The sequence below is a fragment of the Cheilinus undulatus genome, linkage group 8, assembly GCF_018320785.1.
Source record: "Cheilinus undulatus linkage group 8, ASM1832078v1, whole genome shotgun sequence".
Classification (NCBI taxonomy): domain Eukaryota; kingdom Metazoa; phylum Chordata; class Actinopteri; order Labriformes; family Labridae; genus Cheilinus; species Cheilinus undulatus.
The window spans coordinates 12229571-12301659 of NC_054872.1; the positions used below are offsets into that span (position 1 = coordinate 12229571).

The following is a 72089-nucleotide window of genomic DNA, read 5'->3' on the forward strand; positions in this document are numbered from 1 at the left end:
GGGAATGTGAGCTGGAATTGAAATACACTCCTCACATACAAACAAGCACACACCTGACACCGCTCCCATCAAGACAATAGGAAATGATCACTTCTTCCTGCTGTTAGAGCTGATTTATTTTTGTGTTTCTTATCTTTATTGTGGCCAGGAGCAACACATTTCTTATAAAAATGATCAGACAGTGTCTCGATGATTCGTTTCCTGAAACTTATTTCCACTAATGTCTCATTTTTAACAAAATAAAGGAGAATTAAGACAAATGATACCAAACATAACGAACTGGACACAGCTCCAGACAGTTTCCACAAATCATAACATTTACAAGGAACAAGCCTGTCATGTTTGAGCAGAGGAGAGCATCCTCACAGATAGATGCTAAATGACCTGAAGCTCTATCCACATCCATATGACACTTTTCACACATGAGGAGCAGAATCTGGAGCCAGCTGAGGAAACACACACAGACCTCTTTGTCATGAAGCAGCTCCTTCTGTTACAAACCATGGTGACAACCGACCTATCACGGGATCACACTGTTTAATGGGAAAAATCCTAGAAAGGAGGCAAAACTAAATTTGAACCTTTAATTATATTGACAAGTTGCCAGCAACATAACTTAATTCATCTTAAAATGACCAAAGACCATGGACACCTTTAGGCCAGGCTATTAGACCTATAGCAACATAAAGAACATAACAAAAGGCCTGACAATAGCCTACTCAACTAGGCTGCACACATTCACTATCTGAGTTACAGTGATGGCAAATTTAGGGACCATACTCTCTAACTAGGCAGAGCTTGTGTGCACACTGGTTACACATCCAACACTTTCCTCATACTTCCCCTGAACAGCCACCATTTAACAACTAGTTAGCTAGCTAACAACAATCTAAACTATAGCTTTCCCTTCACACTTTTTAGGGTAACAATCATTTTATTATAAACCCATTGTGTAAATAACCTTGCAAAGCAGAAGCTTTGCCCATATCCGTGTTTCTCAGTGGCGAATCCATCTCGTAAAGCTCCCATCTGAACAGATTAGGCCCTGTAAGAAAGTGACAGGACCAATCAGGAATAAGAAGCAGTACTTTTGGGTGCAGCGGAGTCATCATAAGCAAGCAGCTTCAAGAGGCTGGTGCAATTATGGCAGAAGACATAAGCGTGAATGCTGCTAAAGTGTCAATTTTATCGGAACTTGACGATATTTCTTCGTTAAAAGAACAAAGAACATTATTGAGTGTTTTTCTTTCTGGAAACAATGTTCTTGCCTTTCTTCAGACCAGATTCCGCAAGATTCTAATTGTCACATTTTGTTGTTCTGATAAGCCCGTAAAGATGTGACAGGCAGAATGTCCATCCAATCACCCTCTGAGTTTTTTTTTCAAAGGCTCTGCCATTTACATGACACTATCTATGGGAGGTTTTCCAGATGGATGTGTGAAACAGATCCATTTGGCATGTCAGGTTATTGTGTTAAAGCCTAGAAGAAAAATACTGAGGCGCAGAATATTTTAAATTTGACATGAAAAACTCAAAAAGTCTCCTCACCTTACATTCAGCTGTCCTACTCCAGAGAAGAATATGTAGTTCGATCCGAGTTTTGTAAATTTCCATATCAAATTTTTGAGGGATTGCGCCCTCTGGTGTCAGGGTAAAGAGTGTGACAACCAACCTGTGTGACATCCAACCCAGTTCTCCCTTACTCATTGTACAGAGTAATTTGTAGGAGTGTTCAGTTTTTTTTTTTTGTTGTTGTAATAAATTAATAAACATAATAATTTAACAATTGCAGCGTTACATCTGTATCAATAAGCTTTGGGAGAAAAATGAAATAAATGCAGAGTATGGAAAGAAACCTCCATCCTTTTGTAGTCCAAACTTAGAGCATTAATGAGCCTAGTTTCTAAAGTAACACTGCCCAACACTCATACCAAATGCAAAACTGTAACCAGTATGGTGCTGATTGTGACATGTTTAGATCAACTCTTTCTTTACTGTCATTTAGTGGGTTTTTTTTTCACTTTGGTGTGTATTGCTGAGAGTTTGAAACTTTCACCACAACTGTTTTTCCATCATGTTTTGCAGACAGGATCTTCATCGTCTTTGATTATCCCTCACTTTTAACCTCACTTCTCCAGTGGATTCAAATGTTTGCTGCTTGATCCTTCTGCTATGCAGCTAACAAGCTGCTGGAGTGCTAACACACTACAGCCGGTGTCACATTGTTTTAGTTTTGAGCAGTTTTGCCAAAAATAAAGTTTGGCTCACTTATTTGTGAGAACACAAACACATGGTGTTACAGAGACCAAAACATTAACAGTGGCATTTTCCACAGTTGTTACTTTTGACACTGTATAATCAATTCCTCTACTTCAAACTATACGACATTGGATGCAAGAATATGAACCACTGAAATACAAAGGGAACTGAACATTTGCTGTGCTGTGCAACAACCTGCCTGAGCATCTCAGAGTTGGTATTAATCGATCAATCAGTCTTTTGAGGGCCAATCTTTATCAAAAGGTCTATTTTAAATACTATGATTCTTCACTTTCTCACTTAAAAAACAGATGATGAAGCAGCACAGAAAGAAGAAATGCACAAATGTGACTTGTTATACTTGCAGAAAGGTCTATCAGTTCACACAGCAAGTAACTACCACATGTTCATCTGGAGCAACAGCATCTGAGGTGACAAATCGAAGTGAACAGAGTTAGTGTCTTTAGAGTTTCTATAGATATAGATATAGAGACAACCACGCCTTGGAATCCCCTGGAACAGCTGGAAAATATATGTGGACTTGCTTAGCCTGTTGCCACCGCAACCCTGGACCTGGAAAAGCAGAAGAAAATGGAGGGATGGGTGTTAAAGCTCGACCTGTCCTTGCACATGTGGTGTGGAGTAGTGAATGTGTACAGATGCAGTACTATAAATCACAGATGGGCCAGGACTCACAGCTTTCTTAGCTAGCTTGAAGCTAACGATTGAAAAAATTGCAGTTGACCAGCTAACATGTCAAACATCATATCAGACTGATTTTACCTTTAGAAAACTTTATTCCACAAAGTCAAGCAGTAAAGACGTCAAAGAGCTGGTGCATTTTTTGTGCATCCCCACGGTCTCTAATGCTACATTTGAGTCATGGAAACTAATGCTTTCTACTTTTGCTTTTCAATACACACATGCAGGCAGTCTTTAAAAGCATTAGAGCCAGTAGTACCTCTTTACAAGAGGCTGATATAAAAGCAATGGGAAAAATATATTTTTAAGTCACATGTTCCCTGCATTTCCTTGCCCATGTTCCAGGTTTGTGTCCCTGTGTTGCATACATGAGACTCCATCTTCCAAGTGACGAGCTCATCTGCCTCAAATTGTCTCTAGTGTCCTTCCCTCCCTCTCTCATCGACCGCTGACATGTTCCATAAAGGCACCGCTCCTGTGAGAGATGTCCTGGGGCGCCGGAGAAACAAGCCGTGATTACATGGCTTCTTTCATGCTACGGTCCTTCCTTTTCGCCACTCAATTTGATAGGCCGAGGTGATGGAAACATTAGCCAGCATGGTCTTATTTTCCCTTCCTCAATCAGGATTTTTCATGCCTCGCTTCCTGCTTGTACGTGTTTGCAGCTTTTGTCTAGGAGCTGTTTTTGTAGAAGCTACTTTGTGGAAAATAAAATAAAATTATTGCGCCTTTTGCCCATAAACTAATTCCACAGAAACGTAATGCACAAATAAAAACTGGGACCATTCTGTTGTTCAGTTCCTTTTCTTCTGTATTTTATTGTTGTATTGTGTTTCATAAAAAGTCTTTTGTATTTCACTGCAGACTTCAGAGCAATGGCTGCTTCACATAAGGAAAGTATGCACTTACATTTGAAATAAATGCTTTTTCTATATGCGCCCATAAAGATTCAGGAAAGTACACATAATTTAGGTTATGTTGAGTTCTATTTGATTCGTACTACTCTGGGTTTTCTGTACATGGGCAGAGGCAGACAGTAATTCTGTGTCCTCTATATATGTGTCAAGAAAAACAGGGTGCTGACACAAGTGAAAAGGCAAATTGTAATTTGTGATGCTTTGAAGTCTTCATTTCAGTGACCATCATGTCTTAAAGCACAAGCTCAGACATTTTCACACTACGGACAAAACACAACAACAACACGTTGGCGTCACACCACAGGGCTCTATCACCTTCATCTTTAAAGGATGGGGAGGGCATGTCATTATTCAGCATTTACAGGTACATCTAGAAAAAAATCGGCACCCCTGTATCGATATATTGCGATATTTTTGTTATATATATATTTATATGCGTATGTAGCTATAAATTTTAATGTATATGTATATATATGTTTATTTATAGAAATAAATATGTAATGTTAAGTTAATATGGAATATAACAGAACAGAATTAAGCTATTAATAAAAATCTATTAAAATTATATGTATAGTCTGTAAATTAAAAATTATATAGTGTTTTAAAAAATATAAAAAATATAGTCCTGCATCATCTAGAGTTTTAACTCTTTGTGCAAATTGAAGATGAGGATTTTTCCCAGTTGTTGTCATGAATTAAAATGCTTTCAGAATTTCTAAAAGAAAAGTGGGAAAATAAATCTATATAGAGTAAATCTTTTACATTTCATGGTACATCAGCTTGTATGTCTTAACATAAAGACACGGTGCTTGTGATGGAAGACTGATCCTCATGTCCAACTTTAAGGACTGATGGACTGTGTGGTGAGGAGGGCATGACGTGACATCATATTATAGAAGCCGTCATTCTTAACTCATTGAGTGCCATTGATGTATATACGTCATTTAAAAACCAGCGCTTGAGTGCCATAGCCGTATATATAGCCTACATCAAAGTGTTTTTTTCGGCGACTGGCACAAGGGGGTGCTCTCACGCTCCCTGTTAGTAATTTTGGGGCTTCTGGTATACGTAGTCGCAACACTACAGTCGGAAGTGATGGTAGATCAAACGCCAGAGGTGGAGACCCTGGGGTCAAAGAGCAGAGCGATCGTTACGGATGTAATCCAAGCTAAAAGTTCTAACTTTGACGCTGGAAGAAACTTTAAACTTTTGCCTGAGAAATCGCTTACTCACTGAAACCGACACTGAACTTAATGACAGCGAATCCAGGGATCGGCACTTTTATTGATCTGCCTCGGCCGGCAAAAAGGCTAAAGAATGCCGCAAGTTTCCCCCCTGTGCGCCGGAGGAATAAGGTTGCCTCTTACCAGCTGGATGCATACAGCGACAAGCAGGAGAGGACGTGGGCGTATAGGGGGGTCCCATGGAGGCCGTCCTGTTCCAGAGTGTGAATGGCATAGCAGTGACTGGAAGCATTGTTATGTATTTTACTATAAAATAACATTTCCAATACAATTTTCAGATGTCTTTTATGTCATTGAAGGCAAAATTATAACATTCAAATCACTGTTCTGCTTGACAGATCCTCTTTCACAAAAATGCATTTTTCTCAGCTTTCTAGAAAATAAAGTGGTCTTTTTGTTGAAACTAGCCTCTATTCAACTTCAGATAAATCAAGAACGGAACAAGCTACAAACAAACATTTTTTCCATGATGAAATAGAGAGTTTCTTCTTTCATCTGAGCTTTTTGGTGTTTTCAGAATCATAGTACAAAATATTCTGTGGGTCTTGAAAAATGACTCGAAATGGCCAAAAATGCTGGCACAAGGCATTTCCCATTTTATAAAAGGGCTGGCACTCAATGAGTTAAAGACACTACGATGGCACAGAACGAATGCAGCAGAAGCTGCACTGCTGGGTGAGCATGAGCAACCGGCTCGCTCAGACCAGAAGTCTTGCGTGATCTCGTTGTCTAAGCAGAGGAGAAGAGGAAAGAGTCAACTGCCTGCAGCCGGCTGGCGGTGCCTGCCGCAAACTAGCGGTCAGAGAGTGAAATTATACAACAGTGTATCGATATTTTCTAACACCCTTTAAAACACAACTCCCCCCACCACTTAGATTGACCACAGGTTCACTGATAGATCTACTTTTATTGATGATATATAGACTGTTGAACCTCAGCACTTGTCATCTCACTGAGCTTAAAGTGCTCACAGAAATTAAAAACTTATTCCAAGGACACACAGCTTAAAACCACTAAGAATGAAGATGCCTAAAGGGACACAAATGTTGAGAAATCAGATAAATCTCTGTGGCTGCTTCCTGTTGTTTTTACACATGTATACAGGAGCTCAAGCTAATGTAATGACTGTGCACTGGTGCAGGACCCGGTGAAATCAAGCAGAGATTGTTTTCCTTAACAAGGGATTCTTGTTAAAGTGTTTCCTGCATGTCGCTGGTCTCAGTAACTATAAAGCAACAATTTCCAGCCAGCGTTTCACCTAAATCCCCTCGGGTTGTGCTGATGAATGTTCGGGGGGCTGCAGAATAATGAATATTGACGGAGTTAGTTTGAGGGAAATGTCAGATGAGAGACTTCTCACCTCTCCTCTTGTACATAGCATCATGATTAAACCTGTGTGGCAGCATAACAGTGAAATTAAAGAGTCCTCTTTTTTTTTGAGGAAAAACAGGCTGAGAATAAGGTTGATTTACCACACTTATGAAATAAAGACTGTCTACTATGTAGCTTTCATTGCTATAAAACCTATTCATGTGGTTTAGTATCTTCTCAAACCAACTCTCGTTGTGGAGAATGGATGAGCTAATTGACAAGAAAGTAAATCAACAACAGAAAAAGAATGTGAGTCATAATTAACCAGTGGAGCACATCTATGTGAGTGGAAAATGTTTGTCATTGCAGTCATACTCTTTGCTAATGCAAATGTGTTGGCGTTCTGCTGATGGTAGAAGCATCATTTATCCTCTTAGTCCTCTTCGTCAACATAAGCATAAAAATATACAGCACTCCAGACGTAATAGCGCTGGAAGGCAGTGATAGGAAAATAAATAAGGCTCATTGAGCCAGGGCCGTTTCATTGGTGCAGCTGCCCACTGCAAAGGCTTTTATTCTGATATCTCCTCTTTTCGGCCACTTCAGACCTGCTCTGCATCTCATTTCCACCCGTTCAGATCTCTGAATGTTTGCCAGATCTGGGTGTCTCTCTGGCTTGTAAATCTTTAAAGCAGTGTTTCTCATAGAATGGGATAGTTTTGTCTACATCTAGAAGGAGATAAACATTGTTTAATAATTCAAGTAAACAGTGTAACTGCTGCCTAAAATGGCTTTAACTCAGTGAGGTATTAGCCTGAATCCCTCAGCGTCTGTTTGACTCCGCACAGGAAAGTCTTGCTCAGCTGTTTCTCCTATGAATCAATCATGTCGTGTGAATGCATCACAAAGCCATCATGGATTTATTGGGTCTTTGACTAAAAGGTCAGGACTAAGAGGTTGACAATAAAACTGTTGCTTGAGGACAAACTCTTTTCTCAATAAAGCCTCAATAATCAGTACTTAACATCCTATTACCACAGCTCAACAGATAAGAGGAGATCTTGATCAATTCTAACACTTTATTCAATTTTAAACAAGGCTGGCCCAAGCCAAGCAAATTTCATTTGGGGCCCCGCAACCACCTCAGCACCATCGATATTACTGACCACCAGGGGCGGAGCCAGACAGGTTTAAAATCCGGGACTAAGCCCAAACAAAAGATGGCCGAGGGGTGGGCACTTCTCTAGAATTTTTTTGCTTATCAGACAGTTTAATGCACTATTTTTGCACACTTTTAAATAAAAATTTAAATTCAAAATGGCAAAACATCTACACATTGCTTAGGCAAACATAAAGTTGCTCAACCTAAAAAAAATACGTAGGTGATAACAATATTTTTCTCAACCAAAGTGAGCTTAAAGTGCCATTATCATTCTAAAATCATGATACACATTTGTACTTCTGTCTCTGCTTAAAAATGTCTGGTTTATATTTTAAGTAACATTGAAAAGGTAAGGTAGGGAATTTGTGAAAAGCTTTACAGTTGAAGCTCTGCATTTTCAAAAAAAAAAAAACATGAAAAGGAACAATTGGGGTTGGAGATATGAATTTATTCACAAAAATACTGAAAGTTGTATTTTTAGGACAATTTTGGAAGTATTTTTTACACTGCAGTGAGTGTACAGATACAAAAGAGTATTAGGGCCATTAAAAAAAATTGGCATGCATTTTATTATTTCTAAGAAAAAGTCAAAATTCTTCCAAAAAGTCAAAATTCAGTCATTTGTCTTAGAATTAGAAAATATGCATACCAAATATTTTTTTGTTAAATGTCCCTAATCCTCCTCCGTACATACTTAAAAGTAAAAAAAAAAAAAAAAAAAAAAAAAAACAGATCTGATTTTTAAAATTACTTTCAAATTACATTTCCACGCTGTGATCAGCAAGGCCATAACCTACTTAAAACCAACCTGAAAGATTCGGGGCTTTTAATAAAACATTCGGGGCTGAAGCCCCATGAGCCACCCCCTGGCTCCGCCCATGCTGACCACTGCTTCATCATTCACATATTGTAAATCCACAGCAGAAGAATCAGACAATGAAGAAGCAGAGCTTGAATTGAATTAAAACAAAGTTATTTGGTTGGTTGGGAGCATATGTTACTCTAAATTAGCCATCCCCAAATGGCGGCCGCAGGCCACCTCCGGCCTGCCAGCAGGTGTCCTCTGGCCTGGAGACATTTTGAAAAAAAAACTGAAATCTAAAAAAACATATTCATATTCAATATTAACCTTCGTAGGTGTTTAAAATACAAATTTTCACTCATTTATTGTGATCTTTCTATAATTATAGCAAGGAAGGGTCATAATACTATGCAATAAATGAGTTGGATATGGTACGTTGATCTCTCTTTAGAGCAGGGAGGAGGATCATAAAAAGATGCACGGCAGAGCGTACTGCATAACATAGTTGAACATAACCAAGCACATTCAAGAATAGTCATGTGCAGACTTACATGGTACAACATTACTTTTTTTGCCAAATGACCTTTTTTTTACACTTACCTAATTGTATGCATGCATTTCATAAAACTGAAAATATACATTTTGAAATCATTAAAAAATATTCTTTTTTGTATGCTGGGCATCTGGGGCATTCCTCTCAGAGTTGAGAACCACTGCTGTAGATATTCAGCCTTTGCAGTTTTACACTGAGGAACAGTTTCCTGAAATTGCTCCACAACTTTTAGATACATTTTTTCATAGATAGATAAACCTCTACCCATCTTTACATCTGAGCACCTCTGCCTCTCTAAACTGGTCCTTTTATACCTAGTCATATTACTTGACCTTTTGCCAAATGGCTTAATTACTTCAAAAATTCTCCTCCAGCTGATTGTAATTTATGTAACTTACTTTTCCAGCCTTTTGTTGCCCTGTTCTTAGAAATGTGTTGCTGCCATCAAATTAAAAACAGCTAATATTTTTTCATTAAATGTTAAAATGTTTCACTTTCAACATCTGATATGGTATTCATGCTCTATTGTAAATATATGGGTTTGGGATTTGCAAATTATTGTATCATGTTTTTTATTTTGATTTTCCACAACAACCCAGCTTTTTTGGAATGGGGTTGTTTATCGTCTATTTAAATCTAAATTGACCAATAGAAATAAGCACCTCCCTGGACATTTATAGCATCTTAAAGGTTGTGAAGGTTTTTCTTTCTTTCTTTCTTTTTTAGAGTTAATCACTCCTGATGATTTTATGATCTTTAACAATAATCACAGATTAATAAATCCCACAAACCATCCCTGTTAACATTTTGTCAAATTACTGCTTGTTATTTTGTTATATTTGCTTTGCACCAAATCAACTGAACTACTCAGACAGACGATTTGATTGAAAGACCTGCCTCCGAACACAGACCTTCTTCATATACAGTAAATGTCTGTACTTTCTGCAGTTTTGTAACTTAAGGCCTTATTATTTGAGGATTTGTGACAAGTGACCTACCTCTTTGTGCCAGAATTATAGGCCCTGTAAATAGAAAGATGTAGTTCAACAACCCCAAATTATGAATGACCATGCACTTTTGACATTGTGCTTCAGACTGATAAATCAGGGCCCAGGATGTCTGAAAAGTAGGGAGCTGGCTGGATCTCTTGGCCCCTACAATTCATGTTAGAGCCAGGCTGGTGGGGCTAATATTAGTCCTGAGAATCCAATTAATTTGTTGATCCCTAAGGGGGAATGCAGGTGACACTTCTGATCCAGCATGTGTGTGTGATGATAGTAATTACATCCTGGGAGAACCCCACATCTTTACCATGAGTGGTCCTCATCAAATGACTAGTTTTTGTTTCACTTCTGTTCTTCTACTTATTGGTTTGTGCTCTCCCTTCCCTCTCTGTGTGCCTTTTTACCTCTCTATCTCCTGGGGCCAGCCAAGCACAGAAAGTTCCAATATTTTTACATTTCTTTTCACAGCTCTGGCATTGTTGGTTTCACTGAGACACTTTAAATTGGCACTTGAACTCCTCTGTGTGTTCTTCCGTGTTAAAAGGCTCCATCCAGCTGCGTCTCTTTGCAGGGATAATTATAGACCAATACATATTTATGACAGATAACAAGTAAGTTGAAATTATTTTACTGCAGCAAATTACAACCACTTGGGAAAAGAGGGCGAGGCAGACAAAGAGGCAAGAGTTCATGTGCCCCTGACTTTAAAAGGGAAAAAAAAAACAGATCAACATTTGACCAGCTGTTTTTAGGTCTGGGGATTAAATCAAAAGGGGACACCTAGAATGTATTTCTTGAAAGTACTATCCACAGGTTATCATGTAATCATAATCCTTGCTATACAGATCTTCAGTCCTTCAAAGTGAAGGTTACCGTCATGGCTGAGCTCTACAGCACCCATCTGAGCTCATCGTTGAAGCCATGACCAACCTACTGATGGAGGAGAGTAAGAAGTCCCTGAGAGTGCAGCTCTGGGAATTTAAGATGTGAAGCCTCCCCTTCAGCTGTGGAAGGTAAAGACCAGTTTGCAGAGGAGAGTTGTGCAGTTCCAAGCCAAAAACTACTTGAATCTCCAGAGGACCTCCCTTCCTCCTACAAACACCAGAAGATCCTCAGCCAGGATCCTGTTGGAGCAGCTACAGGCTCCCATCACCAAATAGCAGAGCCCACAGGAGCCTTTCCAGAATTTGGTTCCCAAAGTCCTTTGGGTGCCTAAAAGAGCATTGTCCAGTGATATGCCCTCCTAGAAGCTCTCGAGAATGGCTGCAGATGTCCCCAAAGCTGTTTTAGATGGAATCTCCATCTCTCAGTCTGTAAGAGATTGCTCTACCAAGGAAGAGGTGAGGCAAATTTACCCAGCAGACTCTAAGAAGCTGAACAGCTTTGAAGCTGAGGTATTGAAGATCATCACTGATGTAACAGTGGAGCATATCAGTCTTTTGTTTCAGCCTAAAACTCAACTAGGCATGCTCATGTTAGTTAGGCTACACAGTGCCCAGCTCTGCCTGTAACCCTGCCAGCTGTAGTTATACTGTCACAGCTTCAGTCCTGAAGATGTGGAGCCTTTACTAGGCCCACAACCATACGCTGCTGTTTCCACACAGTCGCCGCAGCCTCCTGAAACTCTTCCAGCTGAAGAGTCATGGATCCTTTTAGTCCTAGAAGGTGAGGTTGTGGATGAGCAGTCAAGCCAAGAAATGGAACCACTACCTCATGTTATCCCACCACCTAAAACTACTGTAGTGGTTCCAATCCTGGAGGGTGACGTTTGCAAGAAGCAGCTAGTTTGTCTGCTCCACTGCCTTCTGTCATCAGAGCTGCCGTCACTCAGGCTATACAACAAGAGCCTCTACCAGTCTCTGCTGGGGTTCTAGTTCCATCACAGCCTATCAACCTGCCACCTGAACCTCCAATTAAGGATTCAGTCTTGGAGGGTGATGTGATAACAGCAGCTCAGCAGAAGACCAGCTCTTCAGATGCTCCATGGTGCAGTGCAGGGTGGAGTCCCAGAGACTAATCCAGACGGTCATCAATCATCTGCTGCATCCAGCCAGAGAAAGAAGACTGAAAATCCTTCAGTTTGATTATTTCTTTTATTATATTTCTTATTAATGACGTTTTAATTGTCAAAATATTACATGTATAGTTGTATTGCAGTTTAGTCCTATACCTGTTTTCTACTGAGATCCATGTAAATGAAAAGAAAGACACAGTCTCTGATAGGTTATGGTAGCCTGTAGACATCTGCATTTGGATCATGCAGCATTACATGTTAAATGTCCATCTGTTATCAGTTAAATACGTTTTTCTCTAACCTGGCACACCAGATGGATTTGTTTCACAGTGTTTGGGAAATAGCAGAGCCTTTGAAAAAAAAAATCAGACCTGTCCGTCACATGTTTACGGGCCAATCAGAGCAACAAAACACGTGACTTAGCCTCCAATCGAGGTGCGCCGCTACTGAGGAGTAAACTCCATAGATAACTGCTTAAGGCGAACCATGGTGACCATGTCAGCACATGACTTTGTTGTTTTTGAAAAGAAAACAACTCACTGCTGTTCTTTGTCCTTCTTTTAACGAAGAAATGTCGTCAAGTTCTGACAAAACTGGTGCTTTAGCAGCATCCAGGCTAATCTCTTCCACAATAATTGAACTGGTCTCTTGTCGCTGCTTGCTTATGGCACAACTCCGCCGTATCTGAAAGTACTGCTCCTCGAAGTTGATTCGTCCTCTTACTTTCTAACCGGGCTAAGATGGAAGCTTTGCAAGATGTATTCGCCAGCGAGAAACACGGAAACGGGCATATCCATCTGTTTTGCAAGATTACTTCCTACAGCTAGTTGTGTCAAAACATGTTTGTGATTACAGTCTGACATCCGGCTGGGTCCAGGAGCAAGAAGAGGTTGGACCATTAGTGTTCTTCCACATTTTCTCCGGCAAGTGAAAAGTCTTTGTGTCGGGGATCAACTTTCAGGGCAGGAGCAGGGCTTGTATCGTCCTTTGATGCGGCATGAGAAGAGTTGTGTGTCCTTCTTCAAACACCAGTGGGATTTCTGCAGCATTCCTGTCAAGATGACGTTGAAAGAAGGAAAAAACTCTTTCCACTCAACCTGTCAGTGGCTGACTGACAAATTTTCAGGTGAAGCTGGGAGCACAAAACAAACAGTGTAAAGTGGCTGGTCTGCTGCTGTGGAATGGCACTGGAAAGGTCAAGGAGGAGCCCTGTAGTTTCTCATTAGATCTCCTATTAGAGAGAAAAATAAGTCTCTTCTGAATGTGCTGCAAAAGACCCTGGGATGATGAGTCTTGCAGTTTTTATAGCCCTTAGTTCAAGATTGGTCTCCAAAACTATTACAATCAAGGCTTTAGAACTGCCATACAGGCCGAGTCATGTTTCCCACATGGCTGTACCAGCAGCATTAACTTAGCTAGTTCAGAAATAGACAGCAGTGAGCCATGAGCCACCAGCAAATAGCATGGCAAACAGTTATGTCTGCTTTTAAGTATATATGGTCATGCCCCGCCCCCTTTAACGATGCACAGCCAACATTATTACAATGTAAATACTGACACAGCACTTATAAAGCTAAGTTGATGTACTTATGTTTGTTATATTAGGCATTTACTCTTAATTAATCACATTGTCCTATTGAGAAGTATCATGTGACACTCACATTTAAATTATCAAATTGCACTTAAAGGGACAATGTGTAAAATTTGGCATTATAGCGACATCTAGCGTTCAGATTTCAGAATGAGCCGATCTGTTACCAAAACGTCACATCACTAGGCGACGAGAGCATGTGAAGACCAAAAAGGATCGTGAGCCGGACATCATTTACAGCAGTGACGAGGTGAGGGTTTATTCATTCCTTTTTGTAACCATTATTTTTATAGATTATAGGTCAGTCTTCTTCTCCACCTGCCTTCCAGGTAGCTTTCAGGACCGGCGGGCAGGTTCGTATTTAAAAATCGCGTTTCGCTCTTTCTGTCCCCAAAACGTTGCCGTAGACAACATGGCGGTTCAATATGGCAGCCTCCGTGGGGGCGACCCGCGGTAATGTAAATTTATAAAGCTTTTTTCTAATTTTGTAAAAAGAAAACGAAAGTTTAAAGGGGATGATTGTGCACTTATTTTAACATACTTCACATAGATATATAAACATTATATCCCATGTACACCGTTTCTGTTTGGCGAAATGCAGCCAAATTCTACACATTGTACCTTTAAAATCACATAAACATTTTATTATTGAAAACACTGGTTCCTAATTTATTAACACAAGGCACCAGAAGACCCTCCCCGAATTCCTGCAAGGTATCATGGTGAATATTTTGCAAATTATAAATAAATATTAAATTCAAGCCACAGGCAAGATCATCTATTAATTTATTAAATGCAGAGTGGAAGAAAGTGATGCACTTGCTAAAGAGATGCAGATTACAGACAGCAGCCTCTGGTTTTGAAAAATAAGCCTAATGTGGACCTGCAAAATCCTGCAGTCCTTTGAATGTTCTCTTGAGAACATTCCTCTGCTCTGCCTACAGAGGCCTTGGATGTCACATATGCTACAGTAGCCCTGTGGCCTGGTTGGTATTGCCTTTTCCTCTCTTGTGTATCTTCATATAATTGCTATGTGTGGCTGTTCTATCAGACCGACTGAGAGCACCTGGGAGCGCACAGTCACTATGAAAGCTGTCAGCGCAGGCCAAGTCAATATGAAGATGTGCATTTATGAAAAACATGTTTTTCTGTGTGTTTGGCCTTTCATACACACCAAAAGCATTTTAGGTCACTGAAAGTACACCTTTTAGAAAATTCCTTCCTGGGTGAAGATTTTTAGATTTTCTGTTTACATCAAAGTGTGCACAGGGAAAACGTGAGGTTTTGGCTGGTAACATCAAACTGTGTGCCAGTGTCTGCCTAATTGACATGGCCACTGTGTATTTGCATACATACGTGTATGTGTATACACAGATACAAACATACACGTGAGAGTATTTGATTATTTTATAATTGTCAAATATGCAATAACTTAATCCTTACATATAGAAAGTGGTATAGTGGCGCATCCAGACATGTTACTCTTACTGAAAATATGCTGTTACCATTCATACCAATAGAGCATCTTGAACTGAACTGAATCTGACCACTGGTTAACTTTATACACAGTGTCAAGCAGATTTGTAGCTCAAGTTTAAATATTTGCTGAACAATGGATTTTAGAATATCTGTTTAAAAAGGTATGTAAACCATAAATATACTAAAGTACAAATAAGTACAGATTATATGTTGTTGAAAACAGGGACTCCCAAACTTTTCGGCCATGACTGTCATGATCCAGATTTTGATTTGTTATGTTTTCTGAGTTGCCTTTGTTTTTTCCTGTGTGCTGATGATTTGTTTTGTGTGTGTATGTGTGTGGGTTAGTTTGTCCCCCCTTGTGTTTGCATGTGTTCCTTGTTGTTCTCTTGTTGAGTTTACTGTTTTATTATGTAATCCTTGTCCCCTGTGTTTCATGTCTAGTTTGACTTCCTGGTGCTTTTGCTCCACTTTGATTACCCTCACCTGTTTCACCTGTGTCTCTTTAGTCACATGTCTCCCTGCTTGTAATCACTCCATGTGTGATTAGGTTCTGTGTTTCTCCCTGTCCGTTGTCAGATCGTCATTTGTCTCAGTCTTTGCTCTTCATGGATCCTGCCTGTGTTTCCTGTGTACTTTTACCTTTTTGATGGACTTTGTTTTAAAGTAAGTTTTGTTTTGTGGCTTTTCCCCTCTGTCCCTTAGCTGTTTTTTTCTTGTGTTTGGACTTTTGGCATTTTTGGCTTGATTGTTTAATTAAATCCTTTTGAGTTTGTTCTGCATTTCGGTCCTTCTCTTTTGTTTCTGTATTTTTTTCCATTACATGACAAAGACCCCCTATCAGTATCACACGATCCCCCCTTTGAGAACCACTGGTTGACAACATGAAGCATTTTACCTTTATTCACCAAACCCTGCTGATACAAATGCAGCTCGGACTACAAATGTACTAAAAAACAGGAACCAGATCTCTGACCGCTGCTAAAATGTGAAACCTGTGTAGATTCTACACGTATATTTAGAATCTATACATAGAAATTAACAGATCGGTGGCATCACCAAGACTACGTCTATATCGGTTACATTCCAGAAGTTGTTATACCAAAATGTGAACATTTTTTATATTATCCAGATTTTGTCCTTCTTTGAGGAAAAGTAGTAACATAGCGGTAGTAAAGTGCAAATTATTGCATCCTTTTAAAGGCACCCACCTTCTTGATGTCATGTGGGGAGTTAGTGCCACCCCCGGGTTCGGTTGGCCCTCCCTGCTTGGAAAAAAAAGTTCTGCCTGATCCTCCTCTCAGCTGCCCTCTGAGAGGGGTGGAGTCAGACAGCTCATTAACATTTAAAGCCACAGACACAGAAACAGCTCGCTCTGAGCAGGTATGAATTAGACACGCAAAAATCCAATACTTGAGTGTTTTTTCAGCAACAAACTTCCCAGGCATGTTTTGGGGACCTCCGAGACCAATATAAACTAATATAAAATAACCTACAGGGTAGAAGATTTTTAACATGAACTTAACCATGTAAAGAGGATGTGGTTGGGAAATAATAGTGGAAAAAAGGTAAACGTTTGATATGTCAAGGTGCAGATGACTTTTGACTTGTCGACTGCGCTGTCTGGGATTGATTTTTTTCTCCTATGAAATGTGACATTAAGGAGGAGTGGTGGACTTGTTTTACATAACTGTGGCTGCAGGGAGAAGCTAGTGTGCTGAGAGGGAAAAGTAAAGCATGAGATTAATTATGATTTTAAAAAAATAGCTGTGGAAATTAAAAAATCATTATTGATACGATTACTCTTGACAGCCATTGTCCAAATATTTGAGCCATACCTTAAATGTAGCTAGTAGTTTCTGCCAAAGGCACCTATTTTTCCCTGTTTCTGTTCACCAGAATGACACCCTTCCATATACCAACCTACCTGACCCAATGTGAACCCAGCATTTGCCTGTGTCAAGCCCCTTTTCTTTACAGTCCATGTGTGTTTGCATACTGATCTAAATGTAATCTGTGACTGAGTGCTGGATATTGTTTAGATAGACTATTCAGACCTAACTGCTGCGCTGTTTCAGGTTTAATGGGTCCTGCCTTGGAAATAAAGCTTGTTTAGTATTACATTTTACACCTCAAATGCGTACAGATAATGAAATGTTGCCAATTAGCGCTTCTGTGTTCCAAGGACATTATCTCCAAGCTCTTAAGCTCCACAGTAGCATGTGGGTAATTACTTTAATATACAGCCTAGTGTTGGCATTGCCATTTAACCACATTGGACGGGTTTTGATGACTCAGACGTTTCGAGTGACATTACCTTCAGTCCCTGACCATAAACTGTGCCGGGTGTCATATTGTTTGTGTTGAGAGGACAGTTATCCTGTGATAGGTCCGGTGAGATGAATTTGTGTCAGAGTTGCCAACACAGCTGATTACTTCAAAATGAAGCCATCAACCCCCTGATTAATGTCCTGGTTGTGGCTGTAGCTCATACAGACACCATCTGATTCATGCCGCTCTTGGATGAGGTTGCTTCAATGGCTGCTGCTGATGGATAAGCTAAAGTGGGGATGGAGGGAGGGAGGAGAGGGAGGGGGGGATCTTATAAGAGATTAACATGTAGTAATAATACATAATCAACACATTGCTGCAATAACTGTCTCTGTTTATTATAGACAAAGAACAATACAAAGTACAAAACAATCCATCGAACAACAAGAGCAGAGAAAAGCCACCTTGATAAAGATTTTTGCACAAAGCGTCACCTCAGATGGTGCCAGATTTTGTCAACTCTGTGCTCACATCACAAAAGCCTGTGTGCATGCTGCAGACCGCTCACTGTGCAGAACAGAAAACATCTTCATTTTACCACAAGGTGTTTTTCTGAACAAAGAAGGAAAATAAAAGTGCATGAATGAGAGGTACTTTACGCTACAAACTACAGACTTCAACCCTTCTTTTTTTCTTTGTCTTCTAAACCTCCAGTTTGGAGCTTTTAAGCCTCCTCTGTCTGGTTTGGAATGATAGAAACACTGATCAATTGATCTAAAACAAGCTATTATTTCAAAAATGCACTCGCTTGCACACATGAAAACACAATACCAATAGATTTCACATTGCACTGCACAATCAGTTCAAGCAACTTTACATTATAGACAAAAAAGCTGACTGCTCGGTCTCTTTCATTTAGTCTACTCAGTGTTCATTCCCTCAGAGTGCTCTCTAATTTTACATATACACAGCTCAAACAGCAGAGAAATCTTGTTCTAACAGCAGAGGAAGCAATATACACTACATACTGAGAACTGCACCAACTCCTGAATGGCACTTTGTCGCATCTATTTACACATTCACACATGCTCTGAAGGTTTTCCCGAACAGATAAATCACTGAAAAGTGCTGCTCTCTGCAGTCTCAGCCAATATCAGTGAGTTAATGCCATAGCAGACATCTGACCCTTTGACAAACAGCTTCTCTGTCTGCATGTCAGGGTTACATATTTCTTCCTCTGTTCCATACATTGGCCACTGACCTTCACGGGTTCCTCACACAGTCCGCCGAGGTCATGGAACAGCATCTGAAGCAACAGAAGGCTTAGGTGCGTCTCTTCACTGTTCACAATGATCTCCCAGCAGAAGCCATTAGACTTCTGGAGAGCGTGAATTGACTAGCTATGTTTAAGTGATTGCCTTTGAGATCTGTCTTTTCTTTTTTCTTGAACTTTCTGAAAAGGTCATGTCTTTTCACATCTCTGCTTTCTATCTGGAAGTGAAGTCACGCTGATGTGCACGTGAGTTACACGAGCACTAGTGGGCAGGAAAATAGATGAAAAAGGACATGTTGTGGAATTTTAAACCTGGACACAGCTGAGATGGGTGGATGAATTCTTCACTGGGCAATCTATGGCAGTCGTGGTGGAGTATCAGCTCACACTGTGAGACTGCATCGTTTACAATGCACCACCATCAGGCATGATTTATGAGCTTACTCTGTACGGTCTGATGGTTTTGTGCCACCTGACTGCTCACACTGTAGTGAAGTTGGGCTGGACTATAACTAATGTCACTGGAGTTTCATTTTAAAAGTCTCATAGTGAAGTTAAAGTCATATTCTCTCATTTGCATGCTTCAAATCTCTACAACTTGTAACCAAACAGCTCTCAGCAAACATTCAAGCAGCTAAATAATAACAGATATTCTTGATGCCTGCAGGAAGCCCTATTTCCTGCTCTTTTATATCCTTTATTATACAGTAGTCAAGGGAGGCACATCAGAAATGCATTCCTGCTGCTTTCATTGTGATTTAAGATGCTGTCCAACAGTTCAGAAAGGAAAAATGCCCCAAAGTTGGAGATTCTGATCTTACTGTGCAAGTGGGCATAGTCTTAGAATTAAACTATCAGATGTGTTAGAAATCCATCTGACTGGTGGCAAGCAGCTGCTCAGGCCCTGGCCTGCAGTCCGGCACAGTGACACACAGGGAGCTCCCATGGAGCAGGGATTGATGTCTGAAAATGAAACTAAATCATAAGAATTCACCCTTAAAAAGAACTCAAACTGGCCTATGTAAACTGCTTCAGGTTTTTCTAAATCATCTCGGTGCAAGGAACAGTTATCTGGACAACTTGCCCGAAGTTTGCAAACTTTTTTTGACGATCTCATGGGATTGCATCTTGAGAGTCAAACAGGTGAGAGACAGAGCCTCTGCAGTCTACTCTGCAGGACCATGTAACAGAGTGGGGCAGAGCGAATCTTGCCCTATTGTTTTAAGTTTTACAGTCGGTTTTATTCTGCGCTTTCAATGTTTGACCGGGTTATTAACAAGCATCTTACTCTCCAGACAAGGCTTAACCTGTCAGGATAACAGAATCATGAGGTAAACTTTTTTTTTAATACTGGAGACTATTTAACAGAGGAAACAGTGATGTTCGCCAGGCCTTGATGCCATTATTTTAAATGTTTCAGTCAGTATAATCAGTGATTTGCATGTATGGTTTCTATAAACATGCATGCAACTCAAAGTGATCCTGCAGCTCTCTGTCCATAGTGCAGCCAGCAGGTTATGACACTGTTAATGCTCTGTGTCTGTAAATAAATGATTCCTTGACCCCTTTATGACTAATAATAATCAAAATGATGTTAAAATAAAATAAAGCCACTTCTTCACTGCATGACCATACATCACAGAAATTAATCCCATTTTGGGTTATGTTTGAATCCGCTCATTTTGTTATTCACATCGGTCTACAAACAAGGCTAAACTCTGTCATATAATACTATATAGGAACAGACTACTTGTTCAAAGCTACAGCTGTATAAACTCTGCGTTTAGTCCATGTTTTAAAATGAATAGTACAGTGAAAAGTTGTGCCTGATGGACGCTACACTAGAATTACAAACAGAAAAGGGGATGCAACTAAATCCTAATTTCCACTTGGTGAACGCAAGGAAATAAAATATATTAGGTGCTGAAAATATTTGTGAGACCCCCTCACCTTGTGGTACCAGCTATAAAATGTCAAATATTTAAACATTTCACGCATTGGCTAACAGGTTGTTGCTGAAGAGAAATGTAGGGTTGACTTTTAAACTCAGTATTTGTGCATGTAAGAAATATATATGTTTTTTATTTTTTTGGTCAACAATTTAAAAGTTAGCCTTGAAATCAAAATGAAAAAGAATCATGATAAAATTGAGATCATGATGTGGTCATAAAAAAAAAAAAAGTGATATGATTTTTTTTTTCCCATATTGCCCACCTCTTCTTCCAAGTGAGTTCTTCAACTCAAATTTGTCTCAAACAGCTGAAAGTCTCACAGTGTATGTCCGAATGCGTAGAGACACTCCATGGCAAGGAAGGTCAAAAACTGACACACCCTAGATAAATAAAAAAGCTGAAAATGTAAACCTGATCCTGACACAGAAACAGCCAGTTCTTACAATTCAGATTCAATTTGTTGAAAGAAATTTAAAAAATTGAGTTTTTCATATCAAATAGTAATCAAACAGGGCAAAAATACTAATATTCAGTCATGTTAGTCACTATTTTCATGCTGTGCAGTGATTTAGGAGTCTCTGAACTATAAGCTCAGGGGTTTGAGCTCCAGCCTCTGCATAAACGTGTCAAAGTGTCCTTGGGACAGACCCTGAACCCCAAACTGCTCCCACAGTGGCATCAGTCGGTGTGAATATTTATGAACGGGATTAGTTAACGCTGATGAACACTTAACCTGAGTCCACAGTGAATGTGGTGTGAATGGTTAAGCATGAGCTGCAGTGTAAAAGCGGAGTTAGTCAGATGATCCATAGAAGCTCAAATCCATTCATGATTTTACTTATTTAACTCAGAGGGATGCAGAAATATCAGCATGTTAAAAAAAATCTGGCCTGTCTTGTGCAGAGCCTGCAGTTATTTTCCCATGGGGAGCAGAATTATCCACAGAGCTTTTTTTCCTCTCCTATAAAATATATAACAATAACACTGATAATAAATAACAGGTATGATTAACTAAAGATGCCTAACTCTTAATCAGAGGCTGTAGGGGGATCTGATGGTGCATGTCAGTGTGTTTTTGAGTTTTTAGCAGAATCTGCAGGGGTCCCAGCCTCTTCAAATAAAACAGGCCTGGACCTGTAAAAGTACAATAAACAATCAGTATCTGTCAGATGCTCTTTGTTGCATTTAACTCATTCTCTAGCTGAGCTGATGTTAACTTTAAAAATGGAAATGTCATTACTTGTAAGACTAAGTGAGTTGGTTATATAAATGAACATTTTAATTAAAAGGACATCAAGGTGTTATTCAGACACTTAGAGGCTGAATAGGTGCGACTCTGACCTGAACAAAGGAAGAGCTATTAGATGATGCTCTGTGGTGAGAAAGCAACAGGATTACACTGATAGAAATTAGACTCAGCTTCAAGACCTCTGAACTCGTTTGATGTACATGGAATAATAAAAAAAAAAAATTAGAAAACACAACAAGATAGTAGCGTTACAAGCTTGAATGCTTTTTCATACAGCTTGTTTTGAATCGAATACACTAAATGAGGTTTTGTTAGCAAGAGAGATAATTAGTCTTCTTTTTGTCAACTAAAATTATGAGGAAAAGTCAGCAACTTAACTTTTTTCCATGAGGAGGACTGGTTACTACAATTTTAGATGTTGGACATTCAGGCATTCAGAATCCTTGGCATATGCACATAATTGGTAAAAACACAGGCAGAGATTTGGCAGGGGTGGTCTGAATTTTCCTCAGTATATTTTAAAGTGATTAAATGATTTATCCTCTATTAATATGAGCGTTAAACATTCGTATAAATCTTACAATATGATTAATAAAAATTAGTTCAAAGAAAATAACCTTTCTGACTAACATTCAAGGACTTTTTATCAACTAAAACTGGACTAAAATGCGACAAAACTAAAGGACATGTTAATCCAACGACTACAACCGAATTTTGAACACCTGCTTAAATTCTGTTAGAGCTAAGCTTCCTACAACCTGCTGGTAAAACCAGAGAACAGGCCAACCTCCAAAGTACTAATGAAGAGGAGCTTCTCAGGGCTAAGGTATTTCATAGCTTTATGTGACGTGACACATTGATGGACCTGTGCCCTAGTGGGCAAGAAAGCCTACACAGGTATACTACAGAGAAGTTGACAGTCTTAAGGCTGCCTTACACCTGAAGACTTTTCCTCCGATTTCAAAGTTGCCGACAAAAGTCAGAGTAAAATCATGGGCGTCCTGCTAAAGTTGCAGCTCACCCCATTAGGTTTAAGGTGATCATAAGGCTTGATTTTAACTGTATTAAGGCAGTCTTTCTTAAGGCTTTAGTCTGGTCTTATGCAAGTTGTGATTTTCAGTAATTGTGACCGTGGGCACAGATCAACCTGGAGCCGCTGGATGTCTGCTCAGAACTCAAGAGATGGAAAAAACTTTTCTGCTCAGAGTTGCAGTCAGATCTCTGCACCTATGTGTTTGTGTACCTTGTCTGTCGATTAATTCCAGGCTGACATGGCAGGTACGGTAAACTGCATCTGGGATTTTCAAAGTAAAAGCCCGATCAGTTTGTTACTGTAGGGAGACTACTCACATTTTCATACAGTACTTTTATTCTGAAGTGTTTCAGGGATAGTTCCTTGGTTGTTGCAGTGACAAACAAAAGTTGCTTTTGTGTTTAACTTTTGTTTCTACTCGATACAACTGATTTAAAAGTTCAAATTATACAAGATAATATCTAAAATGCGACCTCCATCTCCTTCTACATCTTGTTCTCTGCCCAAAAATTGTTTCGGGAATTTCCACCAGATGCATGATGGGAAAAAATCTCAAAAGGAATCGTATTCTAGTCCTGTAGTTAGTGACCCTCGGTCTTTGCAAAATCTCAGTCTGAGACTAAAAACTCAGTGACTTGCTGACAAATTGTCTTTGGATGTGAGAGGGTCTCAGATGTTTGTCTTTTTAGAGTTTTAGCAAATTCCTCTGGTGTAAGGCCAGCCTTAGCTGCCAACTATGTGTTTTAGCCAGCTTTATCTATTTACTTAGCATAATGAAAAGAAAGTTTTGATCAACTGGAAGCTTTGACTGATGTGGAGACAAGCCTGAGTTAAACTTCTATGAAATGCCATCAGAGAAATAAAACTTATTGGAAACAAAAAGTGGATTGCTGTGACAGATGTGATGTTTATTGTTGCCATGAAAATGTTGGATGTGCTACATGAGAAAACATGCCACAGGAAGCTGCTCCTCTGTTATGATGGACCACATATATTATCTGATACTGGCTGTGATTTCCAGCGTCCAAGCTGCCCTGAATTGCAGAACTCCGGCCTCCTACACACCTCTATAACAGTGATGGCTCAATGTTGGAGTAAAGACCAGAATAGCTGCTCCAATCACCTCTGCTATTTACTTCTTGTTTTGAATCTGACTTGTTTCTGTTCAATAAAACTGTACTCCCTAAGGTGTGTTTACTTAAAAGTAAACTAATGTGCTCATTTCATTTTATGAATTTTACAGAATAAGGGAGAAAAGCTGTTAAAAGTCATTGTTTGCACTGCAAGTGATTAACAAAGTATTACATATGTATTAACAATACTGTGCAGAACTTTTAGGCATGTTTTGGCCAAAAACTGAGGCTGAATTAGGCGAGTCAGCTGCCTGAGGACACCATCGTGCAGGTAGAGTCCTCACCTTTAGGGCACAGAAAGGGGGGGATGTGGCGAGTAAGCAAGGCCTAGGGTACTACCCATGCCAGCAATAGGGGTTCCACAAGCCCCTCATCGTGCAGGGGTGAAAAGGACGGACAAAAGAGATGCCATCGAGCTTGACCTTGGCTGCCGTGCGATACACGGGTCGACTTGTGTCAACTTGACTCTAGCTGCCCCAAGCCCCCAGATTATGGCACATTGGGCCTTATGGTGAATCCTTAGCACCATGCATGCCTAAAACTATTGCACAGGACTGTAACTGATTATAGCAGGATCGTTTAAAAGGGAAAGACAAAAGTGGAGTTATATTTTATGCCCTATCGCTTATCTCTATGTGATGTATGGTCACATTTGCCTCATCATTGTGCCACTCTGTTTCACTTAGAGAGGAAGAAGGCTTGAGATTAAAGCAGCATCCTTCAAGCAAAGCAATTATTAAGCTAACTGATATGACATGAACTGCTCCCATGCACCTTTTCCTGGAACAATTTAATGTTCAAACAAATGTGTCTCCCTGCATTATATCGCTGGATTAGACACATCACACCCTGCATTAATGGGTGATGCTTCCTCTGCCACATGCTTTATCTGCAGAATTGAGAATCAGTGCTCTATAGGAGTATCAATAACCTGAATTATGCAAGATTCATGAAGGCTGACTTCAGTTATTTTATACAAAATGCTAAAAGCCTGTTTCAGCTCATTTCACAGCATCCTGTTTAACTTTTGGCAAATAGTCTTGTCAACCAGAAGACACATTTCAGAGAGAAGACACTTAAGATAAATTAAATAGGAAATGTGTGGGCACTTTTAATTAAAACTTCTCTAAAATGTCCCATGGGTGACTGGATCCATAGAGCAGCTGTCAGAGCCTCTGCTATCCTCTTTATCTGGACAGTTTGTTTTTAATCAGGCCTTTACATCACTACCAGACAGACGAGGCTCATGGAAAGGCAACTTCTTGGCATTTGGCAGGATGCTGGTGGGTAAGTACTGATCCGTCGGTGTGTTCAGCTCGTCCATATCTGTAGTGAAGTGGTCCGGACTCTCCCCGTTGGACGTCTCCTTGATGACGCTGTAGGTTAGCGCCACGCTGTAAGACGCCGGCTTCTCCATCCGCTGAGGGCCGCAGTGGCACAACTTCTTAAAAGCGGCACGGAACTTCTGAGACATGGCGTTGTAGATGACTGGGTTGATGGCGCTGTTTAAGTAGATGCAGAGACGACAGAAGAGCAAGAACCAGGTGTCTAAGTAGGCTTTGTCCAGAAAGGAGTTAACCACCACCAAGGTCCGATAGGGCATCCAAAGTAAGGCGAAGAGGATCACAACCACAGCCAGCATCTTTGTCACCTGAAAGTAAGAAAACAATAATTGGTTAGAAAATGCTCTCAAATAATATGAGAAACCTTCACAGTAGTGTTTTTCATTCACATGGAGTCGATAGAGTGTGAGCCACAGTAAAACACAAAGAAACATGTAGTAAAGCCTCTCCTCACAACAGACCCTTCACTTGTCAGAGTAGAGAAAGCACAGGTGTTATAAATAACTGTAACACCGTCTTTGTCCTTCTGAAGACTCCCGGTAAGTCCTGACAGTGTGACAGTGAGCCAGCAGGAACAACACCAGGAGGCAGCTGAATGGGATTATGCTGTGTCAAATTGTCATGTATGAAATGAGGTCTGTTCCTAAAGTTACTGCTCTGAATTATTCATGAAATGAAACCAGTTGTTCAGTGAAGCCACTGTTCCAATATTTCAGTAGCACTTTCAAAGTATGACCATTCTTTATCAGCCTCTCTTTGTTCTGATAACCATCATTAGTCCAATTAAAAGTGATCACCTGGTGAAACAGGGAAGTAAAGGGCTGTCTGCCTTCTCTCAGACTGGGTGGCAAAACAGCCTGAGGCATACATGTACAGTAGATATAAAAAGTAAAATAGTAATAAAAAAAACTTTTAAATGTCAAAGTGAAAACAGATTTTTACAAAGTATTGTCAGTTAAATAGAAATATGAAAGTTAATTAATAGATTGTATAAATAAAGTGACTGACCTTGTTCAACAGCGGTCCAGTCAACTGGTGCTAGCAGTCTCACAATTAGTGAAATGGGATCACTTGAGTTCAGTGAATGTCTCTCAAGTGATTGTAGTATAAAGACACATGTATCTGAAAGGTCTACTCATGGGGTAACTAGTATTCCTGGCAACCATTACACCATGAACACAAAGAACACTCCAGGTAACTCAGAGCAAAGGTTATTGAACAGTGTAAGTCAGTGGATGGATTAAAAAAAAAAAAAAAAAAACATTTTCAAGGCACTGACCATCCCCAAGAGTTCAGTAAAACCCATCATCAAGACAAGGTAGGAGTTACAGACTTCTGTTGCCCTGATTCTTCAACAGTCAAAGCTTTATGGGAGAGTGACAAAGAGAAATCCACTGATGAAGAAAATTCAGGTTAAATCTTGACTAGAGATCACCAAAGGGCCTGTGACTCCATGATCAAGTGGAAGAAAGTGATTTGGTACATATTTCTTTGGTGCAAATCACTACAAACGCCATCCCGCTGTGAAGCACGGGGGTGGCAGCATCATGCTGTGGGGATGCTTCTTGGCAGCTGGCCCTGGAAGGCTTGTAAATGGGTAAAATGAATGCAGCAATTTATAGGATAATCCTGGAGACAAATTTATTCAGTCTGCAAGAGAACTACAGTTTGTGAGAAGATTTATTTTCCAGCAAGACAATAACACAAATCACACAGTGAAAGCTACAGACAACAAGGTGAATTTTCTGAAGCAGCCCAGACCTAAATTCAAAAGAGAATTTGGACTTTAAAAGATAATGTTGACCATTATTGCTTTATAAAATCAATAAAAGGGGGTGAATAGTTTTTATAAACACTGTACAACTATAGAACAGTGTATGCAATGCAATGCTAACCTATGTGATCTGAGATCTGACACTAACATGCAAAGTTTCAAAACTGAAAGCCTTAACAGACAGAGGCTGCAGTTTAGTTTAAGTGTATTTAAGTTGATTTATGCAAGGCTTATAGGTACAAACACCACAAACAACTCACAAACTAAATCCCAACAAACAATCACTATCAGCTGAAGTTTGCAGATATTCCCTGCTTCATATCATTCATGAAAGGAGTGCTGACTCACAGGCATGCCTGACGTTGCTGTCATGGTGCTTTCAGATGCTGTGCAGCAGTTTATGCCGACGCAATCAGAAAAAATAAAACATCTGAAGTTGGGGAATCAGCTCAGCTTTCACTGTGGGAGAGCATGCAGTCATATGTCTGGAGCAGCTGGTCAGGCCATGGGCAACACAGAAAATGGGATTCAGGCTGATATTTAGCCCAACCTCAAAACCAGTCACATGCCTCACAATTTGTGTATAAGAACTGGTTTGAAATCACACAGTGTACACCAAGCCTTGCTCTTCATTTTAATATTTTACTGAGAAAGTCAATGAGGGGATTGTGGGACCTGTAGAAACCCTTCAACTCTCACCACAGCTGTGGTCACAACTGGAGTCTTGTAGATTTCAGGTTCAGGATCATTTAGGTAATGGCCTCAAATAAGTCATTTTAATACAACTTCCATCACAGTGATGGCAGAGGAAGTCATCTCACTCCATGAAATACTTTATGGCATCTGTGATCAAAGCTGTAGTTTCACCTGAAATATTGTTTGTGTTTCATTAAACCACCATTGCTGCTCAGGTGCTGATGTGACTGGAACAATTGATGCTCATAAATATCAGAGGGCCATGTTAAGAAGAAAAAAAAGCCCTAAGGTGCTTAGTATTCTGTTTGGTGCTCTTCTCAACAATCGTTTGCTCACATCTGGTATTTATCATGCTACAGTGATACAATATCTGCATACTGAATTTAAACTGGCCTGGTTAAATAAATGATAAATAAATATCCTTTAGCAGATGCTTTCTTTTGAAACAAATGTGCCTTTGGAAAAATGTTTGACTGAATTTGTGATGCCAATGTAAGGGTGTTTCACACCTAGTTTATCTCTGGTCCAAATCATGGAACAGTTTGTTAGGTGAGATTATTAGGTGTATCTGCCTCACCCAAACATAAGGTAGATTCATTCTGTATTGCTTTTGACACTCCTTCCAAGCAATTCAATACATCACTCAGGTATAAAGGTGTATGCTTATGTAGCAGAGGGTAAATGCTTCAGTACTGTTCATTGGGTAGAGAAAAACACAGAAAGGGGAAGTGTTTCTGGAACAATTTATTGATCTGAATTGGTTTATAGCCTGTTTCAGTAGTAAAGGACAAGAGGTTAATGGAAGACTTCCAAGCAGCCATCAATAACAACAATTGTGCCCAAACATGACCAGCTCAGACATCAGAAATATCATTTAAAGTGTGTGGAAACTTTCTCATTATTTGCATCACCACACTGAAGACGATCACCAGACACTTTGCAGATAATTGCAGTGAGCAGGTCAGGTCAATATCAGGTCACCACAGGAAAAGCAGACAGTGCTCCAAACCAGGTAGCTGCAGCTGGACAGCTTCACTATGAGACAGTCCTTTATTATAGCCTGCATAATGGGATCAGTGGACTTTGGCTCAGTGGCAGAAAGTTTAGTAATGAAGTGCATTAGTGTGAGAACTAGTGGTGGGTAAACCAGAATTCATACCATTATTACCAGTAACATTTTAAAGATGGAATGGATTTTTGCAACACTGTAATAACAAGTTTAAGCACGTTTGTGTTATAGTGCAAACAAGCCATAACTGATGCCCCCGTTTGCATGGCAGAGCAATACGTGACAGACAGCAGCTCAGTCATCAGCAAGTTTCACTCCAGCAGTGTGATCAGCAAGGTGACTGACTGAATGTCACACACTCGTGCCATAATAATCAACACCTTTCCTCTCCAAGTTTGATTTTTGTATTAACAGCATCATAGGAAGTGCTCGCTTTGCACCTGTCTGGTGCTTTAACACACGCTACATGCTGTATCAAATCAACTTGTTTGTCCTTAGCTCAGTAAAAGTTTATTTTTATAAAAAGCAGTGATATAATGAATAACGTAAATTGTAACTCTGACTTTGCATGCCGTGTTATTTATCGTTGGCTCATACAGTGCATTCAGAAAGTATTCAGACCTTATTCATTTTTTTTTCATTTATCTTATGTAGCAGCCTGTGGAAGCCCATCTCTGCCACTTAAAAAAGAAAAATGTGAAAGTTAGGCAGTTCTACAAAAAAAGAGTCCTAAGTCATAAATATGAGATAAAAATTAATGATTGTAAGATAAAAAAAAAGTCTAATTACAAGGTAAAAAGTCATAATTATGACATAAAAAATTCACAATTTTTTAAATAAAAAAATCACAATTATGAGATTAAAACATCAAAATGATGAGATTAAATGTGAGACTCCAAGATAATAGGTCACAATTATGAGATAAAAGTTGAAATAATGAGATAAAAGTCAGAATTACGAGGTATAAATTCAAAAGTGTGAGATGAAAACTCACAATATATGAGGTTAAAAGTCACAACTGTGAGATAAAAAGTCGCAATATATGAGGCTAAAAGTCACAACTGTGAGACAAAAAGTCATAATTATGAGATAAAAAGTCACAATTATGAGATAAAAAGTCACAATTATGAGATAAAAAGTCACAATTATGAGATAAAAAGTCACAATTATGAGATAAAAAGTCAATTATGAGATAAAAAGTCACAATTATGAGATAAAAAGTCATAATTATGAGATAAAAGTCAATTATGAGATTAAAGTCAGAATTCAAGATAAGAGGTCACAATTATGAGATGAAAGTTGAAATTATGAAATGAAAAGTCAGATTTACAAGGTAAAAAGTTACAATTGTGATAAAAAGTCGCAATTATGAGTTAAAAAAACATAATTATGGAATAAAAAGTCATAATTATGAGATGAAAAGTCACAATTATAGATAAAAGTTGAAATTATGAGATAAAACGTCAGAATTACAAGGTAAAAAGTCACAATAATGAGACAAAAAGTTAGAATTAAAGATAAAAGGGTCACAATTATGAAAAAAAGTCATAATTATGAGATAAAAACTCAAAATTATGAGATGAAACGTTGAAATTATGAAATAAAAAGTCAGAATTCAAGATAAGAAGTCACAATTCTGTCAGTCTAAATACTTCCGAATGCACTGCACAGGCTAATTAGAGTCACTAATTAACCTGGTAAGCATGTTCTTGGACTGTGGAAGGAGGTAACCAGAGAGAACCCACTGAGCTTGAGAGCAACATGTAAACTCCAAACAGAAAGATCCTGGCTAAAAAGGATAGAAACGATATAGAAAATACTTTGAAAAATAAGAGTCAAGACTGCAGATGGTCCTCATGCTCACTGAACTGAAAACAATGTGCCTGACATTTTAAAAAATCCACTAAATGTAAGACATGCTCTGTCTCTAATGCATTTCTTTAGGTGTTTTTGTGGGAAAAAATAGTTTGGGGCTAAAAGAATTATCATATGCCTGAGGTGTTTTGTTCTGAATCTTGTGTCTGAAAAAAATCTGTTACTGTGTTAAGTTGAATCGATGCATAAAAACAGTGTAAATAATGTGAATCTTCCCATTTTCATTGATTCACTTGAGTTCAAAAATCCATTTAAACTGGCTGATTTGAACCATTACTTTGGAGGAAGTCATCTGTTATAATGTCAATGAATGGATTTTAATCACTGGGGCTAATTCTTAAAAACCAAGCTTGTTGAGATTCTCAGTGTAGATGAGTGTAGAACAATTTCTAATCATTCTGATCAGTTGCTGTTTCATTGATTAAATCTGTATGCACATCCAGACAAAGCCTGGATTGTTAATACAATTACCAGAGGATAATCCTGGTGTGAAATTTGTCTGTAATTAAATCTTATCCATATTTATGCTGTGCTGTCTCAGCTGTATTCAGGTGAGTGTAATTGGATTGGAGAGGCCCGACACCATCAGTGAGTGAAATACCCAGTCCTGGATCCTGATTTCTTTGTGACCTTTAGGTAATTCAGTAAGCAGTGTGGTAGATGGTACAAATTTTCCCCTGTTTCAACATGAAGTGTTTATTTCTGACCACAGGAAGCACATGTAATTGTGTAATTGTGGGTGTGTTATTCAACGTAAAAAGCCAAATGTCTATTTAACTCTGGGTTAACTGATCAGACTATCCAATAGAGCTTGGAGCTCCCTCAGGGTACCACGCCCCCCTTGTCATTCCAGTAAGGCTTCTCCCACTGATCTGATCAACAAACGTCGAGCTCTGCTGTCTACCTGTGGGTCTGAAGAGGATTACCTCTGAGTACTACAAGTAGGAACTCTTTGTAGGCGTCTAAGGCTGTTGTTAGAGGAGGATGAAAACAGTGTGGTATTGTTACAGATTACAGAAATGTGATGAGTATGGCTGCTTTAATATAGAAATTAGCTTTTGTCATGGAGCTACATAAACACAAAACTACTACTAAGTTGAATGAAGCCTCGTTTATTATATGAGTGTAACTACTCTGTATTGGTGAATGCATCTATTTAAACTCCAGTCTCACAGCCCTAAGAAATCAACATTTAAACAGCAAAAAGCTAGTCCCACCCTGGCCAAAAACAGCAACATAAATAGTAGTTTCTCTGTTCTGGCACCATGGGTTTTGTCACTGGCAGCTGCTTTTTCTGATTTTATCACTTCATGACAAACAACAACAGTGAGGTGTTAACCAGGGATGTATCATCGGAGTCAATATTTGCGACATTTCGCTATCTGGCAACATTTTACACAACAAAATCCAATAAGCCAACCAACAATGCAGAACCCAGAGCTGCAGTCTGTGGAAAAGCTGTAATATAGGGTTATATAGGGTCATTTATAAAGGGTTATTACAGGGAATAAAGATCACTGATTTTTATTGATAATAATACCCTTATGGATACTCCCCGTCAATCTGAGCCCTTACTGACACCACTATCAATACTCTTCTGTTGTTTAGTGGAAACACAGAATGGCTCACATTTACAACTCAACATTTTAACAATATAAGCCGATCAGAGCTTGAGTTTAAGAGTTATCAGGTCATGACTTGGATCTCTGTTACATCTGTGGCTGAAATAACACATTCCTCATCTTCACAATCATAATTACCTAAGTTCCTTATGAAAAATGGAATTTTTCTCTCTTGAAGTGACATTTGAACGCATCATGACATTTTACTTACATTTGCCTGATTGTACTTTTTACTGAAATACCTTGAATGCACCATAATAACTGTCTGTCTGCTTGTTCAGTGAGTGGATTAACTTTTATTCTGCTAAATTCACCACAGATTTCAATATTTGGTTCATATTTCTAACTAACAGGGCCACTGATGTTTGTTTTTGCACCAGTGATAAGCAGTGTCAAATAAAGTCATCCATTACCCATTAAAAGTTACCTTCTAAAAAAAGTTCTCTAATTAATAACTCAAAGCAAAAGGAACTAGTTACACTAGAAGTTACATTACTTTTGCATCACACCTTGTCACCGGAAATCTTCAGTGACATATTTGCCAACAGGGCTAAAGCTGATATATTCCCACATTAGTGCTAGATGAAATTATGAACTAAAATCAAGATAATGAGATAAAAGGTCACAATTATGAGACGACTTTTTATCTCATAACTATGACATTTTATCTCATAACTATGACATTTTATCTCAACATTTTGACTTTTCATCTCATAATTGACTTAGAATTCTTTTGATTTATTTTTTTTAATTGCCTAACTTTCACATTTTCTTTGCGGGGAAAAATGGGCTTCTTTACAAATCCCTCTTCTATTAAGGAGAACTTAGACAAAACATCTCCTTTCTGCTCTTTATACACAAAAGGTGACAACGAAGTTGTGAAAATTAGACAAAAACAGCACCTCACAGACAAATATCTCAAGAACAAGGCTACAGTAGGGAACATTTCCTCCACCATATATGCTGCCGCAAGCCTATTTTTCTCTGCTTTTATGGTTACCTTTGGCTGATGCTGAAAATCGAGTTTTGGCTGCCTTGTAGGTGTGGATGCAGTTATCTTGAGCCTCACTTGGGCTTCAGGGGTCTTTATTAGCTTTGTGTTAGCGTGTTGCCTTTGCAGGTATTTGGAAAGGATTGATGCAGAGTTCAAGGCAAAGAGAGACCTGTTTCTGACCTGGGTCACATTCTTGTCCTTTTGTGCAACAAATCCAAAGTAGTGTTCATATCTCCAAGATGTTGTTATTTAAACCACTCCGTCGTTTCCCTGTCCCTCCTCTGGGACTTGTGCTGATGTCCCAGTCACCTGGATCACTGAGTTTTGCATCAGCGGGCAAAAGGGATGCTTGATTTGTTTTCTTTGTGCTCCCATAGTTGGAGGATTGATTGTAACGCAAGTAAGATTATTATCTTAGAGTAACTGTAATGCAATTACAAAAATAAGTAACATTAACGTGTCAAAAAACTGATATAGTCAATGTAATGTGATAACAGTAGTCCATTACTTTGTACTGCATTACACCAAACACTGCAGATGAGACAGAATAATATTTTGTCACACAACCTGTGAGGTTCAACAGCAGTATGGATAAGCTAAAATGGAATTCATTCCTGGGTTTTGAATATATATATTTGAATATAATATATACATTTTATGTATACACAGGGCTTAATCTCCAGCTCTAGTTATTACATAGACTGTATGAAACATGGATGGAGTCTCAGGGTACACACACAGTAGGCCCATTCCCCGTACCATGTTGAATCAGGATTGTTGCAATCTGTCATACCAGATTATGTTTTATATATGAAGGACAACTGGATAAACATTCTTCTCGCCACATTCATTAAACAGCCAACAGCTAAACAACACTCATAGCTACCATTTCCTTCTCTTTAAATGGTTGATCTGGTCATTGTCTGACTAGGAGCAATTGTTTCAGCTTGAAGCTTTTCAAGATGATCAGCTAGATGAGAGACATGGAATGTGGCCAATCCATCTGCTTGCCAATATTATTATTGTACCCTCTAGTCTCCTGCTGGCCTGCACTCTCAATGCTCTTAGTCCAACCAGGCCTGTGCACAGATATCTCATTACGTCATAATATGACATATGCAGTTTAAAGAGACTGTATAATCTCACAGAGTCAACACAATGGAGAAATACACAAGACAACATGGCAACAAGCCAAAAAATGGTTGTCACCAAACTAGACACGCAGACAGCTTTTAATCAGTCTAGAAACATGCAGGGAGGGGAAATTTAGGTTTTTACCTTCATGCAAACAATTTGTTCCAGTTCACTGGACTGAAAATGAAAGTAGTCCAAGTCTTTTTACAGTGATGGAAATCTGGATTCCAAAAGTGAAGCCAATGCCTTAAACCAGCTTTTTTCTTATGATCAGCAGATGGCTTTGCACTTCATCACCAAAATAATCATGTTGTAAAGAACATGGCCCTACTTCTCTTTTTTCTAATTAACACAAAAACTTTATTTGAGATGGACATCTCAATACTTTTTGAAGTGTCCTGCCACAACATGATTTTATCTAATGAATTATGGTCCCTTACAGTAGTGTAGCGTTCATTATAAAACAGAAGCTGCTTTTTTTCTAACATTTCATTGCCCTTTATTCATACCTGATTCCAAACAAAATAAATTACAAGTTTTCAAAAGCATTCATAAACACTAAATCTTTAACGTATGACTCCAGCAAAACTCTGACAACCTGGATGCCGAAGAGTTTGTTACTTTGGTGTGAATTTTGACTTTTGTACAAAAGGTCAAATGAATTTATTTGAAAAGTGTGTCTTTTATAAAGGTTGATCAATCACAAATAAAGAGATCTCATGTGCCAAAAAAAAAAAAAAGAAAAAATGTTTTTGATTGTTTGGGTCACAGACTCCAGACTGGTTCAACAAATTTCCTTTAAGTTCCATATCTGTGAGCGGTGTTTACTGAACTTTCTGGGTATTACCGCCATCCAGATCTCAAATGGCTGTGCTAGGAATTAATGATATTGTAGATTAAGGTTAATTCTATCAGAAAGTTAAGCCTCCCTGTGTTTTGGTTGACCCGTAGCATAAGTAATCATATCCTTATCTGCACATGACTTCATCAGATTAATGAGATTTATTTGTTAATCTTTGTCAGACACAGCATGTTGTCCTTATTTGGTGTCATAACAATACTCATTTCTGTTTTGGGCTTCAGCAAATTTATATTCAGTGTTTGCGACAAGGAAAAGTGTGCACACTCTGTTGCTTCTTACTTGTTAAAAAAGCCAGAAGGTGGGAAATGAGGTATTTAAAGAGGAGGGGTTGAATTTGCCACTATAGTTATTTGCAAGCAGACTGCTGCACACCACATTTCAGGGTTCACACTAAAAGCTAATGGCAGTTTTACTTAATGTTTTTCTGGGCTATAGGACAAATTCAAGGATAATGGTACAATTAGCTTCTCACAATAAATCTAAAGAAGCAAAACATGATCATTATTTTAACAATAAAGAAGTGACCTTCTCATTTCAGGAGAGAGGAAAGTTTTATCCGGTTACCAGGGGGAATGGTTAAAGGGATACTTTAACATTTTGGCAAATTCGCCCATTGCCATAATTCCTATAGTCTTAGTAATAGGTTCGTTTCTGTTAGTTGTCAGTGCAAGCTGTTTCTAGATCTGGGGGGACCGTTAAACCAGCTGCACTGCTAACGCTATGTTAGCAGATGGAATTTTTGCTTTCCCTCATCAAACTCATCAATGCAAAGCCGGAACTACACTGCACTGTGTCACTCCGCCCAGTGGTTCACTCAAGAAATAGTTCAGAGTATTTGCTTCATGTGTCATAATGTTACATAATCATACATTATTATACAAAAGCATTTTTGCTGGCTACCAGCAAGCAGAAGACAAAGAATTTGAGGTTATCCATGAACATTTTTAGTTGATTACAGATTCGCACATATTAAGAGGTTGGGAACTAGTCATTTAGAAAAGGTTTTCTGTTGCAAGGTTTATCATTCTCTTTAAATTAAAAGTCTTTTTGGCACCACCACAAATTATGTATTCAGGGCAGGTGTGGGAGCATATGTTGGTTCAGCACATCGCTGCGCCAGCACACCGGGTCTAGGGTAACCAGTAGACGATAAGCTGAAACAGACCTTGGAACACGAGCCAGGTGCCTGTTAAAGCGCCAGCAGGTGACCCTTCCCATCCTTGCTCTCCTGAGCACATCAGCGTTAGACACACAGTCAACAATGCACCAAAGGGAATTTATCACAAAGGAGCCCAGCCGGTGACTCTGTTAGTCAACGCCCAGGCATCACAAGAGTATCGTAAGACCAGAAGGACCAAGGACTGATACCCCCTGACTTTTGTCTGCATACTCAGAACACCACACTGTCTTGCTTAGCCAACCAACTATCACATGCTCTTGTCCAAGTCTGCAGTTGATCTCAGCCTCGATTAACTGCCCTGTCCACCCACATGATGTCCCATTAATAAGGACATGAAATTTATAAGGGCAGTCCAACATCAAGTGTGCTCTCAGTGACCACGCCCCTATTTGGGTAAAAACAAGCTCTTAGACTGAATGGCTTTCAGGAAACAATGGTAGCAACGCAATGGCTATTGAGTAACAGAAGGTCTCAGGTGCCAAGGAGTAATGCTAAAGTAATGTAACTAGTTATGTAGTTTAGCTGTGAGTAACTAAGTAATGTTATTCATTACTTTTTAAGAAAATTACTTGTTATAAGTAATGGATTACTTTATCTAAGTATATCCTGTCACACTGCTCACCAGTGGGCAGCAAGTTATCGAGTGCCCGGTGCGCTGCCCTTCCAGCGGCTAAAATTTGGTAAAGTGCTCTCCAGGGCTAAAAAGTCTGGCTACAGACTGTAGCTCTCTGGCGGCCACTCTCACAGACTGTCCAACTGAGACACTGTATATCTCAGAGAAAATGCTGGAATTTGTTGGTAGAATGCATTTCCAGTTTTAGATTTTTTTTAAGTCAACTTTATTCATAAACAAAGTCTGGCAGTTACCTTCATTAAGTAACCATATTTCAAAGCTAGCTAGCTAGCTAGCTAGCTAGATGTACTTTATTGATCCCAAACTGGGAAATTTCGGTGTTACAGCAGCTCGAAATCAGCATGAAAGTGGCAGAAGAAAATATAGTACACAGTAAATAAACAGTAAATAAACATTCAGTTTATTCAGTTTAATTTGATTGCATTTCTAAAGTTATAGTGTCTATTTTGATTCCAAAACAGATGGTGTCTCAGATTGATCTGTGAGAGTGGCCATCAGAGATGTATGGTCTGCAGCCAGACCCCCTACCAGTGGACCAAACATGGCAAGTGCAATCAAAGTGCATCCTTTCAGTGGGCATACATGATAAGCATCACTCTAGACACCCATACTAGTGCACAGAAATGACAAAGAGCCATCTAAGTGCTATTCCATTGGACAGAACAAGCACAATTCTGGGTCACCCTCTCATCACACATTTGATGAATGGCCCTGTAAAGCCACATTATGTAATAATGCCGCATTATGTAATAACCCTAAACATAGGACTTAGTGTGGGCTCCAAGGTATGCCCTACCCAACTACCTTGCCCTAACCCTAACCGCTTAGTGGCTTAGAAAATGTGGCGTTATTACATGATGGACGGAAAATGTATTACATTATTACATAATGCGGCGTTATTACATAATGCGGCACTACAGGCCCTTTCCTCCCATGACCAAGTTCATGATTTCCTGCTTTTTCAGTACAAATGAATGACAAATTGTTGTGTGCTGCAAGCAACAGGGGCCTTTAGAATTATGTTTGCCCCTGCTACTAAAACATTTTGAGTTTGTCACTGCATCAACACATTAACAAAATGTAAAAGTTAAATTATAACTCATTTCACATGGTTAAAATACACTCATAGTGCTGAAAGTCTCTATCTCACTTCTCACAGGATGGGGCGAGCTTATCTCTCATTGGAGGGTATTTATCAGACATGTGGAGCACCTGGACCCGGTCTCCCCTACTCACACAAACGCTACGAGTACACAGTGATAATGTGAATGAACAAACACAGTCCCACCTGTCTGCGGGAGGCAGCTGTGGTGCTGCTGGAGGTGCTAGAGCCGATCATCCTCCCCCCTTGACTCGTCTCCTTCTTCCACTTCTTGGTGCTGTCTCTAGGGTCTGAGGGCAGCGGGTTCAGGATCAGGATCCGGGCGATGAGCCCGTATAGAACCGTGGCCAGCATGAGGGGCAGCACGTAAAACACGGCGAAATCTGTGAAGTAGATTGGCAGGTAGTGATTCCTGGACACTTTGTAGGCGCAGCTGAGCAGAACCACGTTGTCATAAACCAACTTTTTAGTGTCTGACAGAAAGAGCCACATGACGCAGTAGCCGGAGGTGAGAGTCCACACCAGCATTATGATCTTCTTCGCCCTGGATAAAGTGCACAGGAACTGCGCTTTAATGGGGTGGCAGATGGCGATGTAGCGCTCCACGGTGAAGGCGGTGATGGAGCACGAGGACGCATTGATACCCAGGTACTGGAAATAGGTGATCCCCAAACACCCCGCGTACCCGAACACCCACTGTCCGTATAACGCGTCCGTGATGTTGGGCAGCCCGGCGGCCGTCAGCACCATCAGGTCAGCCGCGGCCAGACTCACCAGGTAACAGTTTGTGGGAGTCCGCATGTGTTTGGTGGTCAGGACCACCAGGATGACCATCACGTTCCCCACGATCCCCACCCCGCATATTAGAGACACCAAAAACACGCTGACCACTTTGTACTCAACCGTGTAGTCAGTCCACACACCCAGGGTCTGATTGTCCTGCACCGACGTGTCATTCTCCACAGTCACGTTATCCACGGTGAAGTTCTCCATGACTAGATCTAGACTATTTCTGTGCGCTTTTACTGTAGTTACACCACGCATTCATTAAGACAGTCATAGCGAATCATTGCAGTTAATACGGCCATGGCGCACGAGTCCAAAATGCGTAAAACTATAAACTTTATTCCAGCCACATAAATTCCAGTTAAACCTCCCTTTATCATGCAAGAACGCCAATTCCTGATGCTGCAGATCCATTAAATAAAACTCCAATAAGTTTTCCACAATAAAAGATTTTTAGAAGTCCAATGAGCTGCTAGTTTTCAGACAGTGGAAAGGGGGAGGTGTAGCAGCAGCTCCGCGCCCTGCTCCTGCCGCTCTGCTCTCACAGTCCTGACTGGGAGCTCCCTGCAGCTCTGCTTCTGTGAGAACACCCCCCACCTACACTCCCACCCCCCCAACACACACTGCTCTGTGAAGTCACACAGTCAGAGAGGAGATGCAAACTTTTCCCCTCTCATGTCAAAGACTATTATGCAGATAGGCATCACTGTCTGCTCTGAATGGGCTGGAAAAGACGCTTGGTTTCAGACCTATCAGCTGGCATACTTCTTTTTAGCATTTACTGTATTTTAACTCGTTACAAATAAATGAATATAACCCAGCACAATTTTTGAGTTAAGAAAGCAGCTCAGATCATTGGGCCATTCATCACTGGTTCTCAACTGGTGGGTCTGGTACCAAAATGGATGGAAGGTTTGTGTTCTAAGGAAGCCGAAGGTAGACATAGATGCATTTTATTTCACTGATTTTTTTCTGTGGTAATTGGTGAAGCTGTATTTTTTTTCTTAAAAACTAACAAATTTAGCTTCATTTCTCTGGATTACAACATTGTTTTCCCATGATGAGGAAATTCCTTGAGGTCTCTGGTAAATTATCCAAATTTACAAGATATCGCCAGGTAGAGCAGTGGTTCCCAGTCTTTTTAGACTCTCACCACACAAATCTACATGGACAGAAAAAAAAACTAAACATAGGACAAACACACTGTAAGTCCCTCAATTTTTTTTTTAAATTTATTTACCATAACCTGGGACTGTGAAATTTTGTTAAAAGCACAGCAACAGTCGCCATACACAAAGTTCTAACTCTGGATATGAACAATTCCCTTAAAAAGATGAAAACTTAATGAACTTAATGAATGTAATCTCAGTGAAGATTCATACTTTCAGTCCTGCAATAATTTTAGTGACTAATGAGGGCTTGTTATCTTCTCCAGTCTTGGGAGCTGCTGTGTGACTGCAACTCTCAGTTCATTTTCAGTGTCCAGTTTTGTATTGTTCGGTATTTTGTCCTGATTGAGGCAACTGCAGAAAATTGTCTTTCACACGTCTCAAGCAAGTAGAGTGTTGCAAAAGGGAGAATTGTGGGCAGGGCTGTGGGTACTTCGTTTCCACTCAAGTCCGAAATGTAGTCCTTGTTCTGGGCTTGAACTGCAGTTCAAGTCCAGGAACTGTTTAAGGCACACTGGCATTGGCTTAACTGTTACCACTTCATGGTACACTGGGATGGCAGGGCTGAGAATGATGTGTTGGTATGGTATGGCATGGTATGGCATGGTATGGTATGGTATGGTATGGAATGGTATGGTATTGTCTGGTTTGGTATGTTATGGAAAGGTATTGTGTGGCGTGGCGTGGCCTGGCCTGGCATGGCGTGATGTGACATGGCATGGCATGGTATGGTATGGTTTGGTATGGTATGGTTTGGTATGGTATGGTATGGTATGGTATGGTATTGCATGGTATGGTATGGTATGGTATGGTATGGTATGGTTTGGTATGGTATGGTTTGGTTTGGTATAGTATGGTATGGTCTGGTATGGTATGGTATAGTATGGTATGGTTTGGTATTGTATGGTATGGTCTGGTATGGTATGGCATAGTATGGTATGGTCTGGTATGGTATGGTATAGTATGGTATGGTTTGGTATAGTATGGTATGGTTTGGTATTGTATGGTATGGTTTGGTATTGTATGGTATGGTCTGGTATGGTATGGTATAGTATGGTATGGTTTGGTATTGTATGGTATGGTATGTTATGTTATGGCATGGTATGGTTTGGTATGGTATGGTATGGTATGATTTGGTATGGTATGGTATGGTATGGTGTGGTATGGTATTGCATGGTATGGTATGGTGTGGTATGGCATGGCATTGTTTGGTATGGTATGGAATGGTGTGGCATTGTCTGGTTTGATATGGTATAGTTTGGTGTGGTAGGGAAGGGTATTGTGTGGCGTGGCGTGGCGTGGCGTGGCGTGGCTTGGCATGGCGTGGCATGGCGTGGCGTAGCATAGCGTGGAATGGCATATCTCGGTATGGTATGGTATGGTGTGGTTTGGTATGGGTTTGTGTGGTAGGGAAGGGTATTGTGTGGTGTGGCGTGGCATGGCATGGCGTGGCTTGGCATGGCGTGATGTGACATGGCATGGCATGGAATGGTATGATTTGGTATGATAAGATTTGGTATGGTATGGTATGGCTTGGTATGGTATGGTATGGTATGGTTTAGTTTTGTATGGTATGATATGGTATGGTATGGTATGGTATGGTTTGGTTTGGTTTGGTATAGTATGGTATGGTTGGTATGGTATAGTATGGTTTGGTTTGGTATGTTATGAGTATGGTATGGTATAGTATGGTATGGTATGGTATGGTATGGCTTGGTATGGTATGGTATGGTATGGTTTGGTTTGGTATGGTATGGTATAGCATGGTATGGTTTAGTATGGTATGGTATAGTTTGGTATGGTATGGTATGGTATGGTATGGCTTGGTATGGTATGGTATGGTTTGGTTTGGTTTTGTATGGTATGTTATAGCATGGTATGGTTTGGTATGGTTTGGTTTGGTATGGTATGGTTTAGTATGGTATGGTTTGATAGGATATGGTTTGGTTTGATATGGTTTTATCTACTTTGGATTGACTTTGTCTGCTCTGGTATGGTTTGTTCTGGTTTGTCTGGGTTGCTCTGGTATGGTTGAGCTTGGTTGCATTTGGTCTGGAAACTACAGGGGGCCTTTGGGTGCGTCTGCATTTTAATAAAATACATTTCCTAATGTTATCTTGCCCCACTTAGATAACTGCGCACAACTTTTGCCATGATGTCTATGGTCCATATCTAAAGAGGGTAATTTATCACATGGTAGTCATAAAAGGTTTGTAAAACAGAGTTAAACGTTACGTATTTTCACCTTTAGGGTGGACTTAAAGTTTTTGTATTCCTCTTGAACTTTTGTGACTTAGATGAAGACATTTTTTTGGCGAAATTCATCATATTGTAGGAGCAAACCACAGAATAAATTGGAAACATCTGCAAAGTCTTAACACAAATTTGCCAGCTAACTTTGGTGTTTTTTGAGCTGTGTGAACAATCTAGACATAATCAAGACTTGAAGTTTACTGTCACATTCCTCATTCAGACAGCAGCACACAAAATAAGTTATTTCAATTCTATTTTAAAAATCATAAAAGAGGATGGACTGCAAAGGGAGGCAGCAGAGCTGCTCCAAATGACTTATACATGCTCCATAATGATCAAATATTTGGCTGCAGATCATTAGAGTGAACACACTGACCTACGGTAACTGCATAATTAACTCAAAGTAGCTAAGTGAGACTAATAAGAGCATCTTGTCAAGTGATTAATTATGTATGATCAAAAATGAACCAAACACTTGCAGGGTGCCAGAAACAAGAAGACAAAATTAGGATAAATGGCGTTAACTTCCAGTTATCTGTGCTATTTTAAAATGTAGTGTGGACTGTTCATCATTAAAAAATACTGAGTAAAAACATTCAAACTTTCACCAGTTGTAGTATTTGAGGACATTTTTCTCAAATAATATAACTTGTGCTGTATTTGAAGGTTTTGACAAAGCTCTTTACTTGGCCAATGGTATGTATTTAATGGTTTTTAAATGTTTGTGGTAACTTTATAAGTTTGCTTTGCTTTACTGTCTTTTACTGTTGTCTGGTATGGTATGGTATGGTTTGGTTTTCTTTGGTATGTAACCTTGTTTTGGCATGGTTTGGTTTTGTATAGTTTGGTTTTGTATGGTATGGTTTAGTATGGTATGGTTTGGTATGGTTTGGTATGGTATGGTTTGGTATGGTTTTGTATGGTTTGGTTTTGTATGGTATGGTTTGGTATGGTTTGGTATGGTTTGGTATGGTTTGGTTAGGTATTAGGGGTGTGAATCTCTCCTTTTTTTTAAGACGATTCGTTTCGAATCTTGATTCACAAACTACGATTTTATTCACTGACGATTCATAAAAATACAGAACGATTCAGTCCGATTTGATCCAGTATAAACTGATTATTGAATCAAAATATTTTTTTGCTTTAACAAAAATAGCAAAAAGGGAGAAAACAAGATAATTTCATAATAATTTAAGTTTATTTAATCTTATATATAAAACAGACTAAATGCCAGGCCAGGCACACAGCCCACTTCTTATTAAAGTTCTGTTATTTAGTGAGTCGTCCTCAAATGGCACTGATTGGTTTGAAGCAGTTTTGGTTTGACACAAACGTTGTAGACTGGAGCTTTGCAGAGTGGATTTGCCAGACAGGGAGTCTGACAAATCCATCTGCTTTGTAAGGTTATGGCTATATATGGTTACTCAATAAATGGCCTTGCCAAATGATAAAGTGCATGTAATATCCTCAGTATGCCTCAAGGAATTCTCTGTATTTGTACAGTGAGAGATGACAGAAAGAGCTTAAGAAAGATACAGATTAAAGGAGTGGTTCAAAATAAAGCACAACAACATCATTGTAAACCTCTTATCGAGTCCTAGAGGCATGCTGTGACCCTGTTATAGAACCATTCTGATGATGGAAGGTGATACAGATGTCATAAAGATGGACAGGGCCACTTTAACACAACTCTTTACTTCAATATTATGACTTGTAATTTCATATGGTGGCTCTAAAATGCTTGCAACAAGACTTGGCACCGTGGGAGACATGACAGCTGCCTATTTGCATTGCTTTTGTTTGACTTTTCTGCTCTGCAGGTCTGCAATTTAGAACTGAAGTAGTGTGGAATGTCACTATTTAAATTGGCTGACTTGCATGTGAAGTGTGTGCTCAGTGTTGCAGGGAAATTGGGTGTCTCTATGCCTTATTTTACATGTCGACTTGTCTTTTTGCCAGCATGTCTCTCTCTTCCTGTTTTCTACCTGCATGCAGATGTCTTCGTATGCCTCATTGACATGGAAATGAAATGAAGATTCAAACTGTTTAGTTAGATTACAGCTTCTCTTAGCAGAAACAGAGAGGAGAGGTCTCATGAGCTTTCACAACTCCTTTGAGTGGCATTAGAGCAATCCACGTCCTAAGGGGTAAACGCCTTTGGCACAGGACAGAGAGACCGAGAGAGAGAGAGAGTCCTCCACTGTCTGCATGCATCTCCATCTGCATGACATCCACTGTGGAGCAACAAAAAAAAAAAAAGAAGTACGTTTGTGATTTTACTGTTTGTGATTAGTACTCCCTCACCCTCTGGTGTTTCAGGTCCCAAAGACATAAAAAAAAACAAACTGTGTGAGGTTTCAGGCAGTCGTGCTACACCAGTCTAGATTAGTGTGATTGTTATCCCAGAGGAAGCTGCATGGGCTCGAGTGAAAAAGCGAAAACACATGAGTTCAAAATTACTCAGATCTCAGCACAGTAGGTGATTCAGCTGCTTATATTACAGTGTGTTTAACCTTCCCAGTGGGCCAGTTTAACAATGAGAGCTGAGCTGTTTGCGGGAACTGCCTTAAAAGAAGCACACATGAATTTGTAGAATACTTTTTAATGTGAATAACTGCAACGTTACCTACGATGTCTACATTGCATGCACATTAAAGTTGAGTTACAGTTAAAGTTTGAGGACATGTAACCTGACTACTGTCTGTGTTTTTTTTTGTCTGGACTGGATACTGGGGTAGATAACAGGGGCAGTGAACTGTGGAGTGCTGATGAGGCTGTGATCCTTGCGGAGACTGTATGTCCATGTAGGCGTGCCTAACTTGCTGACTGAGGTGGCTGAGAAGTTGGGGATTCACGTCTCTTGGGCCAAAACAAAGATCCAGGCATTTGGGGATGCCTTGGGTGTTGCCATCAAATTCAGAATCAAGTGTTAAACATTGATTAGCTGGCTGTGTGGCTGAGATCAACTGCAGACTTTGACTTGCACATTGACTGATGGGTTTGCTGGGGTGGTGCACACAGTATCTGAGGATGTGGATGAATGTCAGAGTCTATTGGTCCTTCGTCCTCCTGGTCTTACTATATACTCATATGAGGCCTGGACATTGACTGATGGCCAAAGGCACTAGCTGGACTCACTCATTTGTGACAACTTCTCTTTAGCACATCTTTAGGTATCGTTGGCAAGAGCATGTGTCTAATGCTGGAATGCTCAGGAGAGAGAGGATTGGAAGGGTCATCTGCTGCATATGGGAACAGGAGCTGCCTGGTTCAGCTCATCACATACTGGGTGCCCAGGACCCGGTCATTTGGACCAGACACCTGAATGCTACATGGACGGTTCAGCTGGGAAGATACCTGGTGAGATGAGGCATGAGCCTGGCTAGAGCCTGGTCGATGGCCATCAGAGGGCGGGAGCAGCACAGGGCCAAGGTTGAGGTGGCAAAGTGTGGAAGGGGCATATGCTCCCATACCTGACCTGAATTATGCCCACATAATCAGAAAATAATAATCTAAAATGATTTACATGAATTAAGTTTAAAAAAACATACAGTATCTTCAAGATCGTAACTAATCAATAAAAACAACATCAGCCAACTTATTTAAAAAATATTAGAATTAATTCAGGCGTCAGCCTATTTATAAAATTTGAATGCTGGTAAAGAAGTTTTAACTTGCCAGTGGTGCCATCATCCTGTGCCTGATCCCCGGTGACTGCCCTGCTCATTGCTATAAATTAGGCAAAAAGATAAAAATAATCATAATGAAAATATCACTCTGTCAGAACACACATTTCAGTCAGGCATTTCGACAGGCACCCCAAATACACAGAGTTCCACATTACTATGCAAATGACTTTTTCTATTATTTTCCTAAATTTTAATGCAAATGAATATTTTTCAAGTCATCAGCCGTAAGAGCATAATTCAAATGTTTTTGAACAAACTTCATGATGATAACCATTATTTTTTTCAAAATAAAAACCTCAAAATGCACTTTTCCACATTATTAAGCAGGCCACATGTTTCAGCAATATGGGAAAGAAAAAGGATCTCTCTGCTGCCGAAAAGTGTCAAATAATGTAATGCCTTGGACAAGGAATGAAAACATTATGTTATATTTATAGATATTTCATGAAAAACTAAGCATGATCATCGTACTGTGAAGGAATTTTTGGCTGATTCAGAGCACAGACAGGTTCATGCAGATAAAGGCATAATGAGGAAGGTTTCTGATGGACAAATTCATCAGATTAAGAGAGCAGCTGCCAAAATGTCATTACAAAGCAGCAAACAGGTATTTGAGCTGCAGGTGCCTCTGGATTCCCACCAAACTCAAGGTGTAGGATCCTCCAGAGGCTTGCAGTCATGTATAAACCTACTATTTGGCCACCCTATCCAATACTCACAAACAGAAATGGTTGCAGTGGGCCCCGAAATACATGAGGACTCATTTTCAAACAGTCTTGTTTACTGATGAGTGCTGTGCAACCCTAGATGGTCCAGATAGAGGAGTAGTGGATGGTTGGTGGATGGCCACCATGTCCTAACAAGGCTGTGACGTCAGCAAGGATGTGGCGGAGTCATGTTCTGGGCCGGATTCATGAGGAGAGAGCTGGTAGGCCCCTCAGGGTCCCTGAAGGTGTGAAAATGACCTTGGCAAAGTATATAGAGTTTCTGACTGACCACTTTCTTCCATGGTACAAAAAGTGACTGACCACTTTCTTCCATGGTACAAAAAGAAAAACCATGCCTTCTGTAGCAAAATTATCTTCATGCATGACAATGCACCTTCTCATGCTGCAAAGAATCCCTCTGTGTCATTGGCTGCTATGGGCATAAAAGGAGAGAAACTCATGGTGTGGCCCCCATCCTCCCCTGACCTCAACCCTGTTGAGAACCTTCGGGGCATCCTCAAGCTAAAGATATATGAGGGTGGGAGGTGGTTCACATCAAAACAGCAGCTCTGGGAGGCTATTCTGACATTCTGCAAAGAAATTCAAGCAGAAACTCACCAAAAACTCACAAGTTCAATGGATGCAAGAATAGTGAAGGTCACATTAAAGAAGGGCTCCTCTGTTAACATGGAACTTGGCCTGTTCAGATGTTTTTGATTGAAATAGCTTTGATTTCAGTACATATGACCTCCTAATGCTGCAAATTCAGCGAATGACCATTTTCAGTTCTTTACAACCTATAAAATCTTTTAAAACTCATTTATTATCATTTATTTACTCAATTATGGAGTTTATTCAAAACATTTGAATTATGCTCTAACGGCTGATGACTTGAAAAATATTTTGACTGTCATTTGCATTAATATTTCGGAAAATAAGAGAAAAATGTCATTTGCATAATAATGTGGAACGTGGTGTAGCTGCGGTCAGCCATTTATTAGGTTTTGCTATTAATTACCTGAAAAACTTGGATAACTGGCCTCTTCCATGTAAATTGTTTAAGGGTTAAGGTGTTTTTCAAGATCCTAATTTGTGAATTTTGTAGAAAAGACTATAGCCTTACAAAGCAGATGGATTGCCCAGATCCCATGTCTGTTATCAGGCTCATTCATTTTGCAAAGCTCCAATCTGAAATATTTGTGCCAGGTCTAAGAACGGACTGGACCAAGCATCGTCATTAAGGAAATGATAATTCCTTCAGATGGGAGTAAAACTGGGTAGAGGGGTGTGGGCCTAATGCCAGAGTGTTTTAATGGATTATAAGTGCATTTATACAGTTTTTAAGTTATGATATAAGTTAAGTGAAACTGAAGATCGAATGTGTCCTTTCTTTTTCTATCCTGGCACTCTGGGGTATAAAAATGAAATATGGCAGCATGAGGTTGGGCCCATTAATGAAGTTTTGTTCAGCAGTTCCAGCTTCCCACACTCATATGCTGGATCGAGACAGAAGAAATCTTGGTTGCTTGTTGTTTCTTATAAAGAATTATGGAGTTTGGGGTGCACTGACATCTTAATAAGATTAGCATCCTCATCCCAGTATGCAAGCACCTGGGGGGAATTGATTCACTGACAGAAGTACTGTAAGTCAGTTAAACTTTCTTTATAGCACTTTAAAACACTCAGTTATGAGGTGCTACACAAGTAAATAAAAGCTGGCAATCAAGAGGAGAAATTTACATAAGTAAATCACAGAGTCAAAACAAGAATCAGGCACAAAACTCAAACAAACCAGAGAGTCCGTTGACGGTTTGTTTGCATGGGTGACTTTTTGAAGCATTACATCACTTCTGCAGATCTAATGGATTGTGGGAGTTTATTCTAAAGGGTAGGGGCTAAAACAGCATAAGAGCAATCACCTTTAGTTCTGCAGTGAGAGTGTGGGATAGAGGAAAGGCCAAGATGGATGATCTGAGTGGATGAGGGGTGATAAATGGAACAAGGAGGTCAGAGATGTAACTGGGGGGGAGGTCATGAAGTGCTTTGTAAGTTAAGTAGCAGGATCTCACTTTATTCTGACTTTCACAGGAAGCCAATGGAGAGATAAGAACAGGTCAGGTATGAGGCTGGTGGCTGATTTGAGTGAATAATCTGGATGCTGCATTTTGAACTGTCTGTATAAAGTGTAGAGATGATTGACTGAGACATGCATACATAAAGTTACAATAATCCAGATCATTAGTTCCCAGTGGGGTCCAGGACCCTCTTTGGGATGGTGTGGCAGGGTGGACACAAAGATCCTGTCTGCACTGTGGTTTTCAAAATTACATTTGCAAATATAAGCTAAAATCAAGATGAGATTCAATGAATAATTTTCTTTATAAAGAACTTTGGTAGGGATGCACCAATACCACATTTTTACAGACTAGGTACAGGAATGGGTACTTATGTTTTGGTACTCTATGAATACTACAAGTACTTAATGTTACCTTAACTGTTCTGTTTTTGAACGATTATTTTGTAGTTTGTTTCATTGTTTTTATCAGGTGTTCCTCATCCTTTCTCTGGAGAATGTATCAGTACATAGTTTTTACCCTCTTCTTTTTTTTTTCTTCTTCATTTATAATAAAAAACAAAAAACTGAAGACATAGCTCCAACTTTGACTGCATCAAACTTTAAAGTGATACTGAGCACAGATTATGCCATGTTTTATGTGTACAATACAAATAGTTAAACTTGGCACCGGCACTGATACCTGATCCTATCAGTAACTGTGCATCCCTAGTTTTTGGTAAGAAATATCTATCAATATCAAAGCTAAAATAAAATATACAGTAATTCTGAACATCAGGGCTGTCCCTCATTTTGATGCTTAATACAACCGTGCAAATATTTTTTTCATGACTTATTTTATAGTAAATCTCCCACAATTCCATTGGTTTTTCTCATGTTTGACCATAAAAACAGATCAGAGGTTGTCCAACAGGTTACATTGTCTGCCCATTAATAAATCTCTTTTCTAAATCAGCTATAAGGAGAGATTAATGCCAGCATTAAATTGGTGACACAACAGATAAACATTTTCTATCCGTGTATCCTTAAAAAATCAATATTGATGTTTTTGACAACGATGTATCACTTTTTCAGTTTCTATGGGACCAATCTCTGGTTAACCTTGTTTACAATTTAGCAGCAAGGAGCAAAATGGTTGTAAGTCAAATAAAAACAATTGAGCTCTGTACATTTGTCAGGGTACTTTCAAATTTTTTTGCACCTTAAAGCAAGATTACTTTCCTCAGTGTGCTTTAACATTAGTATCATCATTCTGTGTCCAAGCACATTGTGTATAAATGTACACAGTCAAATAGTTGGTTTATAAAGAAGTGAGAAGAAGCAAGCACTAAAAGCACTTGTATCATTAGGTTAGGTTAGTTGCTTAACCTCTCATTTCCAGATACTCTGCCTCCGTCTGTGCCACGATCTGCTCTCAGAGTAACTGCAGAGCAAATTCACTTCATTCTAGTCAATCTTTGCAGTTCCACTGCAGGTGGTCTGGTCCAACTCAGACTTGAGATATGTGCATGGTGTATTTTAGCACCAGCTGCTGCAAAACTGCATCGATCCACACAGAGCAGATCGCTCCAAACAGCTGGAAAAACATGCAAAGCACACTGAAACCCTGATAGCTATCCAGTAGGGGTGTGACTCTCTCCTTCTCAAGACAATTTGATTCGAATCTTGATTCACAGACTACGATTCGATTCAGTGGCAATTCATTAAAATACAGAACGATTCGGTCCGATTCGATTCGGTTCAGCATGAGTCGATCTGGTATAATCTGATTATTGAATCAAAATAATTTTTGCTTTAACAAAAATTAGCAAAAAAAGGGAAAGCAAGATAATTTCCTAACAATCTCAGTTTATTTGATCTTATTTATAAAACAGACTAAATGCCAGGCTTCCTGTGCAAACATTCTGAAATTATGTTTAAGAAAGTTTTCATCACACCCAGGTGTCTCACTTTGACATAAAATTGGGAGATGATTATTGAAATTAGTTTTTACTGGTACATGATCATCCTTCTATACTTGTAATTTCCTCAGCATTATTAATCCCAATAACAGTACAAATTAAATATCACATTTTGGCAAGAAGCACAAATTAAAATGAATTTACAGTCACAAGGAGATTTGGATAGGACAGAGCTCTGTGTGTCTGCTGGTACAGGAGAACAGGGGGTTAAAATAATATTGAAAACAGTCAAATTAAAACAGATTTCTATACATTTTTTTCCTTTCGTAATTCTTCATAATGTGAGTATTCAGTCTAAATGTTGCAAAAACATGGTTATTTCCTTCCTCTGTGTATCTGACCATTCTTGTTTGTTTTCATTTTTGAATTAATTCTCTGGAGAACAGCTGATCTCCAGCTCAGTGAAGTCCTCTCTGTTTAATATCATATCAGTGGGCTCAGATGTATTGATTATGTCACCAAATTAATCACTCCCAACAACACGTTACGGTTGTAAACCTCATGAAAAAAGGGGCTGTTGTTACAGTACAGACATGCAGACGTTTCAAAAGTTATCCTTCCTTCATATAAAGTCCACGTGACTTTTTCCTGAGGTGCAGGACTGTAACTGAAAGCTGGTGAAACACATCCAGATACCTAGCGAGCACCTATGGCAAACGGAGGTCTTGTTTGAAGGTAAAAGGTCACAGTGGGTCGCACACGAGTACAGACACTGAGCCAGAGCATGGCGGAACGGGCTATGAAAACAAACAGCAGAGACTTAATGAATCAATCTCTAATGTTAAATGCCGCATTTACCGATCCAGAGCTCTGCGGACCGATGCACTTGGACTGCTGACGTCAAGATTGGTTAACTGATCCATATCAGATTATCTTTACACCACTACTATCCAGCCTTACATAAATGAAATTAATGTTACTTGACAATCAAGTATATGAAACTATTACTAGGTTTTAAGTAATGTTAAATTGCAGGGTAGAGGACACTATTTAACTGTTGTTTTGTCAACACTCAAACAAGCAGAAAAAGAAGAAATGTAACAGTCTGAGCTTGTACTGTAGCCAAGTTTGCCTTCGCTGTAAAAAGAAATGAGGACAACGCAAAATTTCTGTCAACTTTTGTGTGGCTCTATTGACTTTTTTTTAAATTATAAAATAAGACATGTTGATTTGCTCTGATTAAGCCTGCAGCTTTGTAATGTGCAAATCCTAAAAAAGTCCTTTTTATCTTTGCACACATATGGACAGAGCATGCCAAAATTCAGTTTGGGCTGTTCTTGATCAAGTAGCAGAGAGGAGGAATCATGCATCCAATTACATTAGCTTATGTTTGAGAAACCACACAACTGTCCTGTACTGTAAGACCAAATACTTGAAGTTTTTTATAAAAATTATACAGTATGTGTTAACTTAAAAATCCAAAACAGCTATTTCTGCTCTATTTTTCTGAGTTAATAGAGCTCATTATTAGTTAAAGGTAAACCGTACTAAATTCTTTTTAGTATTTCTATTCATGGTACTCAAACTATTTGACAAATGTGCAGTCTTCTCAGAATTCCTTTGGGCATTAGACACTTTTTCACCATGAGTGAAGTTACTGACTCAGCTAGACAAGTCCTGCCTGTGGGGAGCTACCACAATACACAATGGATGGTATACTGATGCTGATGGAGGACTTCCTGCTTCAGTGTTAGCCTTTCATTTACTGCCACTTTTAGTCACTTAAGTGGGCCTACCTTGAGTGGCATACTTGAAATTGCCTACTAGTATGATATGGGTAGTACCACTTAGTTATTTGCACATTTTACTTAATTTATCAAGTGTTATTACAGTATCTGAAGTCACTGAAATTGAAGTGAACAACACTAAAAAAGTTTTGGTCAATGCAGCACACAATATCTAGTTTACATTACTGAGGTCAGAAAATTATTTTACTGAGTTTTTTAAGGCAATCAGTTTGCATGAATTTTCGAAGTAGGGTTAACAAATTGGGTTTACAGTGTATCGTAACTTCAAAATACAACACTGGATCATAAATCATCACTATATCAAGATTATGTTTCATTCTGATGCACAAGCAAAAGGTTATCTGGAGGTCAGTGGGTGACATAGCTACTAGGGCACCATTGATGAAATAAGTTAACTTTTTGCTGTGGAAAACCACATAATTTAACAAGCCACACATTCTTTGTGGCAGAACAAACATTTTATAACTTCCTGATGAACTCACCTGTGGTAGAAGGGAAAAAAAATAATTTCATATCAAAATCAACAGCAAATCAACCCCAAAAGGAAAAGTAATCCACTGTTAACAAATCAGTCCCCGTAGTTCTCCATGGGATTTTATATCCCCTGGTCTCAAGCTGCTCAGGCCTGCGTTGTGCAGCCCTCCAGTGTGCAAGGAGCTAAGCTGCTGTGCATCAGATCACTGCACTGGATTTGAAAATTTAAGGTTAGTTTCTGTTTCTTGGGGATAATGGAGTCCATCCTGCAACTGAATATGTTAATGATGCTTTTATTACTTAATTTACCACTGAGTTCAGAGGATGGAGTGGGCCCATGCTGCATGGATACGATGCTATTGGAAGTCATATAAGACGTTTGGATTTTCCTTCACAGCTCTTCTCACTAACATGTTCAGCATGGTTGCATTCACATCCCCTGCTGTGCTTGAGTACACATGAATTGTACCGGACACCACCTCCTCCAGCAAGCACGGATCAGATGAACATTAGATGAACTGGTTTTAGGGTCAAGTGTACTCAGACTGACTGTTTGACTTCTGGGTCAAAGCTCAGTGTGGCTGTGGATTGTGAGCAGAAGACCTCGGCCTGTTCTACTGAGGTGAATGCATGTAAAAGAAAATTAATTTTCAATATTGCATTAAATAGTTATGTTAGTCTGACTCTCAGAAATTCAAGTAGTACAATTTCAATAAGACAATAATTTGACTTTTATTAATGTTTTTATAGAAGGCAGCAGTGGGTTATTGTGGGTTAAAAATCTCCTGTGTTGTTTCGCTCCATGTATCCCTCCAAAGACACTGTACACAAAGCTTACCATGTGCCATTAATTTATTGTCACCTCTGTATCGATCCCCCTCTGTGTCCATTACACCCTCACAGAGGGACTAAATGAAGTGTCCTGTTCAGGTGGGAGACCATGACAGAGCATCATTCCTCACAGCCAAGGGGGGTCAGGAGATAAAATCACACAATTCACATGTGAACGAGAAATTTCATAATTGATGCCCCTAGAATACATCCATCAGAGGTGTCAGACACAGCAGGCTAGCCGGTTATTTTCAGGAAATATTGATTTCAATAATTTGAATGGTCATGCTTGCTGTGATTCATTACTGATCCAATAATATTCCAGAGAGAGTAACAGAAGAGGCAGGGATGTTTTTTTTTCCACATGACGGGTATTGAATCTATTAGGCAAGCTGACCACATGGGGCTGCTTTATTCAAAAACAAAGGCATCAATATTTTTTTTTTTTTTTTATTCATTTAAGCTAAGCATTATATATACTGCATTTATATGGGAGTTAAAACATTAAAAGACACTTCTATAGGGATTGTTCATTGTGATGATTAGGGTCTTGAATCTGCAAATGTTTTCTACCTAGAGTTAATTACAGGTAAGGGCGTAGCACAGGGGGGGAAAGGGTACTCATTTCCTGGGCCCACAGTAGGGAGGGGCTCTTGAGGAGCCTGCAATGAAAAGTGTGTTTTATCTGTTTTATCTTATTAATTGGTCTCATCATTGAATCAAAAGTGATTGGTCACTGATTGTTCTGACCAATCAGTGTTATTTAAGGAGAAAGAGGTTGTAGTCATGGGTAGGGTTTGGTTGTTACTGTTGTTGTTTGACTACAAAAGCTGACTTCTCCTTTATAATTTATTTGTATATCTAGACAGATAGAAATAGCTCGGTGTGCTAAATATTCCCTTTTCCAAGTAAATTCTACCAAGAAAAATATTGAAACAATGTAAAGGAATTGTGGCCTGGCAGATCTGGAAATTTTACCCCGGAAAAGACGGACCACTTTCTCTCCTGCCATCTCTAGTGTTGGCGCTTGAACAAATGAGATGAGATGCACCAAAGCAACTGTTGTGAGGCACACACTACCATTCATATCTAGGGTGTACAACTGTCCTGAATCAGCTGGTACATCCCGTATTTTTAGTTAAATTGTTTGTTCGAGTGGGATTCCCCTTGGCCTTTGCACTGATCACATCTATCAAATGGCACCTTTCAATCAGTCAAAGCTCTCTCACACACATCAGTGATACCTAAAGAACCAAACCCTGCTGAGATAAGTTTAGTTTTGGGGTGCTTCTGTTTGGTTCATGCACAAATGTAGGTTAAAATACAGATGAACCTGCAGAAAGACACAACTTTACAGTTAAGCTGCTCACTGACGACTTGGAATTATGCAAGTCGATGAGATGACTGAACACAGCATGATGCCACAGCGATGCACAAGGCAGCCATGCTAGCAAAAGGTGCCAGCAATACTATTGCAGTTTTTTTGTGACATGGAAAACACCAGAAGGTTAAAACATGCAGCAAGAGAGAAGCACCATATGTGCTCTGCACACACCTGGAGCAGGTGCAGCAAAGAGCTGATCAAACGTAAAATTTATGCGTGAAATGTGAAAGATTAAAATAAAGAACTTGATTTGTGGCCACATATCAATATCCACAGACTAGGAAACTGTGTGGATCTCTGACAAGGTCAAATATCCATAATTTAAGCAGGTATTAGTCTGTTTTTCTCCCCTTTTCACACACTCCTCACTAAGTAGACTTGTTTTGCAGTCCAGCTGAGCAGTGTGGATGGTATGGGTTGTTTTCTAGGACCCTTTCAAACTTTTTGATGTATGGAAACACAAAAAAATGCATGTCATGTTAGTTAGTAAGTTAGTACTAGTAAACACATTCACCCATTTACACCTAGTTCACAGAAAAGCTGCTGTGTAACATGTTTATCAGTTTTAAATAATCCCCTTGACAAACCACTGATAGCAGTGGGAGCAATTTGAGAGTTGTAGTGTAGTCCAAGGACACTTTTTCACAGACTCACCACCCTCAGTCATTAACTCAGTTTTGGATGGACTCAGTCAGACCAGAGTTTTTGCAGGTTTTGGGAAAGGCTAAACACACAAAATTAAAAGCTTATGTGGTTTTTAAAAAAACATCCTTTTGCAGTGAATTTAAGAAGATTAATACACTCTCCTGTCTGGATATGCTAAATATGAAGCAACAGCCTGCAGCTTAGCTTAGCACAAAGACCAGGGACAGGAAGCAACAGCTAGCCAGACTCTGAAGCTGGAAGATAACAAAATCCGCTTTCCAGCTCCTCCAAAGCTCACTAATTAGCAAGTTATATTTCACATATTAAATTTGTACAAAAGCCAAATAATGGAAACAATTCCCTGCCAAGAAACACCCTGGCATTGTGAATGCTCTCATTTGTCAAACAAAGCTTGAGCTATTTCATTAAGAATACGAGAGCTTTATCAGCACAATGTACTTAAAGTATCAGACATATTCCATCTAACTGAATGGCCCTCTGATTACAGACAACTTCCCTTTTCATATCCAAAAAGTTCTCTCACTCTAATATATGTGTCTATGGACAGTTTATTATGATGCATTATCTTTTAAGAATAAGTAAATAGTTCCCAAAGGCTCTTTTAAAGGATTAGCATTTAAAAAAAGGTGCATGAAAATAGAAATGCCTTTGACTAGCTATTTCCACCTTTGATTAGTGCATTCTGTGTTCCCTCTGCTCCTGATTCAGATGCAGCTTCCTTTCCTTAAATGCTGACACTAAGTCTTTGCTGCTACCTTGTGGCCAAGCTCTGTTACTACATAGGTGAGGTAGGGGAGGTAACAGTAAATACTTGATTTTTGATTTTTAGTTTAAATAACTAAACATTTCATTTTCAGTTTTTCTGAAATAAAAATCCACTACTAATGGTGTGCCTGAAGCAAAAAAGTGACATATCTTGGATTACATGTCTGTTTTTGTTGTTATTTTGCATGCTCTCATCTGCTCTGTAGGCATACAGTTCATATTGACTGATTTGGAAGGGAAAGGGTGATGCATGAGTGATGCACACTTCTCTTAGTGGGTAAGGTCCTTACACTGATACAGTGCCTATATAAAATATTCACCCCCTTGGATTTTTTACCCATTTATTGGTTTTAACAACCAATCCTAGTCAACATAATTCGGCTTTTTCTGGCAAAAATGAAAAGAAACCTCTTTAATATCAAAGTGCAAAGAGTTTTCTACAGAGTAATGTAACATAAACAAAAAATAAGTATGGTAAATTCAATGATTGCATAAATATTCACCCCTTCAAGTCAGTATTTAGAAGAGTCATCTTAGGTTGCAGTCACAGCACTAAATCTGTATGGATAGGTCTCAGTCAGGCTTGCCCATCTGGGCACTGCAATTAGATTCAATTCTTCTTTTCAAAGCTGCCTAAGGTATTTCAGGTTGCACAGGGATTGGGTATGAAAAGCCCTTTTAAAATCAAGTCACAAATTCTCTATTGGATTGAGGTCAGGGCTTGGACTCAGACACCCCAGAACATTCACCCTGTTGTCTTTAAACCACCAATGTTTGCTTTGGATCATTCTTTTGCTGGAAAATAAATTGTTTTCCACCGTAGTTCTCCTGCATTCATTTTGCCCTCTATAAGTCTTTCAGGGCCAGCTGCTGAGAAGCATCCCCACAGCATGATGCTGCCACCACCATCTTCATCTTCATAGTGGGGATGGTGTGTTTGTGGTGATGTGCAGTGTTTGGCGTCCACCAAACATAGCATCTTGTTTGATGGCCAATAGGCATCTTTTTGGTCTCACCAGACCATAAAGGTTTGACTGGTGAAGAACCTGGGCAACAGTTGTTGTATGCAGAGTCTCTCCCATCTCAGCTGCTGAAACTTGGAACTTCTTCAGAGTAGTCATAGGTGTCTTGGTGGCCTCTATCACTAGTCTCCTTCTTGCACCATCTCTCAGTTTGTGATAACAACCTTATCTAGGCAGATTTACACATATGCCGTATTCAGTGCTCAGTGTTCAGTGCTCTTGTTTTTTTTTTGGTTTTTTTTGTTTTTTTTTTGTATCCATCCCCTGACTTATACTTTTCAATAACCTTGCCTGGAGTGTTCTTTGTCTTCGTGGTGTAATGGTAGCCAGAAGTTTTCATTAACCAGTGGATGGACCTTCCAGACACAGGTGTCTTTATTCTGCAATTACCTGAGATACATTCACTGCATTCAGGTGATCCTCATTCCATTAATTGTGAGACTACTAGCACAAGTTAGCTGGATCTCTATTGAATTAGGTCACTTACTTTAATGGGGGTAAATGTTTATGCAGTCACTTATTTCACTGCACTTTAATTGACATTGCTTTAAAGAAACCTGTTTTTACTCAGTTTCATTCAGTAGAGGGTAGCCTGCAGCTTATGTTGACTTTTGGAAGGCACAGAGAGTAGCAATTCCCTCCAGAGTATTCTGGTGCTCTGCAGGATCCCACATTCGTTCTTCCTGCTGATGGCTACCCAATATTCTGGTACAGAGAGTGCCGTGAAGTGTGGTGGCTCCACCTCTGACTTTTTCCCAGTTGATTCCGGGGTGAGGAAGGGATGTGTCTTAGCCCCTGTACTCTTCAGTACCTGTATGGCCTGGATGATGGGGTTGGTTGTGGGGACAGACAACTACAGAGTGCCATTTGGTGATATCCAGGTCACAGATCTTGACTTTGTTGAAAAGACTGTTGATGTCCATGTGGGGGTTCTTAAGTTGCTGAGTGAGGAGGCTGAAGTGTTGGGAATGCATGTCTCCTGGGCTAAAACAAAGATCCAGGCATTTAGGGATTCCTTGGATGCTGCCATTGGATGTGCCTGTAAATGGTGAGAGTGTGGAAGTTGTGGAGCAGTTCACTTATCTTTCCAGTGTAATCCGTTGACCAGCTATCTGAGGCTGAGATCAACCAGCAATGGATTCACTGGGCAAGACAGTGTGGCGTTCCTGGCATCCAAGGATATGGACGAATGTCCAAGTCTTTCAGTCCTTGGTCCTCCTGGTCTTACTTTACTCTGGTGATGCCTGGACGCTGACTGATGGCCAGGTGTGCCGACTGAACTCCTTTGCAACAACTTCCATTCCTCTTCCACACATTTTTGAGTATTACTGACAAGACCATGGGTCTAATGCCAACATGCTCAGAAGAGTGGAATGGGAAGGGTCATCTGCCTGATAAAGGAGTGGCATCTATGGGCACCAGGCATGCTGATCCAGCTGGGTGAATACTGGCTGCCAGGATCTGGTAGGCCATGGCTATTCAATTAGCAGCCTGGTGGCCACATGCGACTCAGAACCCACTCCCAAGTGGCCCAGGCTGTGGTCATGCCAGAGATGCAGAGGGCAACCTGTTTGCAAGTTTCCATAAATTCCCACAATATTTAAGACCGTAAATGCAACACTCGATGCAGACAGAAGTAGCCCCAAGATACCGAGTATAAAACATCCTTTTCAACTGTAGCTACAACTGTGCAAATGTAGTTTTTATGCATCTAAGTTATGCCTGGGTAAGATGTGACTATTTTATTTTCAGAATTTAATTATATTTTTCATTCTGTTTATTTTATTTCTATTCAAGTGAAAAATCATTTCTACAACCTCAGGTTCTGTTCAAACACAGCTCTGTTGTTGTGTTTTTACACACTTCTTGATGTGCTTTTGTCATGTTGCCAAATTTAAAAGGGACACTATGAATAAAAAGTGCTTATTTTCCATCAAATTGATCAGTATGGCTTCAAATTTTTTTATTTCCGGCTGCTTACTGAGCGCCGAACATGTCTGGCCCGGCTACATTTCTTGATTTTCAAATTTGGCCCAGGTAAATTTGTAACTGAATATGCCTGTTGTAGGCAGTCACATGCATCATGGAGCTGGGAAGATAGCTGGAGAGATGGGGCATTGGCCTGTAACAGGCCTGGTAGATAGCCTTTAGGAGGCCAGAACAGTTCAGGGCCAAGGCTGAGGAAAGTGCCAGACCTGCGTATGCTCCCATGTGCACCTGACCTTCGCCTTCTGCTCTTGCACTTTCCAACATTTCATCCAGTTTTGTGAATAAGATCATCTTAATTTTGACTTAAAATAAACATATTATTATGAAACTGATTCTTTCAGACTTTCTTTTTTTGGCTCACAATTTCACATCAAGGAATTTTCTTCTTAAGCAGAACAATATGGGAGTAAAAAAGCACAATGTAGAGGCTGCTGTCTTAAATGGTAAATCAAATGTGCACAGTTATAGAGAATGTCAATCAAGATGTAAAGATGTTCAATTTAAGTATCTTAATATTGGAACACAGTTCACATTTTTGAGCAGTAACTTCTGTGTTATAAGATGCATTATTCATCCACTGCAGCTTTTAAGAACAAGGTCCTTTAGCTCCTAATTGAAAATTCAAGGTAAACAGAAGCAGATCCTCAGAAACAAAATTGTATCAAAGGCAGCGGTGCCAGCAGACTACTCAGTGCTTGGCTCTCTGTATTCACAGAATATAAATAACACCTTTGGCCTGAACTCAAGACTTTCACATTTACCTAATGAAAAAAACTCATCCCATCTCGTCTCCAGTGTTTGCCTGATCCATACTAAACAGCTGCCTCGCTTTACTTTCCACTCAGTGTGCACACTCTGATACCAAAAGCTTAACCAAACTTTGCGTCTGCCAGGACCTGTGTGATCCAGCTATAAAATAAAATGTTAGTTGCGTTCTAATTAGGCACCCATTATAACTGGGCCCATCAGAATGGCTGATGGAGATAATCAGTGCTGCGGATGGAGACAGAGAAGCGGAAGAAAAGACAGACGACAATCAAGAAGAGCAACTGAAGGCGTTATAATGCAAAAGCAGCCGTGGCGAGGGGCGATAACATCACATTAATTATGATAAAGAGACGATAAAGGGAAGAAGGGTCGATGAAACTGTGGAATTAATTATCCCAGTTGACTTAGTTAATCACCACAGTGTTTTTTTCTTTTTTTGGTGATGTCTTATCGTTAGATTAGACATAAATCTTCGCCTACCCTCGCCTACACCCACCCACCACACATGAAGCTCCAGGAAAGCCATTATTATTCTTCCATTATCCAACTGTGTCTGTGTTGGCTGGCTACACCGCTTCAATTAGGAGAGACTCTGTAAATCATCTTGAAGGTACATGTACTAAATATTTCATAAGGGTGTCTGCCTCCAATGCCACACACACCCTGTTAAAAAAAGAGTCCAGTACTGAATCTCAGTCAGCCTTTCTCAGGACTCCCCGTCATCCTGCTGTCTCCTGCACTCTCCTCCTTGGAAGGCTTTTTAGGAGCTACTGGAGGGTTTTTGCGTGCCAGCTTCCAAAATAAACCCAGGGGAATGTGTCTTATTAATAATCTACAGCCCCCCTGCTGCATTGGTCCACTACCCTGTCAGAGACCCTAGCATGTTCTGTACTCTTAGTTAGATATGACCTACAACGTGCACATACACTCTTTTATTAATGTAAAATCAAGCTCTTAAATAAAGACTGACAGTATTAATATTACACAACCCTAAAGGCTGGCCTTAACTGACTGCATAAGAAGTAGACGCAGTCGTTTTGGTGTCATGTAAGTGCTTGAGCAGCGTTTTGTAAAGACTCAGTATCAACACTGTGCCCAACTTCATGATATTTACAGTGAAGAAGTCTCACAGTCAAAGTAGTTAATCACTCCTGAGTACCATTACACCATGAAGACAAAAGAACACTCCAAGCGAGGGTATTGAAAAGTATAAGTCAGGGGATGGTTGCAAACAAAATTCCAAGGCACTCAATATCCCCAGAGTTCAGTTAAATCCATCATCAAGAAATGGAAGAATTAGGCACATGTGTAAATCTACCTAGACACCTGGAAAGAGTTACAAGCTTCAGCAGTTGAGATGGGAGAGACTCTGCATACAACATCTGCTGGCGTGGTTCTTCACCAGTCAGAGCTTTATGGCAGAGTGGCAAAGTGGAAGCCACTGTTGAAGAAAACTCGTATTAAATCTTCACTAGAGTTCACCAAAAGGCATGGAGACTCCATGGTGAAGTGGAAGTAAGTTATTTAGTCTGATGAGACCAAAATGGTGCTCTTTGGCTATGTTTGGCAGACACCAAATGCTGCACATCCCCACAAACACACCATCCCCACTGTGAAGCATGGTGGTGGCAGCATCATGCTGTGGGGATGCTTCTCAGCAGCTGGCCCTAGAAGGCTTGCAAAGGTAGAGGGTGAAATGAATCCTGTAAAATAAAGAAAAATACTGGAGGACCATCTTATTCAATTTGCAAAAGAACTACAACTTTGGAGAAAATTCTCCAAGAAGGCAATGACCCAAAGCATACAGCAAAAGCTACACAGAAATGGTCAATTCTGGAGCGACCGAGACAAAGCCCAGAACTCAATCCAATAGGGAATTTGTGGCAGGACTTAAATAGGGATGTTTGCGCCTGATCTCCATGCAACCTGACAGAGCTTGAGAAGTTTTGCAAAGAAAAATGGGGTAAAAATTCTGTGTCCAGATGTCGAGCCTGATTTGCATATTGTAGAAATCTGTTTTCACTTTGACATCAAAGAGGGATTTTTTTTTTGTCCAAAAAGCATAAGTATATTGACCAAGAGTGATTTATAAAATCACTACAAGTTTAAAACATCTGTTTTACTCTGTTACATTGAGTGTCCAGTAAATGTGAATCGAAGTTATAATCCACATTGCACAGGAGGCGGGCAACAAAGATATTTCAAACAGTCTATGCGAAAATGGACTGTTTAGATTTGATTATCGACTCTTTCAAAACAAGTGTTTGGGAGACTATAACTTGAATTTTATTTGCTTTGCTATGTTGTAATTTGGTCACATGGAAATATGTGGATCTTGAGTTTATACTAAGTCTGGCTGAAACAGTTTTTATCTAACAATAGTAACAGATTTAGTCAGTGGTAATTTCTCATAGGTTATGTGATATAGTTTTTATTAAGTCAAGTATTCTTGTATTAAAATATTAATTAAAAAGTTATTTCATCTTCTGTCAGCTATTTTGAGTGGAGCAGTTCACACCAGGTTTATGTTGAGCCTAGAGCTCTTAAAATTAGTTTATTAGGACATGACTTCAGATGGGATAAATTAGGTATCTTGTGTTGTATACTTACATCTCAGAGGTAAAGCTACAAGACAGGATGCTCATTTTTCTCAAGCAACATTCAGCTGCTTAACCAGCTCTGATCTGGGGGCTCTGAATGTGGATCTCTCTTGAACTTTCACTAGATTTTTAAAATAATGCTTACAAATTGTGTCATGTGATGCTGTCCTATGGTTGCTCTCTTTCAGGGAAAATGGGTGATATAAACCTTGTTAATGTATCTATTCCTGTAAGAAAAAACTAAAGATTGTGTAAGAGAAATAGAGCAAAGTATCTCACAGTACTGAAAAATAGACAAAAATATGATGTGTTTATTTGAAGGATGATATTTACACATTCTAAACTGTGAAGAAGAAACATGGAAAAACTGTGAAAATGATTACATTCACAGTAAAGTGCTATGAGTTCCTCCCTCTGTGATGTCAGGTCAGTTTGGTCTTTGTTAGAGAGTAACAGGGTGATCCAGGATTAGTTCATAACTCTGTAATCCTGTTAACAAATGTTCATCACAGTAACATCTTCATGAACAGGCTGTTTTATATCAAATGGTATGCAGAGCTCTAGAGAGCCTACATAAGGGGAAGAGTTCGATCATGTTGGATCCAGAGTTTAATCACTCTTTTGAGATGTTTTCTGTCATTTCCCAGCTCTCTACAGTGCTTTCAGAGTATTAAGACCTCCTCTACTTTTTTTCAGTTTTGTTTTGTTGCAGCCTGATGCTACAGTCATGTAAATTCATTTTTATTCTCTAATCTAAACTAAGTACCCCATCAGGGCAAGAGAATTTAGAAGAAAATTTGCAAATTTATTACAATAAAAATACTCAGATATCACATTTACATAGGTATTCACACCCTTTGCAACAACACAAATTTATCTCAGGATCCTCTCACACTTCTCTGGATCATTGCTGAGATGCTTCTACACCTTAATTGGAGTCAGATATGGTAAATTAAATTGAATTGACATAATTTGGAAAGGCATACACCTCTATCACTTGCCTGATGAGAACAAAACCAAGCCATGAGGTCAAAGGAACTGCCTGCAGAACTCAGAGACTGGGTTGTTGCAAGGCACAGATCTGGGGAAGGCTACAGAATCATTTCTGCTGCATTGAAGGTTCCCAAGACCACAGGGGCCTGCAGAAGTTTGGCACAACCAGGACTCCTCCAAGAGCTGGTCTACTGGCCAGATTGAGCAATTTGGGGGGAGAAGGACCTTAGGAGGAGAGTTGACCAAGAACCTGATAGTCACTCTAACTGTGCTCCAGAGAGTGTGGAGGGTTAGACTAAGTCATCACTGCAGCCCTCCACCAATCTGGGCTTAGGGAAGAGTTGCAAGACAAAAGCATCTTCTTAGGCCTTGACCTGATTACAGAAAACTGTCACAAACTTTCTCCTAGTTGCCCTTCTGGTTGTTCTCCATGTTGGATTTAAGAACATCCGGTGTATGCTGTTCACAGTGGCTCTAAAGGAGCATTGGATTTTGCTGTAAAGGCCCTAACAAGCTCAATACACTCTAAGAAATATAATGTTGATTTTACTTAACTAAGTTATGTCAACCGGTTCCACAAAACTATGTTGTTTAAAATGGAAAAGCAAAACACTATTAATGTGAAGAAGACATATTAAGTAAATCTAACTTATCTTACTTTAGAGCTACATGACATTACTACATTGCATAACCACAACAACATTATGTTGGATTTACTGACATTAAGTTAAGTTAATATGATTGTGTTCAACTAACTTAACAAAAATGAACATTATTAATGTGGTAGGTTTGTGTCAATGCAACACCTTAGTTGTACTGGTTAAATCACAAAGTTAAATTAGTACAATTTAAGTTGCAGGGCTGCAAGGTGCACTGAAAAAATGTTTTGTTGATCCTACTTAATTTTTATTAATTTAAGCAGTTGCACAAAAGAAATTTGCCTAGATTTAACACGTTTTTTAAGTTGACTTCACTGATTATTTTCAGGTAATTCCAACTTAGAGGTATATTTGCTCCAATAAGTACACTGTAATACAAGATGAGTATATCGTAGGTAACTTCTTGCCTTAAAATGTCAAAAAGTACTCACTGATAATGTTTTTTTTTATGTTACCATTTCACCTAAGGTGGACTGACTTGTGCAATCAATTGCAGCACTGACTACTGATCATCCACTGAATTGATAAGTGAAGTTTCACAAAAGTCAATGAGCTGTCCAACTTTCATTGACTTTAACAACAGTAACCTTGCCCCCTATTGGTGGGATGTCTTTAATTGAGACAGCAACTTCACTCATGGTGCATTCTATTAAAATATTTTATTTAACATTTATTTAAAAAGGAGAAAACCTCATTGAGATTAAAAATCTCTTTTTTGAGGGTATCCTGGCGAAGACAGCAGCAGTAAACTGAATGCATAAAGGTTTAGTGCCCAAAGGCATTCTGGGAAAACTGCAGATTTGTCAAAACTCAAATAATATTATTTGAGTAATAACCAAGTGTTGGCTACGTCTTGATATCTATGGCTATAACCTTATATAAACAAGCAATATGTGATTAAAAAATACTTAGAACAGAAACTAATTTAACTTTCTGACACAAGCTTCACCACCAATAACAGTAAATTCCGTACTTACTGAAAACCAGTTGGGTAATTGCAGCGCTGAAAATGTCCTTGGAAAAGTGTAAATTCTAACCAGGAAAGGACAAAATGGCGGTTTCTTCCTGCACATGCTCAGACAGGGCTGTATGTGGTCCTCATTTGAACACAATTTTTCATGTTCCTGGTACACAATTAAAATCAACTAGCCTGAACACATTTTTAAGATTACTTTTACATATTTAAAATCACTTTAGTTTACACAAATTTTTACGTAATTTTGACACATTTTAAACCAACTCGTTGGAACAGTTTTATTAGGTTACTTTTGCGCAATTAAAATCAACTCATTTGAAATGGAGACAGCACATTTTGAAGATAGTCAAAAAATATAAGAAGAATTGAATTACACATTTAAATCAGTGACACAGACGTAATAATTATACGTTACAAATACTAAGGGTCAAAATCAGTTTTTTCAGTGTGGTGCACTGGTTAGTGCTGCTACATGGCGCTCAAGTGGTGATGGTTGCTTTGCTCCGTAGCTACTGCACATGTCTGAGAATGCGTCATAGTCGAGTATCTTTGCGCATGTGTTTGATTTAAGTGAGATGGTTATGTTCATTTGAATCTCCGGTGTTTTGTAGCCTTGAAATCTCTTACTATTACATTATTCCAATGAAACCTTGTTAACTTTTCTGTAAAAACTTAAAAGTTATAGTAATTTTACCACAACAAAGTTACATAATATGAACAACATCGCTATTTCATGTCTTAGAGTGTAGCTTCTGCAGCACGAACACACTGTAATACGCCATTGTTGTTTTGGTTCGACATGCGCATGCAGCGTAAGTGGGCTACGCTGTGTCTGATGTAATTGTTTCAAGAAAGATGCAGTTGGCTGTCCACACAGAGACAAAACAGTGAGTGTTTACAGATTTGTTCAGTCTAGGACCCAGTTTCAAAAAGTAGCATTTACAGCCTCCTAAAATGTTGTTTCTGTGTGGAGGAACCGCCGATACAACAAAAAACTTTTGCATATGCTCATGAATTCATCTCCGTGTGGATGGGGCCACAGTGCAAAATGCAAGATAATGCACTTGGAGTTTGAAAAAAAAAAAAAACAACTCTGCGTTTTGCACAGAGGAGATGCTGCCATCTCTGCCATAAAGCCCAGATTGGTGGGAGGGCTGCAATGATGGCTGTGGAGGGTGGGTCTCTGGAGCTCAGTCCGAGTGACCATCGGGTTCTTGGTCACCTCTCTTTCTAAGGCCTTCTCCCCCGACTGCTCAATTGTCTGGAGGACCAGCCAAGGATTCTGGTTGTGTCAAACTTGTTCCATTTGAGAATTATGGAGGCCACTGTGCTCTTGGGAACGTTAAGGGCAGCAGAAATTTTTCTAGCCTTCCCCAGATGTGTGCCTGTCAACAATCCCATCTCTAAGCTCTGCAGGCAGTTCCTTTGACCTCATGGGTTGGTTTGCATTGTCAGCTGTGAGGCCTTCAACAGAGAGGTGTGTTCCTTTCCAAATCATGTCCGATCATTTTAATTTACCACAGGTAGATTCCATTCAACATGTAGAAACATCTCAGCAATGATCCAGAGAAATAAGAGGAACCTGAGCTGAATTTCAAGTGTTTATGCAGAGGGTGTGAATACTTGTGTCAAAATAAGTTTGCATAATTTTTAAAATTCTGTTCCACTTTGTCATGGTGGGGTACTGAGTGTAAATTAATTTTAAGAAAATTGTAAAAAGTAAGGGGTCTGAATAGTTTTTGAATGCACTGTACCTGGATAGTATCTGCTGCCTGAGCAGTCCAGTGCCGTCTGGTCTTGTCCTGGTTTGTGGCTAATTCTAACCAGACAACAGTAGAGTTGAGGTTAAATGACTGAATGATAATATTGTGATTTAATACTATATCCATAGATTATTATAGATGTGTTAAACTTAGCAGCTGGTGTAGGACGTGCATTCTCTGCAGGGCTTTCTCAATGATGGGTCTGTGGGGGACACCCACTGTTAATCCTGCATGAAAATGACAGAAGATTTTTTTTTTGGCAGGCACATGGTGAGAAATATTCTTCTTGAGTCCACTGTCATCTTTCTTATCTGAAACCAGCAGAGAGACAGCTGCTGAACTTCCTGTTTTGTCAAAGATGCATCTGATTTGTGTGTTTGGATTTCAGGCACTTTGCTCCAATCAATTCTATCAAGAAGTCAGTCTTTAAATTTTCGCTCAGACATGACATTAATGCAACATTTCTAAACTGCAAATGTGGATATTTATTTTCTGTGATTGTTTAGCAGTGCCCAAAGTCTTATTCCATCCTTTGTGACCCATTTCTATTTAATGGTGTATGAATTTTTGAGTTTGAACTTATGGTGACCTAGTACATAGGTCCTCTGAGCGTGTATGAGCAGCAGCAGTCTGTTCCTACAGTTGTGCTCATTCATATACTCACCTATTCACTCCTCTGTCTGCTAATGTGGGACACTGACCAGCTTCTGGAGCAGCTGCAGGTGAAGTGAACTCACTCTATCATTCATTAATTCACTTCATAATTCACAGCCCCTCATGCACTATCCTGCTCTTCTTCTCTTTGCAGCTGTGTTTGCTCTTGGACCTCCACCTTCCCCCTAGACCTTCATCATCTCCTTATTTTTACCAGCTTTATTAGTGCTACATTCATGTTCCATAATCTCTCTGCTTTGTGTGGGTGCATGCCAGTGGCAAGAGAGACTCCGTGAGGATTTACAGCCTGGAGAAGTGCAGACTCCCTCGCAGCCCCCTCCCCTTATGGGCCTGGTGTCCTTGCCAGCAGGGAAAGTGGTGCACTCTTGCAGACAGATAGCATCTGATCGTTGGCTGTTGTTACCCGTCACATGAGCATGCAGACAGTTCTAGTTCGCTCTCTTTCAGATCCACTAAAGTTAACTAAAATCTGACCAGATACAACAAGAAAACATGCTGATCCGTCTTTATGCAAACTCATTTCTGGAACAAAAGCAGCAGAGTAAATCTTTGTCTCTAAATCCCTGTTGTACTTCCCTCTCCCTCTACCTCCCTCTCCTTTCCTCTTTACTCATCTGTTAAATGGTGTCTTGTTGGGAAATGAGCCAAAGCCGCTCAACGAGCCACCAGGACTCCAGGAAAAGTGGTGACTGTATTTATAGCAGCTGCCTGGCTGTGTGAAATAAAGTGGAGCAGTCAGCAAATGAATATTAAGTTGGATCAAATAAATGATGGAGACTTAAGAGGCATCTTACTAGAAGTCTTGGGCATGCATCGCAGTCATTTTTTCTTATTTGTCTTCAGAGATGCTACAGGACGTGGCCTGTGAAGATCTGGCATGAATGAAACAAGCTGCCCAAAGATTTACATGAGGTCACCAAACACATGACCTGCCGGATCTCTAGATTAAACATGGATTAGGATGGCTTTGACATAGTCACCAGTAATCTTCTGAGAGAGCACAGGAGAACAGATGGTGCATGATACACGCAGCTTAGCAGTGTTGTTTGCACAAGATTGTTCTGATACGTTGACGGCAAAGCATACAGTACAGATTGGTGCATGCATGTTCACTGCAAAGTACCATATGAGATCAATGACACAGTTTAAGGATACTTGCAGACATGTCTGCCCACAGAATTGTCTGGGTCCCTAAAAACCCAGGGAATGGGCCCTTCACAGTTAGGAATTATTGATATCAATGCATGTGTGTTGGATCAGTAGCACTGGAGCTGGCAAAGCTCTGAACAGTTACCTCATTAGCTGGAAAGTGTGTGAAGTTATTCTTGGGTTCTGATGCTTTAATCATTTATTTGTGCCACTTTTTAACCCCTAAAATCATGTCATTTTTAATTAATTTGTCCAACTGTTAACCCTTTTCACATCTTTAGCCGCCACTTTGAACTCATTATTGCCACTTTTTAACCACTTTTTACAATTTCTACTGAACATTTTTGATGCTTTAAGACAAAAAAAGGTGTCAAAGACAATTGTTAGCCACTTTGAACCCATTTTTGCCATTTTTCTCTATTTGTGCCACTTTTAATTTGGTTTTGCCACTTTATATATAATTTTTTACCATTTTACCACACATTTTTGCCACTTTTTTCCTTTCATATTTGCTAAATTACCCTTTTATTTGCCACATTTAACCACTTTTCACTATTTTAACCACCAAGTTCTGCAACTTTAAAAAAATGTTTGCCCCTTTCTACCATTTTGCCCCTTTTCAATCGCTTTTCCCCATTTTACCACCCTGCTTTATCCCTTTTCTCCACTCTTAACCCGTTTATGCCACTCTTTAACCACCTTACATGACTTATCTCAACCAATTTTCTATTTATTGACCATTTTGCCACTTTTTAACTGCTTTTCACCTATTTTACCAATCATTTTACTACATGATTTTTTCCTTTCTTAACCCATATTTGCTACTTTGTCCTTTTTTGCCACTTGTTACCAATTTATTGCCTCCCTCTAACCACTTTTCATCACCTATTTCCAGCTATATTTTCCACCTTGATGCCATTTTCACGTAATCTTAGCCATTTTTGCAACTTTTTATGCCCCTTTTGAAATTTTTACAGCCATTTTTTGGCAGTTTTTGCCACCTTAAGCCAATTTTTTGCCACTTATTATTAATTCTTGCCACTCTTTCACCATTTTCAACTGTTATTTGGGACAATTTTTGCCACTTCTTATCCATTTTACAAATTTTTGCCTTTATTCTGCAATTCATTATCATCCCCTAAAGTCATTTGAATTCCTTCTACTTTTTTCTCTGGTTTCCTGACATTTGTGTACATCATGGCTAAGCTATGAAGTCTGACATTACTTTCTAACTGGCTTATTTCAGTGTGTTCATCCACATTAGCATTAACAAAAATAGTAATTCTTATTTAAACAATGGATTTACATTTTGAAAATGCTATATTGCACTACAGCATGAATAAAAGTCATTTTTTGTTGCTTTGGGTATGACTCAGGTTGAATATAAATCTGGTTATACCAGCTTAACTTAACAAACTATGATATTCTCTAGCCCCCCACCCCCAGAGAGCACTCCCCTTTTACCCCCTCATGGGCATCTTTGCCTGCAGATGTTCAAGACTGGATTTATGGTATTTAGCTGTTAACTGTCATCATTTTACTACTCTGGATGACCCCTGTAGGTATGTTTAAATGTTTTATGCTGTTTAATATTGACTTTATAGCACCTAAGCTCCTTTAAAGTCTCCCATAGAGACATATTTATGTCTTCAGTAGTTGGTGGTATTTTTATAGCCACACCCTAACCCCAGCATTCCTGTCTTTGGCATCAAATCTTTCCGAAATGTGTCCCGGAAGTGCAATCATTGTAAAATATGATGGTCATGTCCCAGGGTTCTCCCTCAGATCCTCCTCCTGTGTCCGTGTTGACTGACTGGGAGTGATTCAATCGGCTCACAGATAGCGGCGCTCCTTTCAGCGCGTGCAGCTGATGCTCTGTGTGTGGGAGGGACTAACGGAGAGCTCCTCTCAGTGCAGTCTGCCGCCACAGCACCGAGCAGAGAGAGAGAGAGAGAGGGGATCTATTCAGAGCATATTCAATGATAAGGCTTCTTATCTGTCCTCATTATGCACCCTTACCCCCCGTAGTGTCTGTACAGAGGAGCAGGCGGAAAGGATGCTGAAGTAACGCGGTGAGTGTGTTTCTTTATTTGTGCATCCGGGGAGGGTTTTTGGTGTGGGATTAGAAAAAATAAAACCGGATTGTGAGCATGACTGGTCCACCCTTATGCAGAGCAGCATCTTGGATCTCCTGCAGAATCTAAATAAAGTGAGCAGCAGTGATACCGTGCATGTTTTAGTATTAAACAGGTTTAGGATGGGACTATTGCGTGATGGGTTCACTCGGGAGAGGACCAATGTGGTTGCAAATATTTCATGTGTGATTTAGTTTTGGAACAGCGTGGCTATTGTATGTTTTCAGTTGGCTGTGTCCATTTAAACAGAAGAAGCCTGAATCGTAATCTCGGTGGACTGTTCCCTAATTGGATATGGAGGTATTTGGCTAATCACAGACACTATAAGCGCTTTTCAACCTTCTTTTACTTGAACAATCAGATCAATTTTTAAGTAGTCTTGTTTTAAGTGCAATGTGTAGTTTACGCATTGTTCCAAGTTTTTGCGCACTGTAATCAAAAGGTTTGACCTCTTACAATGAGGGTGACTTAGTTAAGGCGCACCCTTTAACTTGCAGCTGGTTTGTGTCTCCTTATTAGGGATGCAGTGGAGTGAAAACACCGTGGGAGGAAGGCTCAGAGTGAACCAGCCGGGGGTGAAACACGAATGGCTTCTCCACAGCTGCCTCCAGGAGATAAGGAAGGCACACAGCCAGATCAACCCGACGCCCTTGACCGGGCTTCAGCTGCGCTACATGCC

At 39.6% G+C, this 72089-nt stretch overlaps 2 protein-coding genes across 2 annotated transcripts in view; one reads left to right on the forward strand and one right to left on the reverse strand.

Annotated features, from left to right (window-relative positions):
• Positions 1-25159: 25159 nt before the first annotated feature.
• On the reverse strand, positions 25160-39167 carry trhra (thyrotropin-releasing hormone receptor a). Its single transcript, XM_041794157.1, has 2 exons — positions 38361-39167; positions 25160-25600 (listed from the first exon to the last, which is right to left on the reverse strand). The coding sequence occupies exons 1-2, from the start codon at positions 39165-39167 to the stop codon at positions 25160-25162; spliced, it is 1248 nt and encodes a 415-aa protein (XP_041650091.1).
• A 32072-nt stretch (positions 39168-71239) lies between these two features.
• Positions 71240-72089, forward strand: part of LOC121514293 (transmembrane protein 74) — a 1654-nt gene continuing 804 nt past the window's right edge. The window contains exons 1-2 of the mRNA XM_041794437.1: positions 71240-71347; positions 71930-72089. The exon at positions 71930-72089 is cut by the window's right edge and continues 804 nt beyond it. Of these exons, the coding sequence (XP_041650371.1) occupies positions 71997-72089 (93 nt within the window). The 5' untranslated portion in view covers positions 71240-71347; positions 71930-71996. The remainder of the gene's footprint in view (positions 71348-71929) is intronic.

Bases quoted from the DNA above. Each gene is read 5' to 3' on its own strand.
- trhra (XM_041794157.1), bottom strand. From the start codon at position 39,167: ATGGAGAACTTCACCGTGGATAACGTGACTGTGGAGAATGACACGTCG. The intron at 25,601-38,360 runs GTGGGACTGTGT...TCTTACTTTCAG, and splicing joins CAGCTGCCTCCCGCAGACAG to GTGACAAAGATGCTGGCTGT.